The 71,919-nt window shown below is 49.0% G+C and overlaps 1 protein-coding gene across 1 annotated transcript; it reads right to left on the bottom strand.

The window, feature by feature from the left end:
• Positions 1-21,931: 21,931 nt before the first annotated feature.
• TMEM59L (transmembrane protein 59 like) lies at positions 21,932-67,495 on the bottom strand. Its single transcript, XM_029614449.1, has 8 exons — positions 67,297-67,495; positions 53,002-53,107; positions 51,748-51,842; positions 38,199-38,348; positions 25,254-25,362; positions 24,606-24,717; positions 23,939-24,056; positions 21,932-23,445 (listed from the first exon to the last, which is right to left on the bottom strand). Exons 1-8 carry the CDS (start codon positions 67,474-67,476, stop codon positions 23,284-23,286), a joined length of 1,032 nt encoding a protein of 343 aa, XP_029470309.1. The 5' UTR covers positions 67,477-67,495; the 3' UTR covers positions 21,932-23,283.
• Between the last annotated feature and the right edge of the window lie 4,424 nt (positions 67,496-71,919).

The raw sequence follows: 71,919 nt of genomic DNA, 5'->3' as shown, positions 1-71,919 counted from the left end.
GTTTGCAATTTTTTTTTTAAAAAAGAGAGCTAGCTCATTTGCTTTAGACTGTGCTTGGTCATCTGGGATAGCGGGGGCAGAGGATTTGGTGAGTTGGGAGACGTAAGAGAACAGGGCCTTGGCGTCAAATTGTAAGTCGTGAATTCTGCTGGCGTAGAAGTCTCTTTTTGTCCATAGAATGGAGTTATTGTATAGATGAAGGGTGCGTTTATAGTCGGATAATGTCGTGGAGTTGGGGGTCTTGTGCCATTTGCCTTCCTTGTGTCTGAGGTCTTGTTTCATTCGTTTAAGTTCTGGGGAGAACCAGGGTTGTTTCCTTTTTTGCGATGGGTTGATTATTTTCGCTGCATTGGGGCATAGTTTATTAGCTATTGCCTCTGTGATGTTGTGCCAGGATAGGATAGCTGAGTTGGGGTTGGTGATATCCAGGTGGGGGAGCTCTTTGGAAAGGTGTTCACTGAGCATGTCGGATGTACAAGGTTTCCTAAAGTGGATGGTAGAGTGGGGCTGAGGGATGTTAGGGTTTCCTTGAGTCGTGAGGGTGGCAGATATCAGCGAATGGTCTGACCAAGGAATAGGGGTGCACTCTGGTGCTTTATTGTATGATATGCTGGAGTTTATAAAGATGAGGTCGAGTGTGTGTCCTGCTTTATGGGTAGGTTTGTTGATGATTTGTTCGAATCCCATAGCCCCAAGTGTGTTGAGGAAGGTTTCACAGTTGGGGGTGGGTGGTGAGGCGTCGACATGGAGGTTGAAGTCTACTAGTATCATAGCAGGCGAGTCCGTGTTGATGTGTTTGGCTATAATTTCTATGAGGGGGAGGCATCAGTATCTAGCAGTCCTGGTGGGGCATACACTAGTAGTATTTGCAGATGTTTAGACTTGAAGAGACCCAGTTCAAGATTGGTGGAGGTCTTGACTGGTTGAGGGCTGAGTCTGAATTCTTTTTTGGTGGCTAAGAGAAGACCGCCGCCTCTTTTTTTTTTTGTCTGGGTATTGAGAAAAAGTCATAGAGATGTATCAGTAGTTGATTTATCAGAGATATGTCGAAGCTTTTGAGCCAGGTTTCTGTAATGGCGCAGATGTCTGGCTTGGAGTCCCGGAGATAGTCGTTGAGGATGTGAGTTTTCTTTGTCAGAGATTGTGCGTTGAATAGGGTTAGAGAGAATATCGTGAGCCCTAGTAATTGCATGAGGGGGTTAGTCATGATTGGGATAAGGGATCTAGTTGTAATGCTCGGGAGTTGTTGTGGAGATTTCGAGTGAAGACGGTGTCAATGATACAGGATAGGGATCGGGAAGGGTTGCATAGTGCCTTCTCAATGGGTGCAGAGGGGGATTATTTGGTTATGTTTAGTTAGTCCCTAAGTTCTATGTAAACCGGTCTGATATGAATCTTGTCATGAAGTTCGGTATAGAAAAATGTTAAATAAATAAATAAATAAATAAATAAATAATTTTGAACCTGAGAAAGTATTTAAGATTGTTGAAGGGTTGGAGTCTTAGCGCAGGTCTTAGAGCAATTCTGAGTGCTGGAGATCAGGGAGCTGGGAAAGTGTTGAGATAGCATCCATCTGTTGGAGGGTGTTGAATGTTGAGTGGGATTGTCTGCTGGAGAGCTGGGGTATGCTGGGTGGTGGGAGCAGGATGGAATTGGGGAGAGTCCTTCTGTTGGCAAGCTGTTGAGAGTGTTGAGAGCTGTTTGAGGGTATTGAGTGAGCGTTCGTCTGCTTGGGATGATGCGTGAGTGTCCGTCTGCTTCAAGGTGTTGAAGTGAGCGTCCGTCTGTTGGGGAGCTGGGTCTTGGCTCGAGCCTGAGAGAGAGACTGAGTGCTGGTGAGTTGAAAGCAGGTTGAGTAGTGGGTGCACGTCCGTCTGTGGGGGGTTGGGACAGTCTGGAGTCCAGGAGCGTATCCGTCTGCTGGTGGGTTGGTGGGAAGGGAGCCGTGGAGAAACCGCGCTCTGGTACGCACTAAGGGGCGCACAAAGGGGCAGGCCCCTTTGTCGCGCTCCTTATATATACATATATATACGTATATATATATATACGTATATATATATATATATATATATATACACGTATATATATTATATATATATATTATATATATACATATACATATATATATATATATATACATATATATATGTATATATATATATATATATATATATATGTATATATAAAATTAACTAGCAAAATACTAAACCAGTGTGAGGGAACCCCTAAAAGGACAATTCCCACAGAAACAATTCAAGTCATTGACTCCTCGTGGAAATTCAAAAGTCAGAGAATAAGCCAGCCGCGTCCACCTTGTATGTAACAATGGAAAATAGCTGAAAATATCGGTTCCTTTTGTCGCCATGCTCAGTAGTTGGTTCACAAACTGCTGTGCTTCCTCAGCAACACGGAAATCATGCCTTTTACCTTGGTGCCAAATTCGGAGCCGAGCAGGGTATTGCGGGGAAAAACAAATATTATGCTGAACCAAACTGGAGAGAATTCCCTGCATTTCAACATCACTCGGTTGGAGAAATCCTGGAAGATAAGTACTCTTTGATCTTTATAGTGGACTTGCTTTTTTTTTTTTATAAAAAGCTCAAAGGGTCATACCTTTATAGAAGTAAGTGAGATTAGCAATCACAATTCTGGGTTTGGTCTCCCTGGCACCTTAGGCCCTACATGATGTACTCTCTCAAAAATCATTTTTCCTTGGAGTTCAGAGAGTTCCAGCTCCAGTAGCAGCCAGACTTCCAGCAATTTTACCAGATCAATAGTTGAGTCGTCCTCCACTAACTATACTGACAAAACAGAGATTTTTTTTCCTGCGAGCCCGGTTTTCAAAATCATCCTGTTTCTCAGTTTTTTTCTTCCATTTCCTTTTCCAAGCTGTGCACCCGCTTCTGTAACTGCAGCACGTCGTCCTCCATGCTAGAGATTCTTCCTTCAGCGTGATCAATGCGCGGACACAGCTCTGAAATGGATGATTTTAATTCCTCTATTTGAGTAGAGATATGGGAGAATCGATCATCCAAGGTTGTCACAACTGCCTCCATGAGCTTGGACATCAGATCTATGTCTAGGACCTTAGCTGTTGCAGCTCCGGTGCCATCAGCCATTTTAGGAGATGCGGGCTTTATCGTTTTCTCTTTTCGTCGAGCAAAATGCCATGCCAGCAGCGTAACGCTTCAAAAACTCACCAGCGGAAACTGCGCCGCGTCTCACATCGACAGTCCTCAAAACAGAACGAAGGCTCAAGGCAAAAGATATAAATAAGGCACAAATGAAGGAGGCAACTCCTGGAGCTCTGTGCCGCCGCACGTTTTACAGAACCCACATCACGGGACCCCATTTTTTTGTTCTTATGTTAATATTGTTTTATTTATATATGTAAAACTGTACACTGCTTACTGCTCTTGCATAAACGATTAATACATTTTTTATAAATACATTTTTTATACATACTTCCGCAAGACCGATCAGAACTGCCTACAAAGGTTCGCTCAAGGCCCCCCCCAACAAATCATCGGTCCACAACTCTATTCACAAGCGAGCTCTTTCAACAGCAGGTCCACTACATTGGAATTCACTTCCCCAAGACTTATGCCAAGAACAATGCCATTCAACATTCAGAAAGAAACTGAAAACCTGGCTGTTCGCAGAAGCCTACCGCTGAAGGATCTCCTCAACCATCACTGACTCTCACTCTCCCACCCCTCCCTAATCCCTACCCCCCCTCTTTTCCCTCTCCCCTTCCCCCCCACCCAACCTCACCCTTTCCTTCTCCCACTGGACATACCATGCTAATAACTGCCTAGGATAAATCTATGTTTATGTATCTTATAGTTTTTGTTGATTATATATTTATCTCTCTCTAATTGTTTCTTAGTTTAAATTCTGTACTGTCTTCCATTGCCCAGGTTTTACGCTCCCTGTTTAATGTAACTTTACTTTCTACCTTGATGTTAATTGGTTTCCCCTCAGTTACATTGTAAACCGGTACGATAAGACCTAGTCTTGAGCATCGGTATAGTAAAAGAAATTAAATAAAGAAAGAAAGAAAGAAAGAAAGAAAGAAAGAAAGAAAGAAAGAAAGATAAAACTGCTCTTAAGGCATGACCAGCATTAGGACCCTTCCTGGCACATGTGGCGTTCTATAGAGGTCTGAACAAGCTGCAGTATTTCAAGGTGGTTTTTGGGTATACTCTACTGATTCTTAATAAGGGGGAAAACAGCAATACTACTTATTTTGGCTGTTATCATCCTGCAAGTGAAAGCCACAATGGTGTAGCCATGGATGGACCTGAGTGGATAGATGCCCACCCAATTTGGACCCAGGCCCACCCAACTGGAAGAGGCCTGTTAGAGCAATGCCATCGTGGGATCCCATCCCTGCAATGGCAAAGAAGAGCGCCGGAGCTGCAAGGCCGTCGCGGGATCCCATTCCTGTGCAGCGAAGAGAGCTAGAGCTGCAAGGCCAGGCTTGGAATGACCGGATGGCACACTCAGGGAGGCAACGGGCCGGCAGCAGCAGGAGAGGCCATGGTCTCCCAGCAGAACCTAACCAGCCAGCAGCCGAGAGAACAGTGACACACAGCCTCTCCTGCTGCCATACGACCCACCTCCCCTCCCCCCCCCCAAGCAGGAAGATCGGTGGGCGATACGGCCTGAAGATAGCAGGAGCCCATCAGGACCATGGTGGAGCTCATCTCACCATGGCCCAATGATAACAGGAGACCATGATGCGTGTGAGCTTGTATGTATGTGTGAATGAGTGATAGGCCTGTGTCTGTCTGAGAGCCTGTTTGCGTGTGCATGTGTCTGTGTGAGATCCTATGTGTGTGCATGATATGTGTGTCTGTGTGAGTCTGTGTGTGTGGGTGGGTGAGAATGGGAGCTTGAATGTGTGTCTGGGTGGGTGAGAATGGGATCAATAGTAGCTTGTGATTTATCTAATGTTTGGCTACTTGCCAGGTACTTGTGACTTGGATTGGCCACTGTTGGAAACAGGATACTGGGCTTGATGGACCCTTGGTTTGAGCCAATATGGCATATCTTATGTTTTTCTCCATCTTTCATTATCACAGCTGGCGGTAAAATATTAGGCATCCAAGGAGAATCTTCACTCTTGTGCATCCCCCTCCCTGAACACATAGCCTGCTCTCTCTCCCCTCACCTTCTCCCCCCACCTTCTCCCAGCATTCCTCTCTTTGCTCCTGCACAGTATCCCTCCCACCTAAAAAAACATTTTCTCTCTCCCTACCCCCAAGTCCTTAGCATCCTCCTCTCTCCATCACCCACCACCTTTGGCCCAGAATCTTCCTTTTCCCTCTCCCGCTCTAGAAATACATCCCCCCCCCCCCCCCTTTAGTGGCAACATCAGCTCCGGCACAGTATCTCCTATTCTCTCTACCCCATCCTGCACCACTCTCACCTTTGCAGGCCCAGGCCATAGCTGGGCTTTCTGTAGCAAAGAGACAGGAGCCACGAAGGCTACTGCCTTGGAAAACCCACCTGCGAGCCAAATGGAAAGACATGCTAGGCACTTTGTGTAACATTCCTGTAGCAAGTGTGTGTGGGGGGGGGGAGGGGGAGGGGGGGGCGTTCCTTGTATATTCCAGTGGGCTGTGGGCACTACATTTCTGCAAGGCTAGGTCATGCTTATAATCCTCTTCTGGTCACTAAGCAACAACTCACACAGGCCCAGCACAATCAGGTGTGCATACTGTGAATTTGCATAGGGTGACATATCTGGGGCGTGGGGGCAGCAGCAGGGGGAGTCTTGGCATCTTCATCGGCCGGCATAGGACCTCATGACAGTGAGGGCAGAAGCCATAGACTTGCAGTGGAAAAATGACAGGGGTGGGGTGGGGGAGCATGCACCACTTCCTTCCTCCCCAGATGCTGAAGCCAATATCTTTTTTTTTTTTTTAATTAAATTTCCCTAAGAGCTACGGCTCCTGCAATCAGCCGAGGCATGGAGCAGCAGTATGGAATCCTACGAGCATTTTTTTTTAGTCCTTAGCCAGTTTTTCTTCTGAGCCGCTGGCGCCAGCCCCAGCCCATCCCACAGCCAATGGCTGAGAGTGACAGGGGCTGTGTTAGCAGGGAAGGCAGAATTGCTTTCAGGCCAGGGACTCACCAGAAGCACTTTATCTGCACGGGGTCAGCCAGAGTAGCAGCAGTTTTCAGCAAAGCAAGGACCCTGATAAGAAGAGGAAAGGAAGCAGTGCTATGCCGGAATCCTGTACCATCAGCCTGCAGGAAAAGAGGGAGGGTGTGTGAATGGGAACCTGCCTGTATTTTGGAGATGCATGAATGGGAACCTACCTGGGTTTTGTGTGTATGTGTGTTCAAAGAAAGTCTGTGCCACCCCCAGTAATCCACAATAAGCTTAGGGTGACTGGATCTGCCTGGGAATATGATAGAGGTCTATAAAATCATGAGGTCTAGAATGGGTAAATGTGAATCGGTTATTTACACTTTCGAATAATAGAAGGACTAGGGGGGCACTCCATGAAGTTAACAAGTAGCACATTTAAGACTAATCGGAGAAAATTCTTTTTCACTCAATGCACAATAAATCTCTGGAATTTGTTGCCAGAGGATGTGGTTAGTGCAGTTAATGTAGCTGGGTTTAAAAAAGGTTTGGATAAGTTCATGGAGGAGAAGTCCATTAACTGCTATTAATCAAGTTGTCTTAGAGAATAGCCACTGCCATTACTGGCATCAATAGCTTGGGATCTACTTAGTGTTTGGGTACTTGCCAGGTACTTGTAGCCTGGATAGGCCACTGTTGGAAACAGGATGTTGCGCTTGATGGACCCTTGGTCTGACCAAGTATGGCAATTTCTTATGGTCTTAAAGTTTTTAGATATGGGGAACGGAGGACTTTTCCAATCTAATTATTGTTCAATGTGCCTCCTATTTTGAAATATTTTAATGTCATTTGGACAATTTTTAAAACATTTTATATGCGTTCTTATTTATTGGATGTTATTCTATTTGTCAGCTCTTTGGTAATCTTTTTAATATGGTTTTATTGCATTTGATGGCTTTCACCTTTGCGGCCGGCATGCAGCAGCCGGCCACTGCTGTCCTTGGTGCAGGTCACCGCTGACCCTTCTCATTGCAGGAGGCTGCCAGCTCCTACCTCTTCCTGTGCCCCTTAGGAGCGCATATGCCGGATGTCAGGCCTCTTAAAGGGACCATGGCGGGCACCTGCTGATGACATCACCATCTTTGCCCTATTTAAGGGCAGCTCCCATAATGCACCCTGCCCTAGCAAAGGTCCACCTACTGCTGCCTGCCTCTGACCATAGCCTGCCCTCAAACCACATCGCTAGCCGTCTTCAGAGTCCCTTGTATAAGTCCTGCCAGCTCCAGCACCCAAAGGATCAACCTGAGGGGGAAAGAGGGCTGGTATAAATGAAACTCCAGATCGGTCTCTGCTCTGTTTGGATCTGCCTGCTGGTGGTGAGAACCTGCAAGCTCCTCCCTGTAGGTACAGCCAATCTCACCCCAGACCAAGGGTCCACAGACACAATAGTTTGCTGAAGCCATGTACTCGGTGGTCTTGACTTCACTCCAAGCATTCCCAGGTATAGCTCCGAGGCTGAAGGATCAGTTAGGAGTCTTGGAGCTCCTTGCTGCAGTAATGGACCGCCTTACAACCCATCTAGAAGCCTTGACTTCGCCATCTGCACAGCCTCCACCCGTCGCAGCACCGTCACTTCCTCCATCACCCAGTCGGACTGTTCCTCAACTACCAGCACCATCCTGGTATGAAGGGGATCCCAAGTGGGGTTGAGGATTCCTTAAATCATTGCAGAATGCACTTGCAGCTGCAAACTGCCCTATTTCCCAACGATCAAGCCAAGATGACCTACATCCTCTCCCTGCTACATGGGGTAACCATGGTCTGGGCCTCTCCCCTCTGGGAATGAGAGGACTCATAGAAACATAGAAATGACGGCAGAAGAAGACCAAATGGCCCATCCAGTCTGCCCAGCAAGCTTCACACTTTTTTTTTCTCATACTTATCTGTTACTCTTGGCTCTTAGTAACCTTTTGGTTCTATTTCCCTTCCACCCCCACCATTAATGTAGAGAACAGTGTTGGAACTGCATTTAAGTGAAATATCTAGCTTAATTAGTTAGGGGTAGTAACCGCTGCAATAAGCAAGCTACACCCATGCTTATTTGTTTACCCAGACTATGTACCGTATTTTTCGCTCCATAAGACGCACCTGACCATAAGACGCACCTAGGATTCAGAGGGGGAAAATTTAAAAAAAAAAAAAATTGTGCTAAACCGGCTCTGCGTCTGGGCGTCTTATGGAGCAAATTAGGGGAGTGCATAGGTTTTTTTTTTCTCCCCATTTTGTTTTCGGGTCTGGGGAGGGCCATTTCGGTCCACTCCCCAGATCAGAAAATTTTTCTTTCTGTGGGAACCCCCAAACCCCCCCCATCCCAACCCTTTAAATTAACAACCTCCACCCCCCTGACCCCCCCAAGACCTGCCGAATTAATTTCCTGCAAACCCCCACCCTCCTGACCCCCCCAAGACCTGCCGAATTAATTTCCTGCAACCCCCCACCCTCCTGACCCCCCCAAGACCTGCCAAACGTCCCTGGTGGTCCAGCGGGGGTCCAGGAGCGGTCCGGGAACGATCTCCTGGGCGTGAGCCGTCGGCTGCCAGTAAACAAAATGGCGCCGACGGCCCTATGCCCTCACTATGTCACTGAGACCGACCGCTGCTATTGGTCGGTCTCAGTGACATAGTGAGGGCATAGGGCCGTCGGCGCCATTTTGTTTACTGGCAGCTGACGGCCCTATGCCCTCACTATGTCACTGATACCGACCAATAGCAGCGATCGGTCTCAGTGACATAGTGAGGGCATAGGGCCGTCGGCTGCCAGTAAACAAAATGGCGCCGACGGCCCTATGCCCTCACTATGTCACTGAGACCGACCAATAGCAGCGGTCGGTTTCAGTGACATAGTGAGGGCATAGGGCCGTCGGCGCCATTTTGTTTACTGGCAGCCGATGGCCCGCGCCCAGGAGATCATTCCCGGACCCCCGCTGGACCACCAGGGACGTTTGGCAGGTCTTGGGGGGGTCAGGAGGGTGGGGGGTTGCAGGAAATTAATTTCAGGTCTTGGGGGGGGGGGGGGGGGTTGTAGGAAATTAAGTCGGCAGGTCTTGGGGGAGTCGGGGGGGGGGAGGTGTTTGTTAGATTTTTGTTTGGTTTTTTTTTTATATTCGCTCCATAAGACGCACATACATTTTCCCCCCACCTTTGGGGGAAAAAAAAGTGCGTCTTATGGAGCGAAAAATACGGTAATTCAGTCCTTGTTGGTTGTTGTCTGTATATAGATCTACTTTTCTTCATCCCCCCCTGCCGTTGAAGCAGAGAGTTATGCTGGATATGCACTGAAAGTGAAGTATGAGACTTTATCCCCTGCCGTTGAAACAGAGAGCTATGCTGGATATGCGTGAAGTATCAGTCTTACTCCCCTGTCATTGAAGCAGAGAGCTATGCTGTTGAAAGTGAAGTATCAGGCTTATTTGGTTTGGGGTTGTAACCGCCGTAACAAGCAAGCTACTCCCCGCTTTTTTTGTGAATGCAAATCCTTTTTTCCACATTTCCTCTTGCCGTTGAAGCTTAGAGCAATGTTGGAGTCGCATTAACCGTGTGTATGTTTATTGAATAAGGGTATTATCTCCAGGCAGTAGCCGTCATTTCCGCGAGCCATCCACTCTTCATTCACATCCGCTAGACTTTATGGATCCACAGTGTTTATCCCACGCCCCTTTGAAGTCCTTCACAGTTCTAGTCTTCACCACTTCCTCCGGAAGGGCATTCCAGGCATCCACCACCCTCTCTGTGAAGAAATACTTCCTGACATTGGTTCTGAGTCTTCCTCCATCTTACACGACCTCCAGAGGTTTCTGGAACAGGTCTGCTCTGTCTTTGAGGAGCCAGGTTGAGCAGCTTTATTAGTCTCTGAATTGCTTCACCTCCACCAGGGTTCCTGCACCTTGGGTGAGTACACTGTGGAATTCCAAACCCTGGCCTCTGAACTTAACTTGCAGGAGGATACCTTGGTTACTGTATTTCTAGAAGGCCTCTCGGGGATGATTAAGGATGAGCTCGCTGCCCGGGAGTTCCCCACATCTCTGGAGGCTCTCATTGCCCTAATGGGCAAGATTTATTTATTTATTTTATTTATTTTTGTATGCCGACATTCGATCTGACATATCATATTGGTTTACAGAGAACAAATGAAACTAGGAACATCAGTGTCTTCCTATTATTTCTTACAGTAAAACTTAGAATCAACATTAACTGATATTAACTGATATTGAACTTAGAATCAACATTGACTGAAATTAAGAGAAAATTAACATTAGTTGTGATTATAAACATTACTTGCCACTTTAAGCATTTTCAAAGAGAATAGGTAGAGGGCGTTTATTGTCTCTCTATGAGTAAGAACATAAGAACATAAGAAAATGCCATACTGGGTCAGACCAAGGGTCCATCAAGCCCAGCATCCTGTTTCCAACAGTGGCCAATCCAGACCATAAGAACCTGGCAAGTACCCAAAAACTAAGTCTATTCCATTTACCATTGCTAATGGCAGTGGCTATTCTCTAAGTGAACTTAATAGCAGGTAATGGACTTCTCCTCCAAGAACGTATCCAATCCTTTTTTAAACACCGCTATACTAACTGCACTAACCACATCCTCTGGCAACAAATTCCAGAGTTTAATTGTGGTTTGAGTAAAAAAGAACTTTCTCCGATTAGTTTTAAATGTGCCCCATGCTAACTTCATGGAGTGCCCCCTAGTCTTTCTACTATCCGAAAGAGTAAATAACCGATTCACATCTACCCATTCTAGACCTCTCATAATTTTAAACATCTCTATCATATCCCCCCTCAGCCATCTCTTCTCCAAGCTGAAAAGTAAATAGTAAATAATATGCTCCTTCTCAGTGTTGTTGATTGGCATCATGGTATTGATGCAAAGGCTTTTTGGAAGAGCCATGTTTTTAGATTTTTTTTTAATGTTTGGGTCATGGGTTCCATTCTTAATTCTGCCGGAAGGTTGTTCCATAAGGGAGGGCCGGCTAATGATAGAGCGTGCTTCCTTACTGTATTCAGGTGCGCCAATTTCGGAGAGGGGGTTTTAAGAAGCCCTGGATTTGTGGAGCGAAGGTTCCTGGGGGGGGACGTGAAAGTGTAACGCCACATTCAGCCAGTCAATTTTATTGGTGTACAGTGTTTTATGAATGATAGTTAAAGTCTTGTATTGAATTCTGTATGGGATGGGTAGCTAGTGTAGCTCTTTGAGGATAGGAGTGATATGATCTGATCTTTTACTTTTTGTAAGTGTTCTGGCTGCTGCATTTTGTAACAGCTGTATTGGCCTTAGTGTGGCTGCAGGAAGGCCCAGGAGAAAGGCGTTGCAGTAATCCAGTTTTGAGAAAAGTAGTGCCTGAAGTACTGTTGGATAATCTTGGGTATATAGAAGGGGTTTGAGTTTTTTTAGTACCTTGAGTTTGAAGTATCATCTTTAATCAAGGTATGGATGCATTTTTTAAAGTTTAGTTCGCCATCAAGGACGACACCAAGATCTTTGACTGTAAAGACAATTTGATTCTTTAGTTGTAATGATTTGACGTCCAGACTGAGTACTGAAATAAGTTTATTGGATATATATATAAGATTTCAGTTTTGTTTTGATTGAGTGACAGGGACATTTGTGATAGGAGCTGTTTTATTGTTGATAGGTAGCTCTCCCAAAGTTTTAGGGTATTTTCAGGGGTATCTTTTAGGGGGAGTAGAATTCGAATGTTATCGGCATAGATGAAGTAGGTTAGGCTTAATCAAGTCAGATGTTTACAGAGGGGTAGCATGTATATGTTGAAGAGAGTGGAAGATACCATACCATGGAGACTCTGTATATGCAAATTTATCTCATGCATATTCATTGTGGATAACCTGAAAACCCAAATGAATGTGGGGTCCCCAGACAGGTTTGGGATGCCCTGGTCTATCTTCTTCTCCAGTGGGATCTGGCTTCTTTTTCATTGCAAAGAAAGATGGATCTCTCAGACCGTGTATAGATTACCGCAATCTGAATGTTATTACTTAGAAGGACAGCTATACCCCCTGCCATTAATATCTGAGCTCTTTGATTGCCTACAGGGTGCCAAGATATTTACAAAACCGGAGCTCCAGTACACGCACAATCTCGTTCATATCAAGGCTAGGGATGAATGGAAGACTGCCTTTAACACATGTGATGGGCACTGAGTACCGTGTTTCTCCAATAATAAACCCTACCCTGAAAATAAGTCCTAGCTTGATTTTCAGGATTTTTGGAATAGGGCTTGAATGAGCCCTAGCTTTTAAGAGGACGAGCGGTTCCACCTCAAGACTTGCCCCACCCCCCTCCCCAGACTTACCGAAAGTCCCTGGGGGGGGGGGGGGGGCAAAACCCGGGAAGGCAGATGGAGGATTGTAAAAAGAAAAAGAAAAAAAATCTCAAACCCACCCCCCCTCCCAAAACTTGCCGAAACTCCCTGGTGGTCCAGCGGGGGTCCCGGGAGCGATCTCTTGCTCGGGCACATCGGCGACATTTTGATTGCTGGCAGCCGACGGCCCAAGAGCGGGAGATCGCTCCTGGGACCCCTGCTGGACCATCAGGGAGTTTCGGCACGTTTTGGGAGGGCCGGAAGGGTTGCAATGAAGTATATTTGGAGGGTTGGGGTGGATTTGGGATCTTTGTTTGGGTTTTTTTTTACTGTACAAACCCGGTTTTAATTAATCAAATTGGGAGGGTTGGGGCGGGTTTGAGATTTTGCCAAGATAAAATTGAGATTGATGCCAAGATAAAATCGGCCCAAACCGTGGAAAAACAAAATTTCCTGCGGCTGGCTGATAACGAAGGCCAAGCTAAAAGGTTCGGCCGAAAATTGAATCTGCTTGGTGAATGAAAGAGGAGGTGGGCTTAGCCTTGTCCTCATTCACCAATCATGGAAAAAAAAAATAAGACATCCCCGACAAGAAGCCCTAACCTGTTTTTCAGAGCAAAAATTAAATATAAGACCTGTCTTATTATCGGAGAAATACGGTATTTGGAAATACCCTTCGGGCTTTGTATTGCCCCTGCAGTCTTTCAGAAGATGGTCAACGGGATCTTCCACGACTTGCTGTACACCTGCATGGTTGTATATCTGGACGACTTTCAGGTCGATCCAGTAAGGCCGCGGTAGAAACAGTGCGGTAGTGTCAGGTAGTGTCAGGCGCACCCTTCCTCCCCGCACGCACAGTTCTCTTCACTAACTCCCCGATACTCTCCTCTAATCGCATGCAAATGCATGCCGCGGCTTTAAAGCGGTAGGGAAGGGTTATGCCCGCGTAACCCATTTTACTGTATAGGCGCTTAATACAGCGCCTATACATTAACCTGGGTGCGCTGGTACCTGTCATTTCAAATGACATTTGAAATGACAGGCACCAGGAAGTGTAAAAATCAAAATTTTTAAATACCTGTCGGAGGGCCGCGTGGGTCCAGGCGGCCGGCAGGATCCGGGGGGCCGGTGGTCGCGTGTTAAATCTAGGCCGCGGGCGGGTGGGCGCCTGTTCCGGGCGGCGGGGGGGGGGGGGGGGGGGGGGGGGGGGGGGGGGGGGGGGGGGGCGGGTGGACGCGCGTTAGTTTCAGACGGCCGCGTGGGTACAGGCGGCCGGCGGCGGGAGCTGGGTGGTCGCGTGTTAAATCTAGGCCGCGGGCGGGTGGGCGCCTGTTCCAGGCAGCGGCGGCGGGGGGACACGCGTTAGTTCGAGACGGCCGGCGGGCGGTCGCGTGTTAAATCTAGGCCGGGTCCGCACAGGCGCGCATTCATTCATCCAGGCGGAGGAGCCGGTGGCGAAAGCAGCCGGCTCCTCCGCCTGGATGAATGAATTCATTCACTGCCGGTGGGGGCTGCCTCTCCGGCAGCCCCCACCGGCAGTGAATGAATGAATGTGCGCCTGTGCGACCCCTGCGATTCGGCGCTCAAGGCAGTCACATGCCGTGACGTCACGCCGTGAGCGCCGAATCGCAGGGATCGCACAGGCGCGCATTCATTCACTGCCGGTGGGGGCTGCCTCTCCGGCAGCCCCCACCGGCAGTGAATGAATGCGCGCCTGTGCGGACCCGGCCTAGATTTAACACGCGACCACCCGGCTCCCGCCGCCGCCGGCCGCCTGGAACCACGCAGCCCTCCGAAAGGTATTTAAAAATTTTTATTTTTTCTTCTGACAGGTTTTATGTGTCCCACATCATTACATTTTCTCGATCATCTCTGTATCGCTTTTTTTTTAAATTGTGTTTTATTGTTTTTGAGTATCTTAAGCGGTGTCGATGGATTTGTTACTAGACTCACAGTCCTAACTCCTACTAGGGGGAGGCGGTAAACTAACACGTTACGGCCGCGGCAAAACAGTGCGTTACTAATGAGAGAACCTGAGTGCCCGTTACGGTATCGGAGGGGAATAGCTAATTCCTTCATTATACAGCTAATTCGTTCATTTACATGCCGGGTGCGGGAAGGGTTACGCGTCTGTTTTAAGAAGCGCTACGGACGCGCAAAACTGGAGACTGTATCGCTGGTTTGCCTTACGCGTCCGAATTGTGCGCAGCGAGCTCGTTACAGACAAGAAATCTTCAACTGAACTTTACTGTATCGAGCTGATACTGATTTTTCCCAGACCTTCAGTTCCCATCATAGAACATCCAGACCGTTCTTTGGCGCCTTCAGTTGAATAATCTCTATGCCAAACTCTGAAATGTCTTTTCGAGCAAGAAGAATTCCACTTCCTCTGGTACATATTCTCTTGAGAGGGATTTCAGATAGATCCAGCCAAGGTAGAAGCTGTCCTAGAGTGGCCTTGTCCAGTCGCACTCTGGGCCTTGGAAAGGTTCCTGGGGTTTGCCAATTATTATCGTCAGTTTATTACGGTTACTCCACCTTGGCAGTCTCCCTCACCCACAAGGGCGCCATTACAAAGGATTGGCCGCCAGAGGCCACTGAGACTTTCCAGAGACTAAAGGACGCCTATTCCCATGGACCCCCATTCTGGAGGTAAATGCCTATTCCCATGGACCCCCATTCTGGAGGTAAATGCCTCTACCCCTGGGGTAAGTGCAATCCTCAATCAACACAGTTCTGAAGGTGCTCTTCATCTGTGTTCCTTCTTCTCCAAGAAATTTTCCTTGGCAGAGCACAACTACGGAATTGGAGACCGGGAGCTCTTGGCGGTCAAATTGGCACTAGAATAATGGTGTCAACTTCCTGAGGGGATTCAAAATCAAATCACCATTTACACAAACCACAAGAACCTCTACATCAAGCTCAACAACTCAACCCCAGACAGGCTCACTGGTCCCTTTTCTTTGCCCATATCGATTTTGAGTTGCAATACCCATATCTGAGAACACTCCGGATTTGCCCCAGAGACTCTGGAGTTCTAATGGAATTGCTGGGTCTCCGGGCTAACAGCTGTAATCTCAGGGTGCCCTACTACTGCTTCGCTAGAGAAGCAGTCAGCTTAGAAAGCATCTGATTAGCTTACACAGGCCAATTGCCTCCTTCCTTTTCCCTGCCCTGTGACCAATCAGAGGCCTCCTTCCTGAGCCTACAGATCAAAGCTGGCAGGCAGTAAGGGAAGAGGCCTCAGATTGCCCTGTGGAAACAGGAAGAAGGGAGGAGGCCTATAGCAGACGCAGAAGTAAAAGATGCTACTGCTGCTATTAGCTGGAAGGAGTCTTCCTATCAACCTCAGAAGGAGGTTGCCCCTACTAGTGAGTTTAGGGTGGGAAGAGGTAGCCAGTGAGGGGGGTATTTGTGCATGTGTGTTTGTATATAGCTGTGAAGGAGCATGTGTGTGTGTGTGTGTATGTGAATGGGTGTGTGCATGGGGGAAGGAGTATACCAAGGGGAGGGGAAAGAACATGTCTGTGAGAGTGTGTGTGTTTGTATAGGAGGAAGAGAAGTGAAAGTGTGAATGAACATGGGGTGAGTGGGCATGTGTGGAAGTGTGGAAGAGGGGGAGAAGTGAGTGAGTGAGCATGTGTGTGAGAGGGTATGTATGTGGGAAAATGAGAGGAGTAAAGCTGTAAGTGAGCATGTGCGAATGTGTTAGAGAATGAGGAATAAGAGCATGCAAGAATGAGTGTGTGTGTGGAAAGTGACCATGAACATATGAGTGTTAATGTGTGTGTGTATGAGAGTAAGTTAGTGCTCATCTGGTCCCTTGTCCCTGCCCCTCCCCCCTCTTGCATTCATGGTAATCTCAGGGTGACTGGAAATCAAAAGTTCCCAGGTATGGCAATACCGCCCCGCAAAGAACCAAAGAGCAAACACCCTCTCCTGCCTACCCTCTCCCGCTCTTTTCAGACTGAGGACATCCCAGAAGCTCCAAGAGATGTCATCGACCCTGCCAAAATACTCCTGGCCACAGCAGTACTCATCCTTCCAGGGAAGACGTTGGTACCATTCAGATTGCATGAAAAGGTGTTAAAATAGGCCCATTACTCTTGTGTAGCAGGACACCCTAGACTGGCATGAACTCTTGAATTGCTTCAATGACATTACTGGTGGCCCCAAGTGAAGCAGGATGTTAAGGCCTACATTGAGTCGTATCACACCTGCACACAGCAAAAAGCCTTGCATGGTCAACCCTGCGGTTTCTTACAGCCATTGCAAGCCTCCAGGGAACCCTGAACCCACTTGTCCATGGATTTTATCATGGACCTCCCGCTCTCTAATGGCACCACTGAGATATGAGTAGTAATTGATCGCTTCTCCAAGATAACACACTTCATCCTTTTGCCCTGCCTGCCTTCTGCATCTGAATTGGCACGTCTCTTCACCCTCTATGTCTTCTGCCTGCATGGCTTTCCAAAACACCTTCTATCGGACAGAGGGGTTCAGTTTACCGCCCAGTACTGGTGCTTCCTCTGCAGGAAATCTGGCATCACACAATTAAATGATTGTCTATGACCCACAGGGCAGCAGGCAAGTGTAACTTACTAATCGAACCTTAAAATATTCTTTCACTCCTATGTTACTGAGAGCCAGGACGACTGAGCTGCCTTCCTGCTGTGGGCCGAATTCTCCCTCAACAACCATATTAATGCAGCTACTGGTTCCTCCTCCTTCCAGATTTTTTATGGGAAACAACATCACCTTCCGTTACCAGTACCCGTAATAGTCCCTTTACCAATGGCTCAATTTTCGGCACAAGAATTGTCTTGTAGGAGAAAACTAACCAGCTAATTGAAAAAGTTGCTATGCGAGCAAAGAGAACTGCTGACGCCCAAAGGAGAACAGCTCCCAAGATGAGTGATAAAAGATTGGCTAAGCACCAGACACTTACACCTGCAACTCCCCTCGCTACGATTGGCAACGTGCTTCATTGGACCGTTACCAGGGATATAAGTGGGTCCTGTCACCAGCTGAGGCTACCATCTGCCTTATAAACTCATAACATGTTCTACACGTCATTGCTCAAACCCTTAGTACTTTCCTGGCCACACAGAGCGCCGCCTGAACCCCAGGAGGTTGTCTCAGAGGAAGATATGGTATACGAAGTCCAAGAGGTCCTGGACTCCCACTGGAGAGGCAAAAAAATTGAATACCTGATCTCGTGGAAGAACTATGGCACAGAGGAAAACGCATGGGAACATACCTCCAACATATTGGACCCCAATTACCTGAAGGACTTCCACCAGCGGTACCAATGAAACCCAAACCCAAATCCTTGGAGAGAGGGTTTAAGGGGGTGTACTGTTGCGTTTGAAGGCTCACGGGTTGCCCAGCAAGCTGCCGCTCTCACCTTCATGGCTGGCACACTCTGGCCAGCCACTGCTGTATTTGACATGGCAGGATGCCACCGACCTTTCTTGTGGCAGGATAGCACCAAACACCATGCGGCATGATGCTGCCAGCTCCTACCTCTCCCTGCAACCCTTAGGCGCACATGCGCCCAATGTCAGACCTCATAAAGGGACTGTGGCAAGAAAGTCTCTGCAGCTTACCCGATGCACCCTGCCTCGGCAACAGGTCTGCCTATGTTTAGTAGTGCTCGTTGGTAATCCAGCCTTCATCTGCTCAACCTGTTCCAGCCTTAGTCTCCCCTACCACTGCCTGCCTCTGACCATAGCCTGCCCTTAGACCATGTTGCTAGCCATCGTCAGAGACCCTTGCCTAAGTTCTGCCAGCTCCGGCACCCAAAAGCTCAACCCAAGGGGAAAAGGGCTGGTATAGGTGAAGCTCTAGATAGGTCTCTGCTTTGTCTGGGTCCACTTGCTGGTGGTGAGAACCTGCAGAGCTCCTCCCTGCAGGTGGAGCCAATCTCACCCCAGCCCAAGGGTCCACAGACACAACAGGTTTATTATTATTTATATTTTTTTATTTTATTGTTTGATAATTTATGAGGATTGGTGATGTTTCTGTTTTTCCATTGCTGCATTGCATACAGAGTTTGGCTTGTTGCAGTTTCTAGTTGGTTTCTGTCTATACATTTCTATTTATACTTTATGATCTCTTTATTCTGTATTTGGTGAGGGTCTGTCTGAGTTCTACCTATGTGACCTAGGTGCGGTATTCTGCTAGTATTTCATTTCTACGTAGTGATTTATAGCAGCCTGGTTTGTTTTGCTTTCCTAATAAGAGGTGTTTTAGGATCTGGTGTAATGTTTGCAGTGTTTCCTTTTCATAGGTAAGGTTGACACAGTTTCAGCACTGGCAGATAGTACTTTCAAGGTACGGCAATTTTATTATATTGTTGATGTATTGAGTTTACTTAAGGCTTTTTAAGGGTCAAACCCACACCCAAATCCCATTACAATAAGCCTAATACCATATGGGTTTCAAGTGTCTTAATTTTGCAGGATTTTCTGGGTGGTACCACAGCAGTGCATGCTTTTCTGTACAACAAAATGGGGCTGGTTACAGGGCCCAGCTGGCGCCATTTTTATGTACCGATAGGTGGGGCAAGAGCACTTGGCGACCAGTCCTGCACAATTTAGGAATAATGGACCTGTGGATGGGGTATGATAGATTCAGGGGATGTGCCAATTGTGAAAGTTTAGATTGCCAGAGGAAGCAGAGCTTTTTTGGCAGGAAGGGTATCTGGGACAGAGTGAAACTGAGTTTCTATTGTGTGTTCGTTATTGGGACAATGCAAACTTTTGTGTTAAAAGAAAGAGAAGTGGTGGGGGAGGGCATCACAGTAATTGTTCACACAGGGCAGCAAAAATGCTAGCACCAGCCCTGAACTCACATGTTGATAAACACCCTCTGCTAATACTTGGCAGCCTCAGTGTAGATTCAAGATGCCCCCCTATTCCAAAAAGCAAACAATTTAAGCTGGAGCAGAGAGAGAGAGTAAGTGTCCTGTTCAAGATCCCCTAGGTTTTGGCTAGCTCCATGCTCAAGGTGTAATTTCCTTATTAGTTTGTTACCAGCTCCAAATTGCATTGAATAAAGGTGTTACACAGATGTTACATCTCTGGTTTCCTCTTTGCTATGAAATAAATATGACATCTAGTAATACCAAAAGACAAGCATGCTACCATCCAAGACAGTGGATACAAAAAAATGAAAAGACATCTTGAGCTTCAGAGACAATATTTCTTTGTAGTGGGGCAGGCGGGAGAGATTTTAACCCACGAACTGCACAGAGTGAGCTAGAAGCCACGCACAACACCCTCCCACCTGGTCCCCCCTCCCCCATAGAAATATTACATAGGGAATGAATTGAGCCAAGGATCCTTTAGCAATTCCACACGGCTGTGAAAAACCACTGCGTGGAAACTGCAAAACCTCACACAGAATAAAAAAATATTGACGGGGTGGCAGAAAATAAGCTACAAGTACTGTCAGCGTGTAAAAGGAATAATACTTAGGAGAAAATCAGAGGTTATTCCTTCAAGCGACTAACACACTGAATTAACAAAAAAAACCACAGCAACATATTTCAAGTGCAGAATGAAAAGATGCGAGGCATGCCAGTTACCAGGCAACACAGCAGATCCCTCTTAAAGCTGTGTGGCAGCATCAATTCTCTTTCCCTTAAAACACGCCCAACTTATCAAAGGGTTTCCCTGGTAGACTGGGTGCCTCTGCAATGATTTCTCAGTCTTATATAAGGGGCTGGAGGGGGAAGCAGTATCATGCGGGCCTTCCTGCATGAACATGTGATGTGACCTGAAACGAATCGCTTAAAGCAGTGAGCTTTGAGCAAAACTTGGGGTGAATAGAACATGCAAGCCCAAAACCAGCCTCAACAAGATGGGCCCTTTAATGCCATAGACCTACTTTAACCTCTCCATTCTGAAAAAAATCCCAAAGATTATAAGGTCATCGGGGAAGAGATTTTGACCTTATCTCTGTGAGAAGCGGGCAGATGCAGTATGGGTTGACCCACTCTTACTTGAATTACGGCCATTTTTGACCAGGGATGAGTCAGTCTCCCCCCCCCCCTCCAACCCCCAGTGCAGGACCAAGTTCTTAAAAGCAGATCAAGTCGCCCACTCCCTCCTTGAGTCGAGAATGCCCCTCTATCAGCGGCTCCACCCAGATCCTCCTTCAGGCTAAATCTCAAGGGTCTGATTATTAAATGCCACTTACACAGCGCCTGTGGAATCTTCCAGGCTCGGCCTGTCACTGAAAACTGGAGGGAGAGCACAAAACAGACCATCTTGAAACACGAAAAAACGCAGTCATTCCATGAAAAAGAGTCGGACTGCGATGCAAGTGCCTGAAGGAGTCCCAAAACACCTAGAGAAAAGCAGGAGTCAGAACGCCTTTCTCCAACTCACCTTCAGCTAAGGCTGAGGGCAGCTCCTGTTTAACTTCCCATCACTATTCACTAGCGTTTACACTGCCGGCTGTGTGTGCTTTCTGCACTGCCCCCTACCAATATCAAAAGCATGAACAATCAAAAGTGGGCATGCCCACACTCACACATACAAAAACATTCACACGCATGCACGCACCTTTATGCACACACCTACACCAACACCGCTTTCTTTTAAAAAAAAAGGTTTATTTCCCCACCCCCCTCACCTGGGGAGAGTTACAGTCTCTTCACTTTTATAAAACAATCTCCCTGCTTGAAATATCGTGATGCTGCGCAGCACTACGGCTCTGTGGTACACGGGTTCAAAAAACAGAAAATACCCAAGGCTTTCAAGACTCCAAGTATTCCCGAAAAGGAGTCCACCAGTGCCGCCCCACTCATCGCAGGAAAAGTGGCATGTCATGCCAAATGCGAACCTGCAGAGCCTTCCCCCCCCCCCCCAATACAAAGCCCAGATTACAACAAGAAACTATGGACAGCCGATCCCTCCCCATCCCTGAAACTACAGTACAGTGAAAAATCTAGGGAACAGGTCCAAAGCCCACGAAAAAAAACAGACATCTCCCCAAACTCACTAAAGAGACTCGTCTGCAGTGCAGAACTCATGGGATGCGGCAGGATGAACGGCGGCATGCGGGCTAGAGAGGGGAGCAAGGAAACCAGCCTTAAAATGAGGGCTCCATGGAGAACAAACGACTTAGCTCAAAATTGTTCACAGCAGAAAGGTAAGCTTAAGGTAAATTTATGTACAGCTCCCACTCCCCACCCCCCCCCCCCCCACCCCCCTTCTGTTTAAGAGACAATGTGACCTATTTTGGGTGGGAGTGGGGGAGTTTTCATTTTGATTGCTTTATCTACAGAAAGGAGGATTCCCCGCCCCCTCCGCTTCCTTTCCCATGGTCCGGTTGAGAGCGGCTGGCAGAGGCACCTCTTTAAGGTCAAGGATCCCCGCAAACTTTAGTCTTTCACACTGATGGTAGTTAATCTTTCAGTGATTTCTTTTTTCATTTTTTTTGGGGGGGGGGGGGGAGCCTCATTTAGCATATTCTGAAGGGATGGGGGTAGCTCAATAGTTATCAGCCCGCCCCCAGCCAATCTGCACCTTTCTTAGGCGTCAGCAAATCATAGCTCTAGACCTCTGGACGTGGCAGAGGCCAGGCGAGGCTACAGAGCCAGCCACACCACAGTCCGGTCCCTGTTAAATCAGCCACTTCAGACAGCACCATTACCAGATCCAGAATGACAGCAGGGGCAGCAGAGCAAGGGGCTGGCATTCCTCTCTGGCATTTCAGTGTCAAGGTTGCTAAAAGTCCATCTTCAAAACCTTTCCAGTGTCTTAACTTGTAACACATGCAGCAATGTCTGGTAGCAGTTACATGCTAGTGCAAAATATAAACAAGAACAAAAAAAAAAAAGACGTCGTCAAAGTATTAATGTTATAGATTCTCTAGCACTAGGAAAGAAAAAGCCCCATTCTGTATAAGGCATTACCATCCCTCCCCACAAAAACAGTCTGCATGAACCGAATGCTCTCAGCAAGAAACCATCCTCTGCTACAAGGGGCTCTTAGGCCCATCATGGTTGATAGGGACACATAAGGGTCAGAATGAACAAGGAGCAGCTGAGCTGGCCTGACCACTCACTGGCAGTGGCAGGGCACTGAACCTGGGTTACCCGCATGGCAAAACTCCCAGATCATCTTTTGCAGGTGGGGAGGTCGACCATAGGGTTGGGATGCTGCAAGGGCATCCTAAATCCTCCCTATACCAGGAGTTGTAACCATCATATGGTGGCGTCACCCAGTGGCCAGACTTGGGGTGTGAGTGTACTGGGCTCCAGAGGAAGCCCATAAGAAGATGGTTACAGTTGTGCTGGGAAGCCTAAAAAACAGGAGAAAAATCCTGGGCACCCACCACAAAGAGGGGGAAAAAAAAAAAGGAGAAGCAAGGTTCATTCAATCCAGACCCAAATAAATAAACTTTCAGAGTCACCAGATGGCTCCAGGTTATTGCAGTCAGGCTGAGCCGGTCTTGGTTTTGTCTCAGTGCGCTTATGACACTGCTTCTCTTAAAGAAACTGGAACTACAAGTCTATGCATGCAATGGGGCAAAACCAGGTCCGGCTCAGCCTGATGGCAATCCTTAATATAACAGGAAAACGACAGTTTTAGCCAGCTGTACAGAGTTGCTGAGCTCAGCTCCGCTTCCAGGAGGATACCAGAGTAGTCTTTAAAATGCCACTAGAATATTTCTGGAACCAGTTTCCCACCCAGATGTTTTAGAAATGAGCAAAACTGAAGAAAGTAAACACATGAAGGTTAAACAAGAGGTACGGTGCAACAGGATGGACTGGGTGTGCCCTAGATGATGGTTTTCTCCAGGTCCACCTTCACCGGCAGTGGCCCTGCATCCGCGCTCTCCTCTGTTGAGCACACGGCCAGGGCAATCACGGGCTGGAAAGGGAACTTGGCTGGCTTCGCCATGTCATCCATGTATTCCTGGTCACCATTGATGCTCAGTGGCTGAAAGCAAGAGAAGACACACACACACACAAGAGTTAATGCTGGAGACTCTCATAAAAATACAGGAAAAAGGGTTCAAGAAGCTAGAGATATACAAGGGCAACACATGAACATCCCAATGGCTTGGAGTCAATGGGACAACCTACTGATGGAAGTTGGTGGCCCTTCCTTAGCCATAAAACACTAATTGCAGTAAATGTACAAATCCCACAGTCAGCTAATTTTAAGATTAGAAAACTGGTTGTGGAATAAAATCCCCCCCCCCCCCCCCCACCATACATACAGACTTACGTTTGCATCAACAAGCTGAGCAAAAATCCAATAAAGCATGGGGAGACTGAAATCCAAAGACTGGATCAAAGCATCTGCTCTGGACACGTGTGTTACGTGCATGCCTTTAAGTAAAGGAGCTTGGGCTGAGGAGGACAACTGGCCAAGCTCCTTCTAGGGCTTTATAATAAAGAGATCTTGTCCCCGTAAACTCTGACGCTACCTGGGTCTTCACATGCTGTTCAGGAGCGGTCGCCAAGGTGGCACAGCTGAGCCAGATCATCACCATGATGGAGAGAAACAGACAGGCCACCAGGATCCAGCGAGGCAACCCTGAGCGCCTAGAATAGGATGACCAAGACCATTCCCCACCCCCAAAGGAAAAAAGAAAGACACTCAGAACTTGGTGGAGGCAGACAGCAAAACCAACAAAATTCAGCATAAACTCTCAGACTGCCAGAGACAACTGCTGAAGCCTCCACATCCTGTATCTGCATTCAGGAGATGCGCAGGCTCTGACAGATGTTCAAAAGCCTTGGGGGAACAGATACTGCACAAGAGATGAGCAGTTTTGTAGAAAAAGGAAGTTCCTGAACAAGGGGTCATGGGATGAGGCTGGAGAGGAGTAGATCTAGGAGCAGCAACAGGAAGTATTTCTTCACAGAAAGGATGGGAGCCGCACGGAAGAGCCTCTCGGTGGAGGTCAAACCAGAACGGAATTCAAGAAAGCTGGGGAGTGGCACAGAAGATCATTAGTGGTGGGGAAGTAAGAGGTAAAGCCAGTGGTCAACTAAGGTCTGTGGCCGTGCCATAGGAAGGGACAGATGAACCCAAAGGCTGTTATCTGCTGCCAGGGTCTGCATGTTTCCATGAAGCACATGTGTACGTACTTAGACATGCAGCCCAGGAAGTCATGCTCGGGTGGAGGGCTCTCGGAGTGCTGCAGCTTCTCTTTCATCTTCAGCTCTTTCGATGGTGCGTTCTCTGGGTTTTCCTGGAGGTCTGCAGGAAATCAGGACAGAAAAGCAGGAGTGCCAACAGCCTTTTAGAGGAGCGGAGAGGGGATGGCAGATGTGCTAGGTGTTAGGAGAATTTTTCCATGACAGCAGTTTCTCGGCACCTTTTTCTTCTACCCCCCTCCCCCGGTCCAAAGCTACAACCATACCACGGAGCGGCCCATCCCAGAACACAGGACCCAGCTTCACCAGGGAAAACATCCCACCACTGACCCCAGGGAGACAGGTCCTTTATCCTCCAAGGACTTTCAGGGCCAGGAATTCTGGAGTTTGGCTGATTTTACCAGACTCATATAACATTAAATCATTACTAAGATGCTGAGAATGAGTGAGGGAGAAAGAAAAAAAGAGAAAAGGCACAAATCACTGAAGACCCCCAGAAAAATCCAGTAAATGAAAGGTCTACATTCCTCCTCCCTAGGCCCCCTTTCTCCTAGAATACCCCCCTCCTGAGGCCTAGCTGAATGAGAGGACAGCAGCCAGACTCTGTCCCCGCGCAAGCCTGTTCTCAGTTCCATGTACCTCTGTAGGGTTTCAAAGTGCTGGGCCGAGAAGGAATCCAGGCCTTCTCTGTCACTTCTGCCCTGGGCTCCTGCAGGTCGGAGACCGGATAGTCAATTTCAGGTTGGGACTGAAAGAAAAGAAAATCATGAGGATCTGAGAAGTACAGGAAGGCAGGGAGCAAAAAAAGCAGCTGAGAACAGGAAGGTGGCAAGAGAAAGGGAGAGAGTAAGGGAGAGAAGGACATTACAAAAGGATCATTTACATAGAAAATGAAAGATTTACACCTCTCAGGAAGAGAGGATGTCCTATCTAAAGGCTGTAGGAAGGGCATTCTAAACCCATCTTGTTAACTTGACCTAGTTAGATCTGTTATCCATGGCTTCTGATCAATTAGCTATGTGCGCTGGGGGGTGGGCAGCTTGCTTTTCAAGGCACATTTTCAACTTCAGCTGATGTGCTGAAGGTGGGGGGGGGGGGGGGGAATAGGATAGAGAGGAGAAGGCAGGGCACTGATAGGTATACTGGGTCCTGACTTTGTGGGCTTTGTACTGGCATCAATCTAAGAATTATCCCATGATGAGGCCATGACACAGGTCCCTTCTTCACATGTCTACACAAGAGACCCACATGGTCTGGAAAGGTCATGGGCTAGAGCGGTGGTACCAGCCCTCGAAATTCACCAACAGGTCAGGTTTTCAGGATATCCCTCATGAATATGCATGACAGACTCATATGCACCTGCCTCCATTGTATGCAAATCCATCCAAAGCATATTCATGAGGGATATCCTGAAAAACCCAACCTGTTGGCAGCCCTCAAGGCCTGGGAGTGAATACTGCTGGACTAGAGCATCTCTGGGATAATTCTTATGTCAGTCCAATAAAAAGGTGTGAGGGCTTGCAAACATGACAGGATGGGTGTAAGACTACAGCACTGCCCTTTATGCTCCATGTTCACTTATTTTCAGAGACTTCCTTTAAGTCCAGCATGCCTTGCTGCCTACCACTGGAGCCAGCAACTGGTCTATCAAAGAACCCCATCCGTTCCAGGTGAGGCACTTCCTCCTTCCAACACTTATCAGCCACAAAACAAAACAAAAAAATATATATATATGGGCAAACTGGATGGACTAGTTGGTCTTTATCTGCCATCATTTACTATGTTACGACTGTTTCATGATACAAAACAAAAATCTCTGTGGGAAAATAAAGCTAGTAAGTACCTTTCAACATGGCTGACTGATCAGCTGTCTGGAGGTTCTGCTATAAAAGAATAACTTGCCTTCTGGCGCCCCCTAATGTTTGGAAGCAATTCACAGCATACAAATGTGAAGCCCTCCAGGGTGGGCTAACCTTAATTTATGAACTAGGCCACAATGCCTTCTATTCAGAATCCACTAAAAAGCTCCAGTGGAATCATGGGAACCAACATCACAAAATCAAACTCTTCCAAATCACCAGCTCGAACAGCTGATCGCCTGCATACATCTTTTAAAACTAAATTCCTGCTCGATGCAAAAGCGATAGCCAACATGAAAATGGTGAACTCGAGACTGACTGCCCCCACTGCTTGCTCCTCCAATAGCACAAAGCTTACCATAATGAGAAATTACTATTTACCTGATAATTTCCTTTTCCTTAGACCAGACAGATACAGTCAGGCCCAGTGGGTTATGCACCTCTACCAGCAGATGGAGATGGAGCAAAGCTGACATCAAGGTATATATACTCCTGCAGTGACATCAGTCTGCCAGTATTCTCTTCAAAAGCAACTGTGGACAGACAGTAACCCCTGGAACACATAGCCACGCAGGAGCACCATAACACAATCATTTGGCAGCTAAGGGCAGGAAGCTGAATTCATCTGTCTGGTCTAAGGAAAAGGAAATTATCAGGTAAGTAGTAATTTCTCATTTCCTAACACCCAGACAGATGAATTCAGGACCAGTGGGATGTACCCAAGTTACTCCCGAATAGGGCAGGAGGTTGCCCGCAGTCCTGTGAAAACCGAACCTGCAAAGGCTGTGTCCTCCCAAGCCTGCACATCCAGATAATACCTGGAAAAGGTGTGTAAGGAGGACCATGTCGCAGCTTGGCAAAAGTTGATGGGAGACAACAATCTAACTTCTGCCTGTGACACTGCCTGAGCCCTAATGGAATGAGTTCTAACCTGACTAGATAACTGCTTTCCAGCATCCACATACGCAACCGTGACTACCTCCTTAATCCAGCGAGCAACTGTAGCCCGCGAAGCCGGCTCGCCCTGTTTACCTCCACCGTGAAGGACAAACAGGCGAGCCATATTCTGGAAAGATTTAGAAACCTCCAGATACCTCACGATATGTCTCTTGACATCCAAGGGTCGCAACAGGCGATATTCCTCCGCATCTCTTTCCTTACCTAGAAACAGCAGGGAAAAAGAAAATTATTACTTACCTGCTAATTTTCGTTCCTGTAGTACCATGGATCAGTCCAGACAGTGGGTTATGTCCCCAATCCAGCAGATGGAGTCAGCACAAGCTTTGAGGGGGCGTATCCATATATACTACTACCCCCTCTGCAGGAGTTCAGTATCGAGTATATCAAAGCCAGAGTAGAAACCCCCGAAGGATCAAGTTTGTGGAAACAGATAATGAAAACAATTGTAACCGCAACAAGTAACTGCAAACATCCTACCAACTTGTAGGGAGCTGTGAAAAACAGCGAAAAGAGACGACTGTGAAGACACAGAACACTGCGAGCAAGAAGGAGCGCAGAGCTGAGCAGGATCAAGAACCCAAACGCGGTGGGCGTCTGGACTGATCCATGGTACTACAGGAATGAAAATTAGCAGGTAAGTAATAATTTTCTTTTCCCTGTACGTACCTGGATCAGTCCAGACAGTGGGATGTACCCAAGCTTCCCTAAATCGGGTGGGGTCCTGCGAGGCCTGCTCGGAGAACCTGCTCGCCAAAGTGTCCAGAGACCGAAGAGGCGAGGTGCAGACGATAGTGCCTCGAACGTGTGTAACGATTTCCAGGTGGCTGCCCTACAAATTTCCTGCGAGGATACCGAGCGAACCTCCGCCCAGGAAGCCGCCTGAGAACGTGTAGAATGCGCTACGATTCCGGGTGGGGGAGTCCGACCCGCCCCAATGTAGGAAGCAGCAATGCCGGCCTTCAGCCATCTGGCAATGGTAGTCTTCGAGGCCTGAGACCCCTTCTTAGGACCGGCCCAGAGTACGAAGAGATGGTCAGAGGTCCGGAACTCATTTGTAGCCTCCAGATAGAGGCGCAGAGTGCGCTTGACATTCAAGAGACGGAGAAACTTCGGCTCTGAGGAAGAGAAGGACGGCAACTCCTCCGTCTGGTTCACATGGAATGCAGAAACCACCTTCGGAAGGAAGGAGGGAACAGTGCGAAGCGAAACTCCAGAGTCGGAGAAACGGAGATAGGGCTCTCTACATGACAGAGCCTGCAGCTTCAAGATGTGTCGAGCGGAACAGATGGCCACAAGAAATACAGTCTTGAGAGTGAGATCCTTTATCGTTGCGCAGCGGCTCGAACGGTGGTCCCGACAGGGAGCGAAGCACAAGGTTAAGACTCCAGGAGGGACAAGGGTCCCGTAACGGAGGACGTATATGCTTGACACCCTTGAGAAAACGAGCAATGTCAGGATACTGTAGAAGAGAGCCCCCATCGCTCAACAGCGAACCAAGGGCGGCCACCTGAACCTGTAGTGAATTATAGGCGAGCCCTTTTTCCACCCCCGCCTGTAGAAACTGAAGGATCTGAGGTACAGAAGCCTTAGCGGGTCTCGTGGCCTGGCTGGTACACCACAGCTCGAACACCTTTCAGACTCGAACATAGGCCGCCGACGTCGATGTCTTTCGTGCCCGCAATAGCGTGGATACTACCGCCTCCGGGTAGCCCCGACGCCAGAGGCGGCGCCTCTCAAAAGCCAGGCTGCAAGACAAAAGAGTTCTGCCTGCTCGAAAAATACCGGGCCCTGATGTAGGAGCTGGGGGAGGTGCCCAGCCCGATTGGCCCGTCGATCACCAGCTGTAGCAGGTCCGCAAACCAGGGTCGCCTGGGCCATTCTGGGGCGACGAAAACCACGGTCCCCTGATGGCTTTCTATTCTGCGGAGCATCCTGCCCACCAGGGGCCATGGTGGAAAAGCATAGAGCAGAAGATGTGGCGGCCACGGGAGGACCAGGGCATCCACTCCCTCCGCGCCGCGCTCTCTCCGGCGACTGAAGAAGCGTAGAGCCTTGGCGCTGAGAGCGGACGCCATCAGATTCAAGTGGGGGGCCCCCCACCGATGGACGAGAAGTTGCATCGCTTTGTCGGAGAGAGACCACTCTCCGGGGTCCAGCAGTTGACGACTGAGGAAGTCCGCCTGGACGTTGTCCACACTGGCGATGTGCGAGGCCGCTAGCCGGACAAGATGACGCTCCGCCCATTGCATCAGCAGCGCCGCCTCGAGCGCGACCTGCGGGCTGCGCGTGCCTCCTTGTCAGTTGATGTAGGCCACGGTGGTAGCGTTGTCCGATAGGATTCTGACTTCCCGGTTCCGAAGAAGCGGGAGGAAATGTCGCAGAGCTAGCCGGACCGCTCTGGTTTCCAGACGGTTGATTGACCACTTCGCCTCCACCGTGGACCACGTCCCCTGTGTGGCGCTTCAGTCGCAGACTGCACCCCAGCCTGCTAGACTGGCATCGGTGGTCACCACCACCCAATTTGGCAGATCGAGGGACACGCCACGGGCCAGGTTCGGCGGATCCAACCACCAGCCCAGACTGTCCCTGGCATTCTGCGGGAGAATCATCTGGTAGTCCTGCGATACTGGTTTCCAACGGGAGAGGAGCGCCCACTGTAAGGTCCTGAGGTGCGCGAAAGCCCAAGGTACAAGGTCGATGGTGGACCCCATCACTCCCAGGAGTTGCAGGTAGTCCCAGGAGGTGGGCTCTGGTAATGCAGAGAACCGTCGTGTGTGATCCCGCAAGGATTGAGCTTTGTCCTGGCACAGAAAAACTTTGCCCAGTAGGGTGTCAAAGGTCGCCCCCCAAAAAAACCCAAGCGTTGCGAGGGCATGAGGGAGCTCTTGGTCGTACTACTCGAGTCACCGCTGAGCGTCCATGATCGAATGACTTCGCCCGGAGGAGCCAATCGTCCAGATAAGAATGAACCAGGATGCCCTCCTTCCGGAGAGCTGCCGCCACGACTACCATGATCTTGGTGAAGGTGCGCGGCGCTCGCCAATCCGAACAGGAGATCCGTGAACTGAAAATGCTGGTCCAGAATTTTGAAACGAAGGAAACGGTGGTGGTCCGGGCGGATGGGAATGTGCAGGTAGGCCTCCGTTAAGTCCAGGGAGGCGAGGAACTCCCCCCGATGCACCGCCGCAATCATTGACCGGAGCGTTTCCATGCGGAACCGAACGACTCGAAGGGATTTGTTGACTTCCTTGAGGTCTAGGATAGGCCGGAAGGAACCGTCCTTCTTTGGTACGACGAAATAGATGGAATAGTGGCCCGAGCCCACCTCTCCGAAGGGCACGGGCGCAATAGCGCCTATCTCCCGGAGTCTGTCCAGAGTCAGCTGCACCGCTCCTCTCTTGAGGTCCGAGCCACAGGGGGAAAAGATGAACCTTCCCTGCGGGGGGCGGACAAATTCCAATGCGTAGCCGTGTTTTATGGTATCCAGGACCCACTGGTCCGAGGTGTTCCGTGCCCACTCCGCGTAGAAATACGTTAGTCGGCCCCCAATCCTGGGGACAGGTGAGTGGGCGAGACTGGCATCATTGTGAAGACTTGGTAGAGGGGTTCCCGGTTCCAGGAGTAGTGCGTGCGGGCCGACGCCCGCGAAAGGAATGCGACCAGGGCTGAGACCTGGGGGCGGATGACCGGGAGCCCGCCTGTCTGTATCCCCTGTAGCGCCGTTGCGCTCTGGCTCTGGTCCGAGAAGAAGAAAACGCTCTGGATGGTCGAAACCTATCCTCCGGCAGCCGATGAACAGCGTTCTCCCCCAGGGACTTGATGATCTGGTCCAAATCCTCCCCGAAGAGGAACTTGCCCCTGAAGGGAAGAGAGCCCAGACTCGACTTAGAGGACGTATCAGCCGCCCAATTGCGTAGCCACAGTAGTCGTCGTGCTGCCACTACCGAAACCATGGATCTTGCGAGGACCCGAAAAAGGTCGTACGAGGCGTCCGCCCCATACGCCACTGCGGCTTCTAGCCGATCTGCCTGGGCAGCCTCATCGGACGGCAGGTTCTGAGACGTGAGGAGTTGTTGCACCCAAAGGAGACTAGCCCGCTGGGCAAGCGAACTGCACATCACCGCCCGCATACCCAGAGCGGAGACCTCGAAAACCCGCTTAAGGAAAACTTCCAACTTACGATCCTGTGTGTCCCGCAACGCCGCACCTCCCGTCACTGGGATAGTCGTCCTCTTCGTGACCGCCGACACTGCGGAGTTCACCTTTGGGACCTTGATGAGGTCCAGAAAATCTTCGGGGAGCGGGTACAGCTTTTCCATAGCCCGGCTGCTCTTCAGGGAGGCCTCCGGGGTGTCCCATTCCCTGGTGAGAAGTTGTAAAAACGAGTCATGAATGGGAAAAGCCCGAGCCCTCGGCCGGAGTGCCGCCAGGACAGGATCTCCCTTCCTTGAAGAAGTGACGACAGCGGGAGCTACTGGGGCAGGCGGGTCTGGTGGCGGGTCCAAATCTAATTCTTGGATGATCTGCGGGATGAGGTCGTCCAGCTCTTCCCTCTGGAAGAGGCGTAGGGTACGTGGATCATCCCCCTCCTGCGTGCCGTCCCCTTGTCCCCCGTCCGGGAGGTCAAGTCCATGTCCCGCTGGGTCTGGCACCGCCCCCACTGCCGCGGGCGTGGATCGGACCCGGGTAGGAAAGCGGGAGGCCCCCACTCCCGGAGGGTCGGGGGGGGCCGGCGTCGAGGGCGACATCCGAGGGATCTTAGGAGGGGGGGGTCCCACAGGTGCTTCCAGCCCCTGCAGATAAGCGGTATGCATGAGCAGGATAAACTCCGGAGAGAACCCCGGCCTGCTCGGGTGCGCTTCGGGGGCGGCGTGGTTCCTGCTCCCTGGCCCTGGGTGCTTGGTTCCTGCACCAAAATCAGGGGAACACCCCCGCTGGTAGAGTCCTCCAGGGATCCGTTCTCCCTCGTGGCCTCCAGGGATCCGTTCCCCCTCGTGGCCTGCGCCTCAGGGCGCTCAGAATGTAAAATGGCCGCCGTTCCCGCCAAAAATGGCGGAGTGGCCGGCCCGCGCCACCCGGGCAAAAAAGAGAAATCAGTCAGGGACTGTGAGGTACCTTCCCCCCCGGGAAGGCATCGTGCACAGATGTCCTCCCGGGAAATCCGGGACCCCAGGTCTCCGCAGGCCGCACAGCGGGACAGCCGCGGCATCGGGATCGCAGTAGGAGAAAAGAAAAAGCCACGGGGGGGGCCACGCGCACAAAAGCGCCGCTGCGGGGGGGCCCGGTCGGCCCGCACTGCCCGCTGTCCGAAAATAGAGGAGGGTGCCGCGGGGGGGCCTTCCCGGCCACACGACCCGCCCCAGACATCTTTCCCTAAATGGCTCAGCAGCCCATGAGGAGCTGTAAAATGGCCGCGGGTGAGGGAGTAAAGAGCGAAGAGGCCGGCTCCACCGGCTTTCGCGGGCACCGGGGGCTGAGCTGTGAAGGAAAAAACTACAAAGGAAAAAACAAACTTACCCCTGGCTGCAACGAGAAATAAACAGCAAGGCCGCAGAGAAGAGACAAGGAAGATAAGCCACTCCCCAGAAGTTGAAAGAACTCTGCCTTTTTTTTTTTTTTTTTTTAAACTTAATACAAACTTGATACAAACTTGATCCACAGAAAAAGACAACAACAAGCCATAATCAAGCAAGAAAGTGAAGAAAAAGGAAAAGGAGGGGAAGCCTGATTCCCCTACTCGCATCTGCTGGAGTCAGAAGATACTGAACTCCTGCAGAGGGGGTAGTAGTATATATGGATACGCCCCCTCAAAGCTTGTGCTGACTCCATCTGCTGGATTGGGGACATAACCCACTGTCTGGACTGATCCAGGTACGTACAGGGAATGGATTGATTCAAGTGAAAATCTGAGACCACTTTTGGCAAAAAGGAATGAACAGAACGCAGCTGTATCGCCCCTGGAGTCACCCAAAGGAAAGGTTCCCAGCAAGACAAGGCCTGCAGCCTCAGAAATTCGACGTGCAGAACAAATTGCCACAAGAAACACCTTTTTCAAGGTCAGTAACTGCAAGGAAAGGCTACACATTGGTTGAAAGGTAGAGCCCGCCAAGAAATCCAAAACTAGATTAAGACTCCTCAAGGGTACCAGTAACCACAAGGGAGGACGAAGATGTTTCACTCCTTTCAAGAGCCGATAAGGATCCCACCATTCACCTGACCCCTGAAACAGGCAAGAGCTGCTACCTTTACCTTTAAGGAATTAAAGGCCAAGCCTTTACTCAATCCATCCTGCAAGAATTCCAAAATGAGCAGGATCTTAACCGGAGGAAGAACACCTCAATCTTCACTCCAAGCCTCAAACACTCACCAAACCCACACATAGGCTAAGGAAGTGGAGAACTTTCTTGCTCTTAGCAAGGTGGCAATCACCACAGTAGAATATCCACACTTCAGCAACTGAGCCATTTCAAGGGCCATACCATAAGACAAAATAGAGTTGGACCTTCGTGAAGAACAGGTCCCTGCCACAATAGATCCCAACACCACGAAATGCAGAAAACACTGGTGCTCCAATCAGATGGGAAAATGGAGGTACGCCTCAGACAGATCCAAGGAGGTCAGAAATTCCCCCGACTGCATGGTCATTATCACTGAGCGTAATGTTTCCATGCAAAAATGAATCACCCGCAAATGACGGAATACCAGCCCGTATTTTCTTGAGAAGTGGGCACTGGGACCACAGCCCTCAGACTGAGGAGTCTTGACAATGTACACACCACTGCCTGCTTCTTCTGTGGGGAGTGGCAGTTAGACACCATGAACACGTCCCGAGGAACACTGCAGAATTCCAGTGCATATCCTTCTCGTTTCACCACCAGGACCCACTGGTCCGATGTGACTTCGACCCATCTCTGACAAAAGAGAGAGAGACGACCCCCTATCTCCTGTTCCCAGGGGTGGGTCCGCAAACCTTCACTGGGAGGCTCGGGAGGTTCCACTACCCGAGCCTGCGCCCCATCAGGGCTGTCTGGGACGAAAGGGATGAGACCTACCAAAAGATCGATTTTTCTGAAAGGTCACTCTGCTGAAGGGATGAAACCGCTTGGATCCCCTGGTACGACCTCTCATGCCAAAGGAGCGCGGCATCTGCTTCTTATCCTCCGGCAACCGAGGATTCACCCCACTTACTGGCCTGTTTCTCCAACTCGCTCCCAAACTAAAGCGAGCCTTTAAAGGGTAATTTCATAAGATTAGCCTAAGAGGTCGCATCTGCTGACCAATTTCTCAGTCATAACTGACGCCTGGCCGCTATTACTGAAGCCACCCCTCAGGCTGAGGTGCAGACCAAATCGCAGCCCGCATCTGCCAAAAAGGTGGCTGCTGGCTCCACTACTGCCCTGGAATTCACACAAGATTCATCGACCTCCTGAGAGAGAAGTGAACAAGAGCGAGCCACCAGGGAACAACAGGAAGCTACCCGCAAATCATTGCCACTGCTTCAAATGCTTGCTTAAGGATGGCCTCAATCCTTCCATCGTGCACATCCTTCAAGGCCGATCCTCCCTTCACGGGGATAGTTGTCCGCTTGGAGATGGCACAGACTTCCGGAAAACAGAAACACTCTCTTACCACTGGATCCAGAAGGTACAGGCCTTCCAAACCCGACCCCCTTTGAAATTTGCCTCTGGGGCGCCCCACTCAAGATCAATCAATTCTTGAATGGCCTCAATAACAGGGAAAAAAAACAAGAGGCTTTACGCAAAGAAACCAAAATGGAATTTTTCTTTGATTCAAACATGGAATCTGCCCCAGGTATTCCCAGCATCTTTATCGTCTGGGAAATCAGAGCTGGTAGCTCATCTCCATGAAAGAACCGGAGCATAGTCCTATACAGTTCCAGAGAAATTTCCCCATCCTCCAGAGAGTCAGGATCGGCCTCATCATCCGTGCCATCCGGATTCCTGTTGGGAGGACCTGCTGCCAACCTAGGTGTACTTTGGCGCTTAACAGTAGTACTGGGTGAGTGATAGGTCACCGCTTGCGACTCTGACCTGACAGGATTGGACGGGGCTGAGGACTGTGCCTGAAGAAAGGTTAAGAACATAAGAAATTGCCATACTGGGTCAGACCAAGGGTCCATCAAGCCCAGCATCCTGTTTCCAACAGTGGCCAATCCAGGCTACAAGTACCTGGCAATTACCCGAACACTAAGCAGATCCCAATCTACTGATGCCAGTAATAGCAGTGGCTATTATCTAAGACTTCTCCTCCATGAACTTATCCAAACCTTTTTTAAACCCAGCTACACTAACTGCACTAACCATATCCTCTGGCAACAAATTCCAGAGCTTAATTGTTCGTTGAGTGAAAAAGAACTTTCTCCGATTAGTTTTAAATGTGCCACATGCTAACTTCACGGAGTGTCCCCTAGTCCTTCTATTATCCGAAAGAGTAAATAACTGATTCACATTTACCCATTCTAGACCTCTCATGATTTTAAACACCTCTATCATATCCCCCCTTAGCCGCCACTTCTCCAAGCTGAAAAGTCCTAACCTCTTTAGTTTTCCTCATAGGGGAGCTGTTCCATCCCCTTTATCATTTTGGTCGCCCTTCTCTGTACCTTCTCCATCGCAATTATATATTTTTTGAGATGCAGCAACCAGAATTGCACACAGTATTCAAGGTGCGGTCTCACCATGGAGCAATATAGAGGCATTATGATATTTTCCGTTTTATTCACCATTCCCTTTCTAATAATTCCCAACATTCTGTTTGTGTTTTTGACCTCCGCAGCACACTGAACCGACGATTTCAATATATTATATATATATATATATATATATATATATATTTCAATATATTATCCATTATTCTTGCTCTCTTTCTGATTATAACTTATTGTTCTGTTTTTTGGTTACAAGTTTCTATCCCTCGTTCGATGTAAACCGATCTGATATGGTATTCAACCATGAAGCTCGGTATAGAAAAATGTGAAATAAATAAATAAATAAATTATGACGCCTAGATCTTTTTCCTGGGTGGTAGCTCCTTATATGGAACCTAACATCGTGTAACTACAGCATGGGTTAATTTTCCCTATGTGCATCATCTTACACTTGTCCATATTACATTGCAATCCTTGAAAAAATTCAACCCAGGAAAAGGCAGAAGGATCCATGCCAAACCAGAAGGCATCTTTGCTGTGCCCACTGAGCTACCTTCCCCCGCTGACGAACCAGTTAAGACCGTCATCAGGTTGGGAAGAACCAGGCTTAGTAAAATCAGAGGATGATAATTTTCCCTGAACCTCTAAGCAGTGCTGGCACAAGTTAGAGGGCACACCAGGCTGAGATGCCCAAATATGACAGTTAGCACGAGGGAAAGGTGCTTAGGTTTCTTAACCACAGGCACCATCAGTCTGTCAGTACTTTTAACAGACAATTGAAGGTGTGCGTCCAGCTGAATTCACACTGTAAAATATATGTCTAAAATTTAGGGACACAAAATTTAGGTGTCCCAAAAGTAGGCGTACTTCCGCTCTTCCAAACTTAAGCGCACAACTAATGCAGCCAAATTGTGCGCACAGGGAAGCGCGTGCCTAACACGGAAGCTGCTACCATCTGGACGCCCAAGCAGGCATCCGACTAAGCATCCGAAAACTGGGCGCACATCTTGGATGCACAGCCAGATGCACTTGCACGCACCGATGGTCCTGAAGAGGGCAGCCTAACGCTTAGAAAAAAGCATGCAAAAACACCGCCACAGCCTCCTACGCAGTGCACAGAGAAAAGCTTAACAGTGGGGCCTAGCCCACCTGGGCTGCTCAACCCACCAGGCTGCCCAAGTCCCTTTACCTCCTTCGGGAATGGGAACGAACATCAGAACGGCTCGCCAAGCACGGAGGAAGGGGGAAGCCTTACCAACAACCCTTCTTTTTTCTTTTTTTTTTTACTGTACCTGAGCTCAGCCTTTCCTGGCTAAGTACAGAGACAGTCTCAGGCTGTGGGGGGAGAGGGCATATATTGTCACCGCCACGCTTGGCTTCCTACACCTACTGCCTTTCAACTATTTTAACACCTAAGTCCACACCGACTGAGAAAACAAACTACTGGACAAAGGCACTTATCTGAGGGACCACAGAAATCACCTCAGGAATTCTCAGCTGGGGGAAGGATCATTTGGTATCACTGCAGGAGAACAGGGTGAATTAAATCTCCTTTTATTTCTCCTTCTAAAATTTGAAGTAATCCCCAGAAGGGAGATGCATGTCCACCATCTGCTGGAGAAGGTTAATACTGGCAGGCTGATGTCACTGCAGGAGTATATAAACTGTGACATCAGTTTGCTCTGTCTCCACCTGGTGGTAGAGGTGCTTAACCCACTAGTCCTGAATTCAATTGTCTGGGCGTTAGGAAAGACCTGTTATCCTGGCTCAGCCTACAGTCCATGCTGCCCAGCATCGAGCAATGACAGGCAGCAGGGGCTTGGAGGAAATGCACAAGAAACATGGTATGAGAAGAAAAGTCCATCCCCCGTCACATCCTCCCAGTTTCTGGCAGTCACAGTTTAGAGAGATACTGAACTTGGGTGGCAGCCCTGAATATATGGACGTCTAGCTCCCTTTTCAGGAATTCTCTTGCCTATGGTATTTTGCTTGGGTAGTTTGTTTTAGGGGCAGTGGACGGGATAAAGGGCTCTTGACCCACGAGCTGAAAAGCGGTGGTACCAGGGAACAAGTACAGCTTGTCAGAATCACTTGTACCTGGACCTCCTCTGCTTTGCCATTGTCAGATTGCAGGTAATGGGCCCAGGTGGAGAAGAAACTTTTTGCAGAGCCAACAATCTTGCTGCAGAAACCGGAGACAAGGTCCAACACAGAGCGAAATGAGGGAGGCCCAACAGGACTCGAGATCTGCAAGCAAAATACAAAAGTAAGAAGCTGGCCCTGAAATAATGAAGGCTCCTTTCTGGGATGGGTAGGCAAAAGCGTGGATCCAGGAGGGGGAAACCCAAAACCCTGTCACAGTCCACTTTCCCTCTCCCTACCACCCCAAAAAAAACATGTCCTGAAAATTTGGTATGGGCAGACCAGCAAACAAAAGTTGTCATGGGATTTAAAAATACAGCCAGCTGGTCCCAGAAAGGTATAATCCCAGACGGGCCTAGCGTTCATCACAGAGGCAGGAGGGAAAACAGTCCCAGAACGCAAGCACATCTCACCAAAGGTCAGATGACAAGTGACCCTGATCAAGGAGGGAGATTTTATGCCAGTCCTGGATTCTGACAAACCCTCTCCCTCCATCCCGAAGCATTCGAGCACTGGCAGCGCCCGATTTCAAATGACAGGAAAGCAAAATATTAAATCGAATAAATGAACGAGAAGAAGGTTCCACAAACCCCACACAATGCACTGGGGATCTAAATTATAAAAAAAAAAAAAAAGTTTCCCCTTATGGACGCAAAATTCCCCTAGCTGCCTGCCAGCACTCCCCACGTGGCGATCCAGGGAAAGGTGGAAACGTGCAAGTTAGCGTAAAGAGAAAATCCGAGGATCCCGCCACGCCCTGCCTCCTCTCGCTTTTGGATTTAAAAGCCCCAAGTCTTTGACCCATTCAGTTCTGCATCCTGGACTTGAAGTCAGGCGACAATATTTACTGACAGCTGGCTCCCTCCCCTCCCCCACCCAAAACGGGCAGACCCAAATCCAAGTGTAATCCCAACCAGAATTTCAAGTCCTGTATAAAGCTGGGCAAAACCAGGACCAGATCCACCTGTCCTAGACAACCAGAGGCAATTGGCAACCCTCAGAGGACCGGGGAGGGGGCAGGAGCAACAGGAGGGTTAATAAGCATCGTCTGCATGTATCGATTAAAAGCAGTCTTATTTTTTCCTGGGACTTTACACAGCCAGTCCCCACTATCCACGTTTTGCATACAGCTTCAGATTTTCCAGTCAGCTGAAAAATACCACATTAAAATACCACATTAACATGGTTTAGGGAAAAAAAATACAAAATAGGTCAAATCCTGTACCTAATTAGCATCCTAAATCTATTCCTCCTGTTTCATTTTTACAGCCAAAAGAAAACAGATTTTGCCTTAATTTGCAGCTCCTCTTGAAGTAAGGTAATGTTATGATTCCCTATCAACCTCGGTTTTGTTCTGGTTTTTCGGCACAAGTTGGCCTCCAGCTGTTTGTAATCAGCTAAAGATGTGAAATGAGAGAGAGAGAGAGAGCGAGAGAGAGCTTTTTAAAAAGGGACGGCTGCCCCCTGTCTCAAAGCCAAGGAATTCCAGGCACACGTTCGCCGATTATTTTGCAAAGTCTGATTTCTGCCTCCCCCACCCCGTATCGCGTGATTCAGCTGTCATGAATTCGATCTGCTCCAGCACATGATGGGGAGAGACAGGTGAAAAATTCCAGCTTGGAAGTGAATACCTCCACTCCCCCAAAGATAGGTCGACAAATTGTGTTATACAGGCATGTACGATGAGACAGCAGATACAAGTCTGAGAGACCGCTCTGCTGTCAGCTTTTCCCTTTCTGCTATAACGCCACAGTGCCCTCCTGATCTCCACTTTTGCCCCCTTGCTTCTCACCCCCCCCCCCCCCCACCACCATCTAACATGGCATGGAGAGCACATACATCCTAAAGCGACACGGGCTATCCCCCCCCAAAAATGAAGTAAAGCACGCAGATCTCTCTCAGAATAATAGACACCCCCATCCCCATGGGCCACAGTGGACATTATCTCACGAAGAGAAAGGCGCCAAGAGACATAAGTCTTTTTAAGGAAGCGACGCCTAAGGTCCTGCTCCCCCCTATTCACTAATGAAAATCACAGCTGGGCCAGCTCTATGCAGGAGATCCAGGTTCGATATGTGGCGAGCGATTTTTGGGTCAGGTGCATGCGTGCCAGCTTCCGCAATGAGCTGCGAGCCCTAAGCAGATGGGATTGCCAAGAACAGACGGAATTACAAAAATATGGGGGAAACCGCCAGTCTGGTTGCTAATGGATGTACATAGGGGGGGCTGCTTCCATCGGATTTGGAAGCCCTGAAAAGAAGAGGAGGAATTGTGCCGGGCCAAAAAAAGGATGCATACAACCACTGACCATCACGGGAGCTACTGCAAAAATCCAAACCACTGCGGAAGGTTCTCCAATGAACATCTGCAAAATTAGAACCGAAACCGGAGGGGGGAAGTGATGTCATGGATGGGGATAGCAGCTTGAATTAAGAGCTCCTGCCGCAGCCGAGATTAATTACTTACCATCCGAACAAAACCCACTCAAAATCAACCAAACAAAGATTCAGGGCGTCCCTCAAAGCCCTGCTATGGCAGCGAAGAAGAAAAATGTCGACTTCCAGCGTTTTTCTTAGAACAAAGGAGGACTGTCCAAGTGTGAGGTAGGTGCGGGCGAAGCTCAAGATGGCACCGATTCGCTTTCTCCGTTTGCTAACAGGGACGCCGGTCTTGCTGAACAATCTAACCAGCCGACCTCAGAGCACCCCACGAGGGCCGAATTTTGAGAGTGGTTCGCGAGCTTGAGAGCCGACATCAAATCTTACCATCAAGAGATGATTTCACATATGGAGGAGCTCAAGGAGGAAATGTCAACGATGGGCCACAGAATAGATGACCTGGATATCAGACTAGATAGCCAGGCGGAGATGATTAAACATACCACAACATCTTGCACAGAGCTTCAATCGGATACCCGGAAATTAAAAGCGAAAATCGCGAAGGGGACTTTATACCTCCAGAAATTAAACTTGACAGAGCTCACAGGGCCATACGAGCCCCCCTTCCAAACCGGGGCCGTGACATAGTGGCTTGCTTTCATGACTTCACAGTAAAAAAACAGGTTTTGCAGGCCGCTAAAGCCCAAAACACATGGGGGCAGATTTTCAAAGGCTACACGCTTAACCTGAGAAAATCTGCCCCTGCACGCGCTGAGCCTATTTTGCACAGGCGCGCAAGCCTCGGGACGCGAGTATGTCCCGGAGCTTCGAAAAAGGGGCGGGTCCTGGGACGTGGCAGCGGTCCGGGGACAAATCCTCCAGCACAGTGGACTGTGCTGGGGAATGGCGAGCCGGCAGGCGTAACTTTTGTAATAAAGGTAGGGGGGATGATTTAGTTAGGGCTGGGGGGTGGGTTAGATAGGGGAAAGTGGGGGGGGCCACAAAAAAGTTCCCTTGGAGGACCGCTCCGATTTCGGAGCAGCCTTGGAGGAAACAGGGAAAGCCATCGGGGCTCCCCTCGGGCTTGGCGCGCACAAGGTGCACATGTGTGCACCCCCTTGCGCATGCCAAGCCCGGATTTTATAACATGCGCGTGATGGGAAGATCAAGAGATCTCTATATATGCTGATCTGTCGCAAGCTATACTGCAGAATCGTTACTCACTCCGGGAAATTACATCCTTCCTCAGAAAGGATAACTTCCAGTACCGCTGGCTGCACCCTTTTGGACTCTCCTTTTCCCTGGAAGGGGTATCTCACAAACAGTACAGTACACAAACAAACAGTACAGTGCTCTCCGACAGAGCGCACTGTTAGCCTGCTCTTGGACTCGCGTTTTCCCTTACCCCTTATTCAGTAAGGGGAGGTATGCGCGCGGGATACAGAAAGTAAAATGTGCAGCCAAGCCGCACATTTTACTTTCAGAAATTAGCGCCGACCCAAAGGTAATTTCTTCCGGCACCGGGAAAGTGCACAGAAAAGCAGTAAAAACTGCTTTTCTGTGCACTCTTCGACTTAATATCATGGCGATATTAAGTCGGAGGTCCTGAAGAGTAAAAAAAAAAAAAAAAAAAATGTGAATTCAGCCCGCGTCCGTTTCCGAGCCCGTGGCTGTCAGCGGGCTCAAGAACCGATGCCAGCAAAATTGAGCGTCGGCTGTCAAACCCACTGACAGCCACCGCTCCTTTTGCCCGGATCTACCGCCGGATCTAATTTAAATACTGCATCGCGCGCGCCGGGAGAGCGGACGGTTGCCCGCTCTTCCGCGGACTTTACTTTATAGGCCTGAAAATCAGCTCACCGACCGAGGCTCTTCCTATCCTTACACCTCGGGACTTTACCAGCACCTTGGTCCAGGCCAGCTCATCTAAATCATCATCTGCAGGTCTCCCACTCCCACTTGGCAGAGTTGGAAAAAGGAATAGCAGATTGCGAAGGCATTCGGGTGGATCCCAACCCAGCCAAGCCACAATATGAACTTCCAACCAAGGAGATCTGTGAGTATCTCAGACTATCTTGATCTAGCTCTTTTATGAATAGGCAGACATCTTGCTATTCTGAATTTAAAAGGGAGACTGTAGCCCACAGCTTTCTCTTAGAGGAGGTTTTTGATAATACTTTATGCTCTCTATCTTACTGTTATAAGTTTTTGCCATATAGGCGGTGGGGGGATCTCGTCCCCATTTATGACAATAATACCCCCCAGATCGGGAGAGTGTGTAGCCTGCAGGGAGGGAAAGGCAGGCAACAATCAGTCCATAGGGGACAAATCTCGTCCCCATGGGTTTAGTGCTGTTTACTGGTTTTTTATTGTATTTGCAGATAATCCCTCAAACGCAACAGGAGTTACCTCTCCCTTCTTAATCTATGTTGTCTGCCTTGGGTCATATTCCCTACTAGGTTTACTGTTTATTGGTGGAGCGGCGCATCACGCTGTGCCCTCAGCTGGGGAACTGCCCAACTTATCATTGCGCGAGGGTTGAGCCCATGCCTTTGATTTATACCCAAAATCTACATAAATGGCTAAAATATGTATTAAGGCCTTAAATGTTAAGGGGTTAAACTCACTGCAGAAGCGGAGCCTCCTTTTTCGGGAACTTGATTTAAAACTGCCTGAAATAGTGTTCCTTCAAGAGACCCCTTTATCTAAGAGGTATGAGTATCTGATGAGATCACCCAAATACAAATGACAATACTTTACGCCCAACAATAAATTAGCAGAATATACTGGGGTCGGTATACTATTTCTGCAAAATTTTATATTTGAATGCACCTACTGCCTTTCAGACCCTAAAGGCAGGTATCTATTACTCCGCATTAAAGTGAATGGGTCCCTCTATAGTTTATGCTCCTAATAGAGAACAGGTTGCTTTCTTTCAAGAACTTCACCAAATCTTGTTACAGCATAGTGTGGGCTTGTTAATACTGGGGGGTGACTTTAATGTAGCTCTCTCTCATTATTTAGATACCTCTAAGGGACACACACCGGTTGCAAAATTACACAGCAGGGTTCTTAAGGATCTCATGAACGATCTGCAGCTAGTGGACCTTTGGACACTCCAATACCCTCGCTCCCGATCCTATAGTTATTATTCCAAACTACATGATTCCTATTCCTGAATAGATTATATCTTGGTAACTAAGTCACTTTTCCACTACATTCAGAATATCAAGGTAGGTATCATCTCATGGTCAGACCATGCTCCTATTAGCCTGGACATGCAGGGGGACAGAGTGGGAAGGCGGTTTTGGAGACTTAACAATTCTATATTGAATGATCCATCCTATGTACAAGACATTTCCCAAGCCATTAATGACTTCTTCGGAACCAGTGATGGCTCTGCTGATTCCCCTGTCGTGGTCGGGGTTTGTTTTAAGGCATTCATCAGAGGCCTCTTTATTTCTCGCTCCTCGTTTCTCAAGAAATGAAAGAATGAGGCAAGCTCCCAGTTACGGGATGAGATATGCCTTTTCTCAAAGCAACATATTCAGAGCGGATCCCCAGCTATTTCGACTCGCCTCACTAAACCAGAGAGGATCTCCATAGATTGGAAGCTGATTGTATCGCTTATTCCCTGGAACTCTCTCGCTAAGAGCACTGTGAAGGAGGTGAGAAGGCAGGGAAGCTGTTGGCCAATAAACTGAAAACCTTACCTTTCAAAATTATATCCTAAAAATTAAAAATGACCTAGGTGAGATATTATCAACTTCATCAGAGACTGGCCAGCAATTCCTCAAATTTTACCAAACTTTATACACTGCTGTATCCCAGATTGCCCCAGAGGCCATACATTCATATTTGAGCTCCATTTCGCTTCCCCATCTCACTATGGAGATGAGGGACCTCCTTAATGTATATATCTCCACCCCAGAACTGCTGCTGGCTATTAGAGGTCTCAAAGCAGGAAAGGCTCCCAGTCCCAATGGGAGGGGCGAAGGCCCCTCAGCTGGTTGCACATCTGCAAACATTATTTAATCACCTATGGACTGGAGGCTCTTTACTACCAGATTCAAACCTGGCAGGCATTACAATTATAGCCAAGCTAGGCCGCGACCCCCACACTCTGTGGCTCATACTGCCCAATATCCCTGATTAATCTTGATTTAAAGCTACTGGCCAAAGTGCTTACAACCCGGATGAATGGCTTTATTGCCCATATTATTCACCCGGACCAAGCTGGTTTCATTCCAGGCAGGATGGCCAGCGACAATGTTCGGAAAATTATAAATATAATCTGGGGGGCGCATAATCAGAACCTGCCCATGCTCTCCTTGCTATTGATGCATAAAAAGCCTTCGACATGGTGCTTTGGCCTTTCCTCTTTGAGACTCTGAAGGTTATGAACTTTGGTGACTCCTTTTATAATTGGATCCAAGCCCTTTATAATAAACCCAAAGCGTGTCTGAAAATAAATGGGGGATATTCGGATACTTTTAATGTACAATGGGGCACTAGACAAGGTTGTCCCCTCTCACCCATACTATTCACCATATTTTTTGAACCGTTGGCCATTACCATCCGTAATAATGCTCTCATTGATGTCTTTACCTTAGGAACAGAGACCTACAAGCTTTCGTTGTTTGCAGATGACATTCTCTTTACAGTTAGTAATCCCCACACTTCACTGCAGGCTATTGAAAATAATTTGGCTTCCTTTAGTGCACTTTATGGCTTTAAAATTAATTGGGATAAGTCGGAAATATTGAATGTTTCATGCGATTCCCAAACTACAACGTATTTGAAATCCAATCATCCATTTAAATGGGCTCAGTCCAAAATTAAATATTTAGGGGTCTATCTAGGTAAAAATCTATCCGATCTTTTTCAAATGAACTATGTCCCCTTGTTCCAGACAATAGAGAGGGACATGGATTGATGGTCACGCCTTACCATTTCCTGGCTTGGCAGGATTGCCGTCATTAAGATGAATATCTTGCCGAGACTACTATATCTAATTCAAACTCTTCCAATCCCATTAGCATACACGACTCTAAAACGCTGGCAAAAAGAAATTGATGCGATTCATTTGGCGGCACCGCCCTCCTAGGGTAGCCTGTTCTTTTTCAAAACAAGCTTGAAGGGGGCTTGGGACTCCCAAACCTGTCCTGGTAATACGCTGCATCGCAGCTTCGCCCCATCATTGACTGGCATCGTGTTCCAATGGCAAAACATTGGGTACAAATTGAACAGACCTGCTCAGTGTTATGCTCAGCTCCTGTAGAAGGGAGGAGTTAGTAATCTGTTATGCATAGGGGAAGAAGGGAGGAGTTAGTAATCTGTTATGCATAGGGGAAGAAGGAGTTTAGCAATCTGTTATGAATCGACTCCTGTAAAGGGAGGAGTTAGCAATCTGTTAGGGTTGTCCATGAGGAATTAGCAATCTATTAACATATAGACTGCGGAGTTGCAATCTGTTATGGATCTGTTGCTGAAGACTCCTGATGGGAAGGAGTAGCAATGGAGAGTGCTTGGATAGGGCACTCGGCTGTAAAGGAATGTAGATAAGTGGATCCTTGGGCAGATGACAGCGCCCCCAGGAGGATATCCTGAGAGGGACCACCAGCTAGGCTTGAGTATGGAGACAGACACAGATAGTTCTTTTATTAGATAGGTTAGTAGAACCACCAGAGGTGGCAGTAGTAAGCTGATATGACCGGCAGGGCTGAAGTCCCTCAGGAACTGGAACCGCGATCCCAGGGTTGCTGAGCTGTAGAGAAACTATAGATAGTGAGTAGACAGGGTATGCTGTGTTCATAGCCAGAACTGGATGACAAAACTCACATAAGGTCTTAAGGAGGCTCAGTAGCTGGAAAGGGTTAGGCCCTCGAGGACCGAGTACCTGGTTCCAGGGAAAGCTCTGAGAGAGCGATGGTAACTCACAAATGTCTGTATCTGCAATAGCTTCCAGGCAGTAGAGAATCTTCAGAGTGTTCAGGAACATGGGCCCTCGAGGAGTTAGTACCGGTTCCTATCTGCAATCTGAAATAAAGAAAAGAGAGCGAAGCCCCCGAAGAGCGGGTACCCCTGGTAAGTCTGAGGAGGCAGAGTAGCTTGGAATGAATCCCTTGCATTTCCTTGCTAATTCGATTCGTTAGCAAATACTGAGACCTTTTATATTGGAAGCAGATGACGTCATCTCAGGGGACACCCCTGAGGTTCGCGCCCTTGCTGGTACATCAATCGGAGCACGTGCGCCCTACGTCATCAGACAACATGGCGGATCTGCAGTGTCGTCCGGTCCGGGGACGCCGGAGGGAGACGGCAAGAAGACGCCGCGGCAGCTAACCCTTCATCAGACCCGGAGGAAGACGTCACAGAGGTAAAAAGGGCGGAGTGGGGGCGTCGAGCAGCGACGGACGCAATTGTACCTCCCTTCAAAGGGCGATCTCCTCTTCAGGTACCAAGCTTAGGTTTCAAAGGATACACGAGGTGAAACTGATGAAGCATCTCATTATCCAAGATATTGGTCTGAGGCTCCCAAGTGATCAAATCGGGGCCGAAGCCTTCCCAAATCAGAAGGTATGCAAAAGTCTTGCCTCTGTAGCGAACATCCAGAATCTCTTTGATCTTGATTTCTAATTTGTCTTCTGCAATGGTGACAGATGAATCTTGAGATTTGGAAGAATCTTACAGAGTGTTACTGATGATATCAGCAGCAATGGGTAGAGCTGCTATGGACATCACTGAGGAATTCAGTGGAAGTGGTGATTTATTTATAATTTTATAATTTATATACCGACATTCTTACATTAATGTGATGTTGAAGTATGTCCAAAATCCACTTCTAAAGATGACTCTCCAGTAGAAGATGCTGGATGAGAGATGGTAGTATTTAGCAGCAATAGCTAACTGCTATAGATGCCACTGAGACTTCAACGGAAGTGGCGATGTTGGGGTACGTCCAAAAACCCATTTCTGGATAACTCTTCCATAGATGAAGCTGGAAGAGAGATGGTGGCAGCACCAGCAATTCAAACAGGCTGGTAGCTAGAGATATCTTCTTCGGATCTAATTGTGCTGTAGAACTTCAGACACAACTTCTGAGTGAAACTTCTGAATGAAACCATCGTAGCAGATATCTCTAAGTTATAGTCCGTGAAGACAGTAAAGATGTAGAGCGCCATTTAGCCATGGCGATCATCGCAACCGCTATGAATATCAGCAGCCAGGAGTAGAACTGCTGTGGATGTCATTAAGATCCTCAAGAGAAGTGGCGAGGTAAAAGAATGGCCAAGGCTCACTTCAAGTTGTGATGCAGTAATGGATCTTCTAATTTGAAGAAGGGACTCCTCAGGTCTTCCACAAGACATCTGAGAATAAGGTTGCCTCCTGCCTCTGAGTCCAACAGGGCAGGGGTCCGAACCGTTGCTGGTTCAGAAGTCACAGAAACTGAACGAGAGAGCGGAGGAGATAACGCAGTATGGCCCAAGAGCAGTACTCCCGCGGGACTTAGGCCTGTCTGTTTCCTGGATGAATGGAGCATGTAGAGACGTCATGGCCGGACTGACCACAGTACATGCACAGGCCGCGTTTCTTCCAAAGTCTTCTCTCCTTTGAGGTCAAATGACCATGACCAAGTTGCATCGGTTCAATTTATCAACAGCTGGATTTGCTGGACCCATCCGAGGTGCAGGGGTACTGGCCTGTTTCAACCCAGTTAACACCTTAGGCCGAAGTTCCTTCACCTTGTCTCAGAGCCAACTATCAATCCGAGTAGCTAAGGCTATCAGTTCTTCCAGCAAGTCAGGTGTCTGGCGAGCAGCCAGCTCATCTTTCGAGCGGGTATCCAGGCCTCTGTAGAAGAGAGTCTTGAGACATCTGGGGTCCCAGCGAAGTTCCGCTGCAAGAGCCTTAAATTCTATGGCAAATTCAGCCAATGATCTGTTGCCTTGCTTCAAATCCACTAAAGCAAACCCGGCAACAGACATACGAGCAGGGTCATCAAAAACAGATTTAAACAAGTCCATAAATCCTTCTATGTCCTGCAAAATAGGGTCCTTGCATTGCCACGAGGTAGATGCCCATGACAAGACTCTCCCATCCAAGTATGACAGGATGTAGGTGGTCTTAGAGAGGCCCGTGGGAAACAATGAAGGCTGTAAGGTGAAATGCATGCTGCACTGGTTCAAAAAGCCCCGCGTCTTCTGGAGTTCTCCGGAGAAGTGATTAGGAGCAGCCAGTGGAACAGCAGTCTTTAAAGTTACCTCCTGTAACTAACCTTCTTGTGTAGAAGCTGTGCCTTGTATCATCTGTGTGTGAAGCTGATGGAATGCTGCAGTAAGTTTCTCCAAGGTTTCTTGCTGTTCTGAGATGCGTTGAGCCAGGCCCGGTATAGCCTGCAAAGAGGAGAGGTGTGCCGGGTCCATGGGGTTACTGACATCCCATACCTTAAGCTGGATTCCCAGGAGTACTGCTTCTCCAATTTAAAGCCGGATCCACTGGAGTTAGCAATCTGTTATGCTCAGCTCCTGTAGAAGGGAGGAGTTAGCAATCTGTTATGCTTAGGCTCCTGGGGAAGGAGGAGTTTAGCAATCTGTTATGAATCGACTCCTGTAGAGGGAGGAGTTAGCAATCTGTTAGGGTTCTCCGTGAGGAGTTAGCAATCTGTTAAGGTATAGGCTGCGGAGTTGCAATCTGTTATGGATCTGTTGCTGAAGACTCCTGATGGGAAGGAGTAGCAATCTGTTAACAGTGGAGTGCTTGGAGAGGGCACTCGGCTGTAAAGGAATGTAGATAAGTGGATCCTTGGGCTGATGGCAGATGACAGCACCCCCAGGAGTATATCCTGAGAGGGACCACCGGCTAGGCTTGAGTATGGAGACAGACACAGATAGTTCTTTTATTAGATAGGTTAGTAGAACCACCAGAGGTGGCAGTAGTGAGCTGATATGCCCGGCAGGGCTGAAGTCCCTCAGGAACTGGAACAGCGATCCCAGTGTTGCTGAGCTGTAGAGAAACTGAATATAGTGAGAGGACAGGGTATGCTGTGTTCATAGCCAGAACTGGATGACAAAACTCACATAAGGTCTTAAGGAGGCTCAGTAGCTGGAAAGGGTTAGGCCCTCGAGGAGTGAGTACCGGTTCCTATCTGCAATCTGAAATAAAGAAAAGAGAGCGAGGCCCCCGAGGAGCGAGTACCCCTGGTAAGTCCGAGGAGGCAGAGTAGCTTGGAACGAATCCCTTGCGTTTCCTTGCTAACTCGATTCGTTAGCAAATACTGAGACCTTTTATATTGGAAGCGGATGACGTCATCTCAGAGGACGCCCCCGAGGTTTGCGCCCTTGCTGGTACATCAATCGGAGAGCGTGCGCACGCACGCCCTACATCAGGCAACATGGCGGATCCACAGTGTCGTGCCAGTCCGGGGACGCTGGAGGGAGACGGCAAAAAGACGCCGCGGCAGCTAACCCTCCATCAGACCCAGATGGAGTTGCCACAGAGGTAAAAAGAGTGGAGTGAAGGCGTCGAGCAGTGACGAACACAACACTCAGGAGACATGCCACTGCAAGCTATGTTTTGGCAGTCCAGGCACACTTGGTGCCCGTGTCCTAATTTAACTCCCACTACTAGACACACATTGAATGTTTGGTCCACATGGAAGGATAAATTGGTAGGCTTGGCCTCGTACTTCTACTCATCTGCTCTCTTCCATAATACCACTTTTACTCCATGCATGTCCTCTCCGCCCCTTTCCTGCCAAATGATAAAATAATTCCCTTTGCCGATCTGCAGGTCGCACATGATTTGCCACCATCTGAATTTCTAACATACCTCCAGACAGCTCATTTCATAGCCTCCTTGCAGAGGCAATCCCAACTGCCCTCTAGGAGATCCCTTTTCGAGGGATATTGTACCCAATCTCAGTTGGTAAAGGGTCTGATATCAAAAATTTATAAATTACTGAATACTCAGTTAAAGACCAAACCCACTCATGTAACTGCCTGGGAACAAGACTTGGATATATCACTTTCTGAAGAACAATGGCCTCTGATATTCATGAAGACCAAATCTGTTTCAATTTCCTCTTATATAGTTGAGCATAGCTATAAAATACTATTTAGATGGTACATAGCGCCCACTCGACTATGCAAGTTCAATCCTCAGATTAGTGGGTTATGCTGGCGTAATTGCTCTCTACCAGGCTCTTTTCAACATATGTGGAGGGATTGCAAACATATTCAAAGCACCTGGCTGCAATTAGGTATTTTCCTTTCAGACATTTTAAAAACATCCATCCACTTAGTCATAACACATGCACTCCTCTATTTGCATGATGAGGATTTCCCTCCTCACACCCACACTTTTATTCAGCATTGTTGTATTGCAGTGAGAATGGAGATTGCTTATTCTTGGAAAAGACCATATGTTCCGACCTTTCAGGAGGTCCTGAAGAGATTGGACAAAACTTGCACAATGTATAAAATAACTGTGGCCAAACAACACAGGATGGACAAGCTTCATAAGGTTTGGATGCACTACTTAACCTGGAGGCAGGCACATCCTACGTATAGCACCCCTATGGCCGGTAACCTAGGGCACTAACAAGAACAACACCGATATGCATGTTGGTTCCTTTTATACCTACCTCTTGCATCATTATTGGTCTTTCCTGAGTGTACTTCTGTATATGTTGCTATTAGTTAAGGTTATTTGTTATCCGCGATCCTTTGTATAATTTGATGTTTAGGAAAACAGCACGAAGTGGGGAGGGAAGTAAGGGGAATTAGTTTATAAAATTGGAAGGTTGTCCTTGATACTTGATGAGGTATAAGCCTACGGGCCATGATATGTTTGCTTTATCTTTTTGAAGCATTACAATAAAAATTATAAATTAAAAAAAAAAAAAGAACCGAAACCGGCACGGAATCAAAAATGAAATTAAAATGGACCAAAAGAAATTAAACTGATATTTAATGAAAACAAAAGAACACATGTCCATTTACTGACTTTAAACGGTTTGCGGGCTCAAGTCAAGCGAGCCATAGCAAGATGAAATCCAAATGTTCAGGTTGTAGTCAACTTGAACCTGTGAAATCAATAAAGAAATAAGTCTGATACCCGCTCACCTTGCCCTGCCCGCTCTGGAGCTCAGGCAGCTGATGTCTGCAGCCTGTGGTACATCCAGTCTGCTCTGGTCCCACGGCATAGGCTTCCAGGCAGGCTGGAAAAGCAAAACAAGACGTCAAATGAACAGTGGTCTGAGGGAACCCACAGAAAAATGTCCATGTACACCGAAGAAATCAATAAGTCTTTGCAAACTGCAACACCTTTTATTGGACTGATAGATGAACTGCCCAGAGATAGTGGTGGACACAGGCACGGGTCCCTTCTTCAGATGCCTGGACAGTGGGTCAAGATTCAGATGATCACACGGCCGGCCTGGTGGCAGCACCGTATGTTCCCAGGTGGCATTGACCCGGGTTCGATTCCAAGGTTGGGTTTTCTGTTCCCCGGTTGGCCCGGGCTGGGGATTACTGTTCCCTCTCAGCTGTGGGCATACACACAGGTCGTGAACCCCCACACATACAGCAAAACATATTGTGCTCAAGAAATCCCAGTATTTGCATTACCCTGGTTCATAGCACACTAATTTGAACTCAGCTTATAAAAAGCTGCACACAAGAAAAAGTTTGCACGTGCAGCCTTTCCAAAATTAGAGGGAATATTGCTGAGGATGGCATGGAGGCAGTGTTCACAACCATCAACCAATGGCGACACCTATTGGCACAAGTACCAGGCTCTGGGGGCAGTCATAGTCCGTTGGGGGAGGGGGAGAGAAATATGAAATTACAGGAAAACCTGGGTAATTGCAAAGTTGGTTCTGACTGAGGTGGAGGCGAAAAGGAGTGGGGAAGAACAGCAGAGTCAAACCCCAACCTCCCAATGCTTCAAATGGTCACGCTGAAAATGTATTTTCTTCCCCCTTCTTTTCATTCTGTAGCATTAAAAAAAATTCTGGGGTGTAGAATGAGCAATACCGCAAGCCCCAAATATTGGGATCGGTACCACAGATCACATCAGTTTTAGGGCCAGACCGACAAAGCATCTTGTTCTATGTACAGAAACTGGGGAAAATATTTGTACATCTGGGTGTCGTCCCCCGTCCCCCCCCCCCCACACACACACACACCGCTCTTAAACCACTGCAATAATTTTCAGGAGGAGGAAGCCCTCCGTTCCTAAGAGAGGCAGCTAAATCAGCCATCCCAGGACAAGAAGCAGACCACAGCAAACCCCTCCAGCCGAGACGGGAACAGAGTGGGCAAATAAAGAAAGAAGATAAAAAAAGCACCAAAGAGATCCGGTACGGGGAGCTTTACCTGACTCGCAGTCAGCTCTAGTGTCATTCAGCTCGGCGCTCACATCCACAAAGTGGCAGATAGAGAAGAGCCCGCATCCTCTGTAGCAGGCTTCAAGAGCACCCTCCTGCAGAGAGAAACAGGAAGCTTCAGAGCCACCAGAACAGACAGAGAAACCAAAAAATGTCCCCGCCCAGCACAATACACTCAGGAGCCCTCTGAGACACAGAGAGAGCTGTCAAACCCAAAGACAGGCACCTCTCTTCAGACTCCTCAGCGGTACCTGCTCCATCGGTAGGTAACGCCGCTGCAGATATCAACCCAGGTATCCTGCAGGTCAGCAGCACCATATCAGCCAGGGAACTCCCCCTCCAGGGCCAGCAATCACACTGGCCCATCTTCTTCTGCACAGCCGGGCCCCACCAGGAAAACCATCTATCTGCACTGGATACAGAACTGAAGGGGTGATCCCCACCCTGTGCACTCATCTGTGCTTTATCTCCGAGGGGATGATACTGTTTCACATATTTAGAAGCTCATTTTGCATTCGATATTTAAGGACCTAAGTCAGTCCAGGTGAGGGGGGGGGTCTGCCACGCTGATCTTTACAGGAACCTCACACAGACAGGAAGAGAGTTAGACTGACCAAAGAGGAAACGCAGGGAAGGAGATTCTTAAAAAAAAAAAAAAAAAAAACCACAAGGATGGGGCTAAGGAGTTGTAGCAATAACCACCCCAAATGACCTCAAGGTCTCCAATCAGTGTAATAAAGCAACTGGGAATGCTAGCAGCATGACCAGTGATGTAAGTAGAGGTATCACCAGCAGGAAAAAAAGGAGGCACTATTGCCGTTGTGTGAGTCATTGTGCCGTTGTGTGAGAGAAGAAAATTATTACTTACCTGCTAATTTTCGTTCCTGTAGTACCATGGATCAGTCCAGACCGTGGGTTATGTCCCCATTCCAGCAGATGGAGTCAGCCAAAGCTTTGAGGGGGCGTCACCATAAGTACTACTACCCCCTCTGCAGGAGTTCAGTATCGAGTATATCAAAGCCCGAGAAAACAAACAAACCCCCGTATTGGATCAAGTTTAAAGTGAACGGCAACAAACAGCCGCACAACCAAAGAATGAACTGTAACCCTCCCACCAACGGGTAGGAGGACATGAATACAGCGCGCCAACCCCAAAAGGGACTGCGAAATACAGTGAGAACTGAGAAATTGTGAAAAACAGGAATGATCACTATCGTCCCATAGAAGACAGCTGAGCAGGATTACAACCCAAAAGTGGTGGGCGTCTGGACTGATCCATGGTACTACAGGAACGAAAATTAGCAGGTAAGTAATAATTTTCTTTTCCCTGTACGTACCTGGATCAGTCCAGACCGTGGGATGTACCCAAGCTTCCCTAAACCGGGTGGGGTCCTGCGAGGCCTGCTCGGAGAACCTGCTCGCCAAAATGCCCAGAGACAGAAGAGGCGAGGTGTAGACGATAGTGCCTCGAGAACGTATGTAACGACTTCCAGGTGGCCGCATGACAGATTTCCTGTGGGGAGACCGAACGAGTCTCCGCCCAGGAAGCCGCCTGCGAACGCGTAGAATGCGCCCCGATGCCGGGCGGGGGAGTCCGCCCCGCCCCAGTGTAAGAAGCGGCAATGCTGGCTTTCAGCCATCGGGCCACGGTCGTCTTTGAGGCCTGGGAACCCTTCCGAGGACCGGACCAAAGTACGAAGAGATGGTCGGAAGTCCGGAACTCATTCGTAGCCTCCAGATAGATACGCAGAGCGCGCTTGACATCCAGAAGTCGGAGAGCCCTTGGTTCAGACGACGAGAAAGACGGCAGTTCCACCGTCTGATTCACATGGAACGCAGACACCGCCTTCGGAAGGAAGGAGGGAACAGTGCGGAGCGAAACTCCGGAGTCAGAGAAGCGGAGATAGGGTTCTCTACGCGACAGGGCCTGCAGTTCCGAGATGCGTCGAGCAGAGCAAATGGCCACCAGAAACACTGTCTTGAGAGTGAGGTCCTTAATCGTCGCATTGCGCAATGGTTCGAACGGAGGTTCCGACATAGAGCGGAGCACGAGGTTAAGACTCCAAGCGGGACAAGGTTCCCGGACCGGAGGTCGCAAGTGCTTGACACCCTTGAGGAAACGCATAATATCCGGGTGCTGAAGCAGGGAGCCCCTGTCGCGCAGGAGCGACCCAAGGGCGGCCACCTGAACTCGCAGTGAATTATAGGCGAGCCCCTTGTCTACCCCCGCTTGTAGAAACTGAAGGATCTGAGGAACCGAAGCCTTTGTGGGTCTCGAGTTCTGGTCGGTGCACCACAGTTCGAAAACCTTCCAGACCCGAACGTAGGTCGCCGACGTCGAAGTCTTCTTGGAACGCAAGAGCGTTGACACTACCGCCTCCTGGTAACCTCGGCGGCGGAGACGTTGCCTCTCAAAAGCCAGGCCGCAAGACAGAAGAGTTCTGCCTGGTCGAAAAATACCGGGCCCTGATGCAGGAGGCGAGGGAGATGTCCCAGGCGGATGGGGCCGTCGATCACCAGTTGGAGAAGGTCCGCAAACCAGGGTCTCCGTGGCCATTCTGGTGCGACGAAGATCACGAGTCCCCGATGAGCTTCTATTCTGCGGAGTAGTCTTCCCACCAGAGGCCATGGCGGGAACGCATAGAGAAGAAGATGGTCCGGCCACGGGAGCACCAGAGCATCCACACCCTCTGCTCTTCGCTCTCTTCGACTGAAGAAATGGGGAGCCTTTGCGTTTTGCGCGGACGCCATTAGATCCATGTGGGGAGTTCCCCACCGGCGAACAAGCAGCTGCATCGCCTCGGAGAGGGACCATTCCCCGGTGTCCAGGCGCTGGCGACTGAGGAAATCCGCCTGGACGTTGTCCACGCCCGCGATGCGCGAGGCCGCCAGACGGACCAGATGTCGTTCCGCCCACTGCATCAGCATGGCTGCTTCGAGCGCGACCTGTGGACTGCGAGTGCCGCCCTGCCGGTTGATGTAGGCCACCGTGGTCGCGTTGTCCGATAGGACCCGAACCTCCCGATTCCGTAGGAGTGGTAGGAAGTGGCGCAAAGCTAGTCTGACCGCCCTGGTCTCCAGACGATTGATGGACCACTTAGTCTCCTCCGTGGACCACGTCCCCTGCGCAGAGCTGCGTTCGCAGACCACCCCCCAGCCTACGAGACTGGCATCGGTGGTGACCACCACCCAATGTGGGAGATCGAGGGACACGCCGCGAGCCAGATTCTCCGGATCCATCCACCAGCAGAAGCTGTTCCTGGCCACCTGTGGAAGGGGAAGGAGCACCTGGTAGTCCTGCGAGAGAGGTTTCCAGCGGGATAGAAGGGCCCTTTGGAGGGGCCGGAGGTGAACGAACACCCACGGGACCATGTCGATGGTGGAGCCCATCACCCCCAGGAGCTGCAGGTAGTCCCATGAGGTGGGAACTGGTAACGCAGAGAACCGCTGTATGTGTTCCCGCAAGGCAAGCGCCTTGTCCTGTCGTAGAAAGACCGCGCTCAGACGAGTGTCGAAAGTCGCCCCCAAAAAAATCCAAGCGCTGTGAGGGTACGAGGGAACTCTTGGAGAAGTTCACTACCCATCCCAGGGACTGCAGGAACTGTATTACCCTGGACACCGCCGCCTGACCAAGTGTGAAAGATTTCGCTCGAATGAGCCAATCGTCCAGGTAAGGATGAACCAGAATACCCTCCTTCCGAAGGGCGGCCGCCACGACCACCATGATCTTGGTGAAGGTGCGCGGTGCCGTCGCCAATCCGAACGGGAGCGCTACAAACTGGACGTGTTGGTCCAGAATCTTGAACCGGAGAAGCCGATGATGCTCCCGACGGATGGGGATATGAAGGTAGGCCTCCGTCAGGTCCAAGGAGGCCAGGAACTCCCCTCGATGCACTGCCGCAATCACCGAGCGCAGTGTTTCCATCCGGAATCGGACCACCCGGAGGGATTTGTTGACTTCCATCAAGTCCAGGATGGGTCTGTGGGAGCCGTCCTTCTTTGGAACCACGAAGTAGATGGAATAATGGCCCAAGCCCACCTCTCCGGAGGGCACGGGCACAATGGCTCCTATCTCCCGAAGACGGTCCAGTGTCGACTGCACCGCCCTTCGCTTGGAGGCTGAGCCACAGGGGGAGAAGATGAACCTTCCCTGCGGGGCGCGGACAAATTCCCAACGCGTAGCCGTGTTCTATGGTATCCAGGACCCACTGGTCCGAAGTGATCCGCGCCCACTCCTCGTAGAAGAATGCCAGCCGCCCTCCAATCCTGGGGACGATGGAGTGGGCGAGCCGAACATCATTGGGAGGACTTAGGAGAGGGCTGCCCTGATCCGGAGGCGGGACGCGCGGGCCTGCGCCCGCGAAAGGAGTGCGACCAGGGCTGTGACCTGGTGGCGGAGGACCTGGGGGCCGCCGGCCTGTAATTCCTGTAGCGCCGTTGCGCCCTGGCCCTGGTTCGTGAAGACGAGAACGCCCTGGAGGGCCGGTACCTGTCCTCCGGCCGACGATGGACCGCGTTCTCCCCCAGGGACTTGATGGGCTGGTCCAAGTCCTCCCCGAACAGGAGCTTACCCCTGAAAGGCAGGGACCCCAGGCTCGACTTGGAGGACGTATCCGCCGCTACCGAGACCATTGATCGAGCCAGGACCCGAAACAGGTCGTAGGAGGCATCAGCCCCATACGCCACCGCAGCTTCCAGCCGATCCGCCTGGGCGGCCTCTCCGGCTGGCAGAACCTGAGAGGTGAGAAGCTGTTGCACCCAGAGGAGGCTCGCCCTCTGCGCTAGCGAGCTGCACATCACCGCCCGCATCCCGTAAGGCTGCGCCACCCGTGACAGGTATGGTTGTCCTCTTCGTGACTGCCGACACCGCAGAGTCCACTTTCGGTACCTTGAGATCCAGAAAATCCTCCGGCAGCGGATACAGCTTTTCCATAGCACAACTGACCTTGAGGGAAGCCTCGGGAGCGTCCCATTCCCTAGTGAGGAGCTGCAGGAACGACTCGTGGATGGGGAAAGCCCGAGCCCTCGGACGAAGGGCTGCCAGCACCGGGTCACCTTTCTTAGCCGAAGTGACGACAGCGGGCGCTACGGGAGCTGGTGGATTCGGCGGTGGATCGAGGTCTAACTCCTGGATGATTTGCGGGATAAGCTCCTCCAGCTCTTCCCGCTGTAAGAGACGCAGCGTGAGCGGGTCGTCCCACTCTGCCGAGGAGTCCCCTTGCGCCAAATCCACCAGGTCCGGCCCCGGGGACGCTGGGCCCGGCCCCCCGCCTCCGACTCCCACGGGAAGCCGGCTGCGGGCGGGAGGCTGGGGGGCCCCCACTCCCGCCAGGACGGGGGGGGGCCTGAGGGGGAGACGAGGGCCGCGGGCCTTAGCGGGGGGCGGACCCGCGGGGGCGTCTAGGCCCTGTAGATATGCAGTGTGCCTCAGCAGTATAAATTCCGGGGAAAGCCCCGGCCTACCCGAGGGGGCCCCGGTGGGGTGGGGGGGGGGGCGCCGTGGAACCCGTGTCCACCAGATCCGGTTCCTGCAACAAGCTCGGGGGGGAACCCTTGGAGGAATCCCTGTCCTCCCGCGCTGCCTGAGTCCCCTCAGGGCGCAGGGAATGCAATATGGCCGCCGTTCCCGCCAAGGATGGGGGAGGGGCCGGCCCGCACCTCCCGGGCAAGCCTGCCAAAAAGGAAAAATCGTCCCGGGACCGCGACGTGCCTTCCCCCCCGGGGAGGCACAGAGCGCAGATCCCTTCGCGCGAAATGCACGATCCCGGATCGCCGCAGGCCGAACAACGCAACGGCCGCGGCATCGGGAGCGCTGGCGAAAACGGAGCAGGCAGGCAAAAAAAATCAGAAAGCCTCGGGGGGGCCGAGAGGAGAAACGCCGGTGCGGGGGGGGCCCGATCGGCCTGCACTGCCCGCCGGCTGAAAAACAGCGCCGCGGGGGGGCCTTCCTGGCCTCACAACCCGCCGAAGAGCTCCCTACTCCCTGCTGCAGGCCACGAGGCCGCGGGGGGGCCTTCCTGGCCTCACAACCCGCCAAAGAAGAGCTCCCTGCTCCCTGCTGCAGCCCACGAGGAGCCGGCAAGATGGCCGCGGGAGAGGGAGAAAACGCTGGGAGGCCGGTTCCACCGGCCGCCGCGTCCAAATAAGCTGCAAAAGAAAAATACAGCAAAAACCAATACAACTTACCCCGGTGGACAGCCTAGTCGCCGGGAAAGGAGAGAGAGAGACAGAGAGACAGCACCAAAAGGAAGCCACGCCTCTCCAATTAAACCAATTAACTTTTTTTTTTTTTTTTTTAAAGAACAAACTTGATCCAAAACAACTAAATATAATAGCCAGAGAAGAAAAACCCAAGCAAGGGAACAATGGTTACAGGTAATCGGGAGCAAGCCCAGATTCCCCTACTCGCATCTGCTGGAGTCAGAAGATACTGAACTCCTGCAGAGGGGGTAGTAGTACTTATGGTGACGCCCCCTCAAAGCTTTGGCTGACTCCATCTGCTGGAATGGGGACATAACCCACGGTCTGGACTGATCCAGGTACGTACAGGGAACATTGTGCTTAGCTCTGGAAGCCAAACCTTCTGCGGCTTGCATTCTCACAGGGACCTTAAGGTTTGATCATGTGACTCCAGTTTTGAATGATCTGCATTGGCTTCCAGCGGAATATCTGATACATTATCAGGTATTGGTCATGATCCATAATGCACTTAATCAGGGATCTCCTTTATGCATTAGTATCTTACTAATGATTCACCAGCCCACAAGAAGCTTGAGATCAGAAGGTCAGTGCCTTTTACATGTTCCTAATCACAAAACAATTTGACTTGGAGAGTCTAGGGAGAAAATAATTTCAGTAGCAGGCCCCTTGCTTGGGAAGAGTCTACCTATAGTGTTACGGAAGCAAAAATGCATTAGGATGTTCAAGAAGCAATTAAAAATTCATTTATTTCAATTGGAATTTTATTAATACAACTAACAATTTTCATTAAAGCAAAGGTGTTTTAGGAATAACTCAGATCTGTATTTTAGTTGATATTTGACATTTTTAGGTCCATTTTCAGCCACTATTGTTACGAGCGCGCGCAGGCGCGGTCGTCTCGGGCGGGTGGTGAGCCCTTGGGCCACGGCAGGACCCCAGGAGGAGCCCAAGGCCACACCGTGGGAGGTGAGCCAGGCAGGCAGGAACGGAAGCAGGGAGTCCGACCCTCAGCCGGACCTGCATGCCCATGGTAGCCAACACGGGGGAAGTTGACTAATGAACGGTCCTCCGACTGTTCCCGGCCCTTTCGGACCTGCCGCAGGGAACGGCAATGGGCAGCAGGCCGGACAGAGGCGAGGGCAGACGGAATCCTTAAACAGAAGACATCAAACGGAGCAGAAGCAGGCTGAAGCAAGACGGAGACATCAGGACAAGGGCTGCAGCGAGACACAGGGAGGATCCAGGCGAGCAGGAACTCAGATGCTGGGATACTCACATCCGAAGCCCCCTCGGCTGGCAGAAGCTCAAGAGCCCGTGGGACGAATCCCTCCTGTTGGCCACTCCAGGGCCCAACAGGACAGAAGGCTCAGGAACCAGGTCAAGGCAGAGACAGGTAGACATCCGGACAAGGGCTGAAGCAGACACTGAAGACAAGGCTGGACGGGAACATTGCACTGTCCATCAGGGCGCCCTACTCAGCCCGCCCGTGGGACTGAGTCGCGGACCACCCTGTCCCAGACGCGCCCTACACAGCCTAGGAAGGCTGGTCGCGGACCACGCTGAGAAGGAGGGCGCGGGGAAGACCCAGGCGAACAGGAACTCCGATGCTGGGATACTCACATCCGAAGCCCTTTCGGCTGGCAGGAACAGGAGCAGACAACAGGCACACGTCAAGGCAGACATCAGGAAACACATCTAGGCAGACATCAGGAAACATGGAGGACCTGGACTGGCAAGGTTACAGACAACTGTAATGCCTGATCGAAGGCCGAAGACAAGCAGGAGTCGGAGTCACGGACCGGAGTCAAGGCAGGCTGAAGACAAGCAGGAGTCAGAGTCACGGACCGGAGTCAAGGCAGGCTGAAGACAAGAAGGAGTCGGAGTCACGGACCGGAGTCAAGGCAGGCTGAAGACAAGCAGGAGTCGGAGTCACAGACCGGAGTCAAGGCAGGCTGAAGACAAGCAGGAGTCGGAGTCACAGACCGGAGTCAAGGCAGGCTGAAGACAAGCAGGAGTCGGAGTCACGGACCAGAGTCAAGGCAGGCTGAAGACAAGCAGGAGTCGGAGTCACGGACCGGAGTCAAGGCAGACTGACGACAAGCAGGAGTCGGAGTCACAGAGGATCAGGAGAGGCCACAGGCAACTGTGTAACTCAATCCGAAGGCCAAGACACAGTGAACAGAAAGTCCTTAAATACTGGAGGTAGAAGGCAACTCCCTGGGAGGAGCTTGCCAGGACCGCCCACCGCTGGTCCTATAACTAGGGTAGAGAGCTGCGGGCCAGCCCCTAGGGAAGGGCGTCGCCCAACAGGAAGTCCAAACACTGAGGCTGCAAGCCACCGGCATGCCTCAGGAGCAGCTAGGCCTCTCAGGCCCTTGAGCAAGTCCTGGATGATGCGCAGGCGAGGCCCTGGCTTCAGAGCGGCCCCTGGAGGAAGGTAAGAGACCTCCTGCAGCGCAGCAGCAGGGGGAATCGCAACAACTATGCAGCTTGGCTAGTTAGCTGAATATACCTGGTAACCAAAGTTAGTATCAGTGTTAACTCTGGGCAGCCCCAAAATGCTTCCTGCCCACCCTTGGAATGCCCCCTTCTTATCCTAAATTCTAGCTGGATAAGGGTTAAATATAGCCACGTAAGCCTTTTAGATGGATAACTATTACCTTATCCATCTAAATGGCGTTTGAATATCAACCTCCGTATGTTTTAATAATTGTTTTATGTGATGTGATTTTTATATTAATATTTGTTTTATCTTTTTTAATTTATTGTAATTTATGTTTTATGTTTATATTACTATGAATGTTTACATGTTAGCAGCCCAGAATATGGGATGGTAACACATAAACATTTTTTAAATAAATAAATAAGACCAACAGGAGAGAAGTGGTTCAAAGAAAAGGCTACTAAAATGATACAGGACCTGCACCTCGAATTCTATCCAGGGAGGCTGAAGGAACTTAAAATGTACTCTGAGAATGAAAGAAGGAATTGGGGAATGATAGAAACATTCAAATGCTAGCAGGCTTCAATATAATAAGGGAAGATGCAATTTTCCATAGAAGAGAAGATTCAAGGACAAAACGCCATGATCTGAAGTTGCAGGGAGGAAGGTTCGGAGGAAACTCAAGAAAATGCCTCTTTTCTGAGAGGGTGGTAGAAGCCTGGAAAAACCACCAGCAACGTTGGTAGGAACCAAAACCATGACAACATGTAAGGATGCTTGGCACAGATACGGAGAAGAAGAATAACAAGACTGGGGAAAGGTGGGGTTAAGTATAGGGGCTTGGATGCTCATCTACCCAGAATGTTAGAGGACCAAGAAAGGAAGAAAACCAAAGCAGAGATCTCAAACTTGTATGGCTGACAGCTGAGAGATATCCTTAGCAACACAGATAGAAAGTGGGCCGACTGGCCTCATCTACCTCGTTACTATGGATGCGAGTATCTTAGCAAGAAACAACCCCTCCCTTCCTTCACCCACCGACTTCCAATTAATATTTTGTGCAAAAAAAGGAAAAGTAAATACATTTAATACAATATTTCTCATTTTCCTAGGTAAAACCCTGCACTTCACTGTCTAAGGAACAGCCTCCATACATGAGCAGAGTCAGCGGGTGTCGTAAACCAGCTCCAGGAGGGTTTCGGACCCCAACTACGCTTAAGATTGTATTTCTCTCTGCATGTTTAATTAAAAAAATATATATCTTCTTTATTTTGGAAGGGAAGAGAATGAAGCGGTCCTAGAAAAACACATGTGGCCCGCCAACATCAATAATTTAATCATGAATGCTCTTAAACATCTGAAGGCACAAACTTTGACTCTATAAGCCCACTGTAAAGGTTTTTAAGATGAACCCCACCATTTTTTTTTATATTCTCATATTGTTTTTTCCAGTAGAAGTAATAGGCCGGCCGAGTCAAGACTCCCTGGGCGACCACTGGTCATCCGTCAGCAAATGGTAGGAGAAAACTCCTGTCCAGCGGAGCCCACTGCAGCTGGCGCCTGTGCCTAGCCGCCCTACTCTCGGTCACTGGTCACAGAACTATCGTTTATCATCAGATATGTAGAAAGGCTCTACATACCGGAGGGGGGTGAGAAGGAACAGAGGCATGGTGGGGAATGCAATGGCTCCTAGCCATCTGCCACATTTAGCAGTCCCATGCTAATTCCAACTCACATCATGCTCTGCTGCCATGCTTTTAAAGTCAGAAAGAAGGCAAATGTCCCTATCCAGTTGGCCCAATTGCTATTACTCCACTTGGGTAGATAAGCATTTAAATTCCCATACTCTTGGAGATGTGGGAGGGAGGGTAGGTATATATGGAGAATCAGCAATGAATAGGTTGCAGAGTCCAGAACTCATAAGAGTTATAAAACTTGGACTATTCGCATTTCCAATATATATCTGTTAGCCAGTAACATCTTCTTTAGGGTTGTATGTGTCAAGTGCTCTACAACGTTATGTATTGGCAATTTAATAATAAAGTGTTACTTTTAAAAAAAAAATCCCATACTCAATCAGAAACTAGCTCTCACACCTCATGTGAGCTTTCAATTCTTCTCCTATAATTGCCCTCCATATTGGTCCCAATCATGCCCAGAATCTGTTGACGTGCAGTCACTGGCAGCCCACTGCAAGCCTCGCCATCTTCCTCCATGATTCTTACAAGATCAGCACGAAATCCAACACCCAGGTCCACTTCCATGTCTTATTACCAAGCTTTCTAATAATCCACGCAGCTTCCAAAACCAGCAGAACCATTGTTCCTACATCAAGCCCCCCTGTGCTCACTGAAGTTTGGATTTTAACTATGATCACTTCATGCAGGTTACCCCAATGCCATCTTGGTCGTCCAATGCAGTTATACCATTTCCTTTGGGGTTGTAAATGCCTCTGTTCTATGCAGGTTATCCTCACTTAACCTGTGGGGTTATTAGGTCATGCCTCCACTATCCCTTCAGTTTTCGCAAGCAAGGATCCTTTGTGCTTATCCTATTAGCTTTAAGAAGTCCATTTCCATTTTAACTTCCACTACCCATTCCGGGTGGCCATTATTTTTTATTTTATCCCAAAGCTGGTCTTAAGGCAGATTACAATAAATTTAAATGAACAGAGGCAACAGAACAGCTTTCAGTCAAACCAGAATTTGCAATTAATGAAACACTGGAATCCAGCATAGGAAGTCCCATTTGTGAATAGTTTCAAGACCCAGTTGTGTCCCTGCTGTTCCAGCATCCACCATCCTGTCCATGAAAAAATATTTCCTCCTACTGTTCCTGAGTCTACCCCTTCATACTGGGAGGCCGAGCACCTCTACAGCTTCCTTTCATTGAAAAGGCCTTCAGGTATTTAAAACATCTATGATATCCTTTCTATCTCTCATCTTCTTTAGGGTATACATTTTTTTTTTAACTTTCATGATGCTTCAAACGCAGATTACATTCAGGTACAGTAGGGATTTCCCTGTCTCTAGCAGCTTTACAATTTAAGGATCTGATTCACTAAAGGGGTTTTCCCCATAGACACAAATGGAGGGTGAAGTAACTCATCCAAGGCCACAAGGACTGTCAGCAGAGCAGCCCTAGTGGTGCAAGCAGTGGGCTGTGAACCAGGGATGCCAGGGTTTAAATCCTGATGCCACTCCTTGTGACCTTGGGCAAGACACTTTCACCTGCCAACTGATGTAGTAAGTAAGCTCAGGACAGGGCACAATTTCACCCCCAGTTGTGTACACATCTTATCTCCCAATGCAGCAAGGAGTTTTGTACACACAAAAAATGTGCCCACACTGCTTAACACCCTCACATGGAAATCCCATACAAATGAAGGCATCAGCTACTACCCCCCAGTACAGAGAGGCATACTGGCTTATCTCCTGCTGCCTTAATGTTGGAAATTTTACTCCTAGTCTGAACTGGAGTAAAGTTTCCAATGCTAGTGTTAGTCTATGGACAGAAACAAGAGTTCTGGTGTTGATTTTATACTCAGAAAATATTTTTTTGTATGCATAATTCCTATTTTATACACAGATAAACCACATTTAGTTTACTGTATCAGGAGTTGTTAAAGAATTAGCTTCTGCATTAAAATGTGCTGAATTTCAGGGCATAGTTTTAACACTCAGATAACTTAGACTGTAAACTCTCTTGAGGATAGGAAAATATATAACGCACCTGAATGTAATCTGCTTTGAAATGTCAGAAAAGGAAGAATATTTTTAAAAAATCAAATATGTATACCCTAAAGAGGAGGAGTCATAGAGGATATGAGGTCCTTAGGCTTCTTACTATTTAAACAGGTCACCACCAGAGGTTTGCCAAGGCAACCATTCAGCATTCTGACTGCTCAATGACCATAAGAACTGCCAAACCAAAATAGCACAACGGTCAATGGAAGGCAGCAGCCCTGTCTCCAATGGTGAAGAGCAGGGCTTAGTTCTTGGATATGTATATAAAACCGAGCATATGCAGGAATGTCTGTCCGTCCCCCCCCCCCCCCCCCCACTTACTAGAAATCTTGGTTTTGGATGCACTGACCTGGTGTTATATTCACGGCCCATGTTCCCCTGGCCAGGCCCTCCTCCAGCGCCATTCCCCGAGGCTGGAGGGCCTCCTTTGCTGCTGGCGCCAGCACAGGCCTTCTGGCGTGCAGGACGCCGCCGGCGCCACCCTGGCCGATTCTCTGCCTTAGGCTCGTGCGCCTTCAGCGAAGATTTAAAGGGCCCACGGCGGGAAAATGCCATCAGCCCTTCCTGCTGACATCAGGGCTCTGCCCCTTAAAAACACACAGCTGATGTCACTCCAGTGACTTGGCAACAAGTCTGCTCTCGGTGTTCCTTGTGCTGCAATGCTTGCTCCAGTGCTACTTCCTGTTCCTGCCTACCTGACTCAGTCTTCGCCTTCCAGTACCTGTTCCTGTCTTCCTCTGCCTGTTCCAGACCTCTCTCCCTGCTTCCCTTCGACGGACTTCTCTGGCTTGACCTTTGGACTGGACATCGCTTCGCCTACTCGCTGCCTGCCCCGACCACCAGATTGGACATCACTATGCCTGCTCACCGCCTGCCCTGACCTTTGGACTGGATACTTCGTCTGCTCGCCTCAGGTCTCGCCTCCTAGCGCTGGTGACCTGTGGGGGTTCAACCCTCATGGGTAGTGTCAACACCAACCACCTAGGCCAAGGGTCCACAACCGCCACCCAGGCGCAACACCCGGGTACCACATCCCTAACAGAATAATTCTGAAGCCCGTAGCCACAGCACCCTGAGATCACTAGCTTTGTTGGTAGAAGGATGAGGTAGCTAGAGATGGGGAGATTAACAGGATGCAAAAGAGAAATGGCTGGCGTACTGATGACCATCTATTGATCTCTGGATACAAACTGACAAAACAGGGTCCAGAACAGCTTTTACTGCCCAACGACACAAAATCGGGAGAGAGGTGGTAAAGGGGGAGGGAGGGAAGAAGGGGGCCTGCGCTTAAAAAATGAACAAAGCTTAGAAAGATGCCTTACAGTCAGGCAAGTTGCCCACAGGCTACCAATGAGGAGCACTCGTTTTTTCCCATGCAGCGGCAGCAAATGATTGTGCGTTAGCTTAAAACATGCCAAAAAAAAAATCACAAATGGGAAAAACCCTGTAGTACAGTAGACCCTAGTTTGGATTGTTTTTCGGTTTCATTCGGGAGATCTCACAGCGCCCCCTCCCCTCCCCAAGCCCCTTCGGTTCTACAACCTTTACGTAACCTGCAGCTCATATATTGCAACCATCCCCCGTTATTATAGCAACAACCAACAAAGAGAGAGCCCGGTGCTGATCGACCAATTCCCAGCGGAGGTGGGGGGAGGCATCACCGCCCCCCTCCAGCAGGATGCTCCCGGAGAGGATGCAGGAAGGGATTAACACTATCGCATCCGTGCTTGTGCAACTAAAGGAAACGGAGGTGGCGGGATAAAAATGATAGAATTACTAGCCTGGTCCTCCCCCGTGCGTTTTAATCGATTTATTTGGCTTGGACTCGCTGCAAAAGCAGCAAAATATGCCCGCCCACCCACCCCATCGCATCCCGCTGCGGGCTCCCACTCACCCGGGCGGCTGTGGTCTCCTCTCCCCGCCCGGGCGGAAAGGTGCGACGACAGCGGCTCCTGCAACGCTCCGTGTTTAGGGGAGCGGCGGCGGCGGCGACCAGGTTTAAGCTGAGCAGTGTCAGCAGCAAGAGGAAGAGGCAGCGGCAGGAGGCAGCGAGCGTGTACCGAGCGCCGGCCATCCCTGCACCTTCCACTGGCGCGAGGCACGCTGGGAGGGGACAGGAGGGGAGGGGGGGAGGCTGCCGTGGACGACTGGCTTCAACCCAAATCTTCAGCTTTTTTAGCGCTCCAGTCGCTTCTATCAGAAATTAAAATACATTTTACCTCCACGGGTTTTTTTTGGGGGGGGGGGGGGGGGGTTTTTGGGGGGGGGCAGTTGTAGGAATCATTTTCCCGTGGAGGCTAAGAATGGGGATGAGGAGGGCTCTTATATCCCTAAGATGTCGTCAAGATCAAAGGTGTTGCACCACCCGCAGGGCACATTTCTAGTGCTCTTTACACTCGAATCTGGCCCTTCTGAGCCTAAAAGACAATTCAGAGCGGTTAACAACAAAGCAATCTCCATCAGGGGCCTCATGCATAGGACCAATCTTTCTTTAGCTATTTAATTTATATTCTATTTAATTTATATTCTGCAGAATAACCACATAATCCTACAAAACGTAAACTGTATGATGGAGGAGTAGCTTAGTGGTTGGAGCAGGAGACTGCAAACCAGGGAAGTCAGGGTTTAAATCCCACTGCCATTCCTTGTGACCTTAGGCAAGTTACTTTTCCCTCCATTGCCTCGGGTACAGTCTTTTAGGGATAAAGAAATACCTGCAGTACCTGAATGCAATCCACTTTGATGTGCTTGGATAAAAAAGCTGAATATAAATTAAATAGTTAAAGAAAGACTGGCTCCTATGCATGAGGCCTTTTTGTTCCCTTCCCCCCGGCGAGCCTGATCTGCGATCGCACAGACAGCATCACAGCACAACAGCTAAGTCCCTCCCTCCAGACTTACCATCCAATCGGGGAGACGAGAGGGATTTTAAATTTCACCTCTCTCCGGCGCCGCTGACAATAACAACCTGAGGCCGCCGCTGCTGCTGACGCTACCGCTACCGCTTCTGCTGCCGCTGCAAGAGGAAGGCCTGCGCGGTCGGCGCCCAGACCCGTCGGGGTAAGGCCTTTTTGTTCCCTTCCCCCCGGCGAGCCTGATCTGCGATCGCACAGACAGCATCACAGCACAACAGCTAAGTCCCTCCCTCCAGACTTACCATCCAATCGGGGAGACGAGAGGGATTTTAAATTTCACCTCTCTCCGGCGCCGCTGACAATAACAACCTGAGGCCGCCGCTGCTGCTGACGCTACCGCTACCGCTTCTGCTGCCGCTGCAAGAGGAAGGCCTGCGCGATCGGCGCCCAGACCCGTCGGGGTAAGGCCTTTTTGTTCCCTTCCCCCCCGGCGAGCCTGATCTGCGATCGCACAGACAGCATCACAGCACAACAGCTAAGTCCCTCCCTCCAGACTTACCATCCAATCGGGGAGACGAGAGGGATTTTAAATTTCACATCTCTCCGGCGTCAAAGGGGCTTGCCCCTTTGTGCGCCCCTTCGTGCAGCCCCTGAGATCATACTCTTTTTCATTATCTGCTTAATTCTCCTTTCATACCTTGATTAGAATTCAGCATATCATCTTTAAATCTATAAATTACATTGGCAACAAGATTCAAGTCAGCTGATTCGTGTAAGGGAGACGAGAATAGATCCCAAGCTTTATTCATCAACAGGAAAACAAATTGAAATTGTAATCCAAAATCTCCACAAACCCTGGAACCTCAACAGATAGTGTTCCCTGATCCTAAAGCCAGCTTCGGGTCAATAATAAGCCAGTTTACTGGCCCTTGAATCTTCATCTTCTTTGGAGCACTCGAGTAATCCTCTAATATTCTCTCTATACCACACAAACAGATCAACATGCTTCTTGGTTTCCCTATCCCTATACATCACCATGTTTGCCATGGCGAATACTCCATACCAATCATCAAGAATCAACGTAAACATCAAACTAAGCCTCTCCCACAACACTACAACCGTCATCAAAGGCTAATTCCAATAATGATTTCACCAATCACACAATTCCTCGGCCTTTCTCTGTTATCTCTTACTCTATTCAATGCTCAATCACTTTCAAAAAAAACTCATATCTTAAACGACTACCTTACTGAAGTAAACCCAGATATCTGTGCAATCACAGAAACGTGGTTTAAACCTTCAGATTTAGCTCTGTTAAATCAACTACCAACTCAGCTTTATGATTTTTTCTCCATACCTAGAACCAAAAGAAAGGGAGGAGGTCTGCTTCTCGCAGCCAAGAAAGGTCTAAGAATATCTTTACAACATTCATATGCCACATCAAAATTAGAGCTCTCTTTCTTTAAATCTGATCATTTACAAATTGGCCTAATCTACGCTCCACCAGGATCTTTAGATTCTGACCCTTCACCAGTCATTGAACTCTCTGCCAAATACTTCAACCCAGACAAACCTGCCATCTTACTGGGTGATTTCAACTTACATGTCGATGCTTCACCACAATCCCCAAATTGTGTTACCCTACTCTCGGCTCTCAACTACATGGGCTTCACACAAATTATAAAAGCCCCTACCCACAAAGCAGGTCACACTTTAGACCTTATTTTCATTAATCAGTGCATCTCAAACACAAATACAATCACATGTTCACCTGTCCCTTGGTCGGACCATCAAATCATCAACACGACCTTCAAGCTTTCACAACATCCTCCACTTTCGTTCCCAAAAAACACTATTCAATTCAGGAAACCTTGTTCTACAGACCTTCTCATCAATCAGTTCACTAATGAATTATTACATCTCGATCTCTCCAACGCATCTACAGCCACCACCTCATGGTGCAACATCACCAAAAAGATCGCAGACATTACCTGCCCTTCCATCACAAAAGTAGTACAACCTTCGCCAGACAACAGGAAACCCTGGTTCACCCCAGAACTGAAGCTGCTTAAACAAGAGCTAAGAAATAAAGAACACACTTGGAGGAGAAACCCATCCCCCACAACATTAGCTATTTATAAAACCTCCCTCAATGCTTATAGGATCACCATACTGAGAACAAAGAGAGATTTTTTCTCAAAAAAAATACATCATTTCATATTTGATTCAAAAGCACTTTTCTCCTACGTTTCAGCTCTCACTAAACCATCACCTCCTACCATTCCTGATGATCAAGCACTCAACAAAGCATCAGAACTAGCAGAATACTTTAAGGATAAAATTGACAAACTGACTATCTCTTTCTCATCATCTTTTTCATATCCCCCTTTCCCTCACATTACCTCACCTCAACTAAATACAACGCTGGAAACTTTCGAGACCACTTCAGCACTTGAGATAGAAAACATACTTAAAAAAATGAAACCGTCATCTCATCCCTTAGACACAATTCCTACTAACCTTCTCATCGCGATAAGAAACTCCATATCAAAACCAATTGCAGACATCATTAACTGCTCTCTCTCCCAGGGTCTAGTTCCTGACCAACTTAAATTAGCCATTCTCAAACCTCTACTTAAAAAACCTAACCTTCCAACCACAGATCCAGCTAACTTCCGCCCAATAGCTAATCTGCCATTGATCGCCAAAATTATGGAAAAGATAGTCAATAAACAACTATCTGAATATTTGGAAGAAAACAACATTCTTGTATCTTCCCAGTATGGCTTTCGGAAATCGTTAAGCACTGAATCTCTCCTTATCTCTCTTACCGATTCTATTCTATCTAATATGGACAAAAAACAACCACATCTTTTGATACTACTAGATCTCTCTGCAGCCTTTGACACTGTCAACCATTCATCTCTATTAAAATGTCTGGCAGATATAGGCATTAAAGGAACAGTCTTCAGCTGGTTCAAATCCTTCCTAGCAAATAGACAATTCAAAGTAAAGATTAACAACAAAGAATCACAACCGATCCCTTCCAACCGGGGGGTCCCTCAGGGTTCCTCCCTTTCCCCTACCCTCTTCAACATTTACCTCTTACCTCTATGTCATCTACTTACTAAACTAAACCTAACTCACTATCTCTACGCGGATGACATCCAGATACTCATCCCAATCTCAGAATCCTTACAAAAAACCTTGGCTCACTGGAACAATTGTTTGCAACAGATCAATCATCTTCTCTCCAGCCTTTGCCTCATTCTTAACAACAACAAAACTGAGATCCTAATCATCAATCAAGACATCAACATCAAACTTCTAAACCCAGCTGACCTACTCAACTCATCCACTCCCATATTAAATCACTCACCACATGTTCGAGATCTAGGTATCATGCTAGACAATCAGCTCAATTTTAAAAAATTCATAAGCACAACCACCAAAGACTGTTTTTATAAGTTACAAGTCTTAAAAAAATTGAAGCCTCTTCTTTATTTCAACGATTTTCGGATGGTCCTACAAGCCATTATTCTATCAAAAGTCGACTATTGCAATTCGCTTCTCTTTGGCCTTCCATATTCATCCATCAAACCCCTCCAAATGCTACAGAACTCTGCAGCCAGAATCCTTACCAATACGAATAAAAGAGATCA

The sequence above is a fragment of the Rhinatrema bivittatum genome, chromosome 8, assembly GCF_901001135.1.
Source record: "Rhinatrema bivittatum chromosome 8, aRhiBiv1.1, whole genome shotgun sequence".
Classification (NCBI taxonomy): domain Eukaryota; kingdom Metazoa; phylum Chordata; class Amphibia; order Gymnophiona; family Rhinatrematidae; genus Rhinatrema; species Rhinatrema bivittatum.
The sequence above is the reverse complement of the archived record's forward strand: the minus strand, read 5'-3'. Positions and strand labels throughout refer to the sequence as shown.

Bases quoted from the DNA above. Each gene is read 5' to 3' on its own strand.
- TMEM59L (XM_029614449.1), bottom strand. From the start codon at position 67,476: ATGGCCGGCGCTCGGTACACGCTCGCTGCCTCCTGCCGCTGCCTCTTC. The intron at 24,718-25,253 runs GTACATGGAACT...GATTTCCTGCAG, and splicing joins CACTTTGAAACCCTACAGAG to ACCTCCAGGAAAACCCAGAG. The intron at 23,446-23,938 runs GTAGCGTCAGAG...TCTTGCTTTCAG, and splicing joins AACAGCATGTGAAGACCCAG to CCACTGAGCATCAATGGTGA.